At 36.4% G+C, this 72,089-nt stretch overlaps 4 protein-coding genes and 1 long non-coding RNA gene across 7 annotated transcripts; 4 read left to right on the top strand and 1 right to left on the bottom strand.

Moving 5' to 3' along the window:
• Positions 1–4,503: 4,503 nt before the first annotated feature.
• Positions 4,504–7,837, top strand: LOC120074678 (HECT-like ubiquitin-conjugating enzyme (E2)-binding protein). 2 transcript variants are annotated; one of them, XM_039027889.2, is made up of 6 exons: positions 4,555–5,197; positions 5,533–5,614; positions 5,735–6,044; positions 6,375–6,496; positions 6,605–6,865; positions 7,044–7,837. In XM_039027889.2, the coding sequence occupies exons 1-6, from the start codon at positions 4,792–4,794 to the stop codon at positions 7,201–7,203; spliced, it is 1,341 nt and encodes a 446-aa protein (XP_038883817.1). In that variant the 5' UTR covers positions 4,555–4,791; the 3' UTR covers positions 7,204–7,837. The 2 variants fall into 2 exon arrangements, with proteins under 2 accessions (XP_038883816.1, XP_038883817.1); XM_039027888.2 differs by having other exon boundaries at positions 4,504–5,197; positions 5,735–6,496.
• Positions 7,838–48,697: 40,860 nt separating this feature from the next.
• Positions 48,698–56,778, top strand: LOC150037098 (G-protein coupled receptor). Of its 2 annotated transcripts, XM_090311428.1 has the most exons (18): positions 48,698–48,850; positions 49,271–49,369; positions 49,455–49,546; positions 50,041–50,079; positions 50,196–50,249; positions 51,320–51,394; positions 52,530–52,595; positions 52,687–52,729; positions 53,242–53,287; positions 54,357–54,450; positions 54,524–54,576; positions 54,677–54,761; positions 54,846–54,948; positions 55,020–55,112; positions 55,264–55,330; positions 55,681–55,747; positions 55,847–55,900; positions 56,333–56,778. In XM_090311428.1, the coding sequence occupies exons 2-18, from the start codon at positions 49,312–49,314 to the stop codon at positions 56,474–56,476; spliced, it is 1,233 nt and encodes a 410-aa protein (XP_090167554.1). In that variant the 5' UTR covers positions 48,698–48,850; positions 49,271–49,311; the 3' UTR covers positions 56,477–56,778. The 2 variants fall into 2 exon arrangements, with proteins under 2 accessions (XP_090167554.1, XP_090167555.1); XM_090311429.1 differs by lacking the exon at positions 50,196–50,249 and having other exon boundaries at positions 48,708–48,850.
• A 1,249-nt stretch (positions 56,779–58,027) lies between these two features.
• Positions 58,028–60,939, bottom strand: LOC150037097 (uncharacterized). The gene is made up of 2 exons (XR_016528808.1): positions 60,397–60,939; positions 58,028–59,189 (listed from the first exon to the last, which is right to left on the bottom strand). It is a non-coding gene; the product is annotated as an uncharacterized LOC150037097 (long non-coding RNA).
• LOC120072905 (peroxidase 72-like) lies at positions 58,217–61,082 on the top strand. Its single transcript, XM_039025435.2, has 4 exons — positions 58,217–58,605; positions 58,718–58,909; positions 58,989–59,154; positions 60,459–61,082. The coding sequence occupies exons 1-4, from the start codon at positions 58,372–58,374 to the stop codon at positions 60,869–60,871; spliced, it is 1,005 nt and encodes a 334-aa protein (XP_038881363.1). The 5' UTR covers positions 58,217–58,371; the 3' UTR covers positions 60,872–61,082.
• Positions 61,083–68,343: 7,261 nt separating this feature from the next.
• LOC150037096 (uncharacterized) lies at positions 68,344–68,839 on the top strand. Its single transcript, XM_090311875.1, has 2 exons — positions 68,344–68,579; positions 68,677–68,839. Exons 1-2 carry the CDS (start codon positions 68,344–68,346, stop codon positions 68,837–68,839), a joined length of 399 nt encoding a protein of 132 aa, XP_090168001.1.
• Positions 68,840–72,089: the final 3,250 nt, after the last annotated feature.

Here is a 72,089-nt window from a genome sequence, read left to right as displayed (position 1 = left end):
CTTGAGTTAGTGGATTTTTCCAATTCCTCATTTGGGTAGTTAATCACCCAAATCCACTTTGATCTTCAATTAAACTCCAAGTAGGAGCTGCCCTACATGCAACCCTCCTTCCTACATGAATTTAACCTATATATTGAAGCTTCATGCAAGGAATTGGTAGAGCAATCTGAGTTTCACACTTGAATTGCTGCAAAATTGAAAAACCATAAAACCCACCTAAGTTCATCACCAATGCAGTTCAATTTGAGTGTTTCCAACACACATTCTTTTTTTAGATTAGTGGAGAAGATCTTTATGATGGTCTACTTGAAGAATCAAGCTCAAATTCGTGGAGAGATCCACAAAGGTATTATTTTGTTCAAACCCTCTTATAAATATATCATGAGTAACATGTTCAAAACTCAAATTAACTAAGTTAATTTGAGTTTGGTGGGTGAATTTCTAAGCAGGTTTGAGTTTGTGACTGATATATTTAAATTCAACTTTGGCATTAGATTGCTCTTTGATTTCCAAGCTAAATTTGTAATTGGCTCTTAATTGATGAGCTTATATGTGTGCTCTAAAGTCTGTAATTGATTTGGAGTCATTAGAGTCTGAATTAGGCTGTAATTTGAAGTTTGAAGCAAGCAAGGTCGAGCAGCAAAAACGAAGCTGAGGATTCTGCCCAGGAGCGTCGCGATCCTGTTCATTGAGCATTGCAATTCCACGGGTTTGCTAATGAACAACATTGCAACGTTGAGATGCAGCATCACGACGCTGTTCATCCTAATGCAGTTTCGTACACAAGCTTCCAGGTCCGTTCGCGGGTTGAAGAGTCCAATTCGATCGGTTCTCCTTCAAAACGGTCCAGTCCAACCTTCTATGTGTTGGGATTGATGCCTTAAAGTCTCGTGTCTTGTAGTTTGTAAACAGTTAGTACGAACGCTTGTGTTGTTAATATATGATATTTACTTCACATCTTGTATTTTTGCTCAGTTGCTTGTTTTATTTGCTTTACCACAAACCAATAAACATGAATTTCTTGTTATCTGTATGTGACTCAAGTATATATGTGGTGACATATAAGTAGATCTTGTGTTGAGTGATGACCAAAATAGTCTGTAGTATAGGGGTGGACAAAAAAACTATTCAAACCGAACCGATTTATAAGTAAAACCAAAATTTTCAGTTCGATGCGGTTCGTTGGGCTGTTGAAACTGAATTTAAACGGTTCGATTCGATTCAAAGCTTGAAAACCGATTTCTAAACCGAATCGAACCATTTATATATAAATATATATATATAATATTAATATTTATTTAATAATAAATAAATAACCTAATTTAAACTCACTTCACCTTCAGTCTTCAGAAGAGAATTCGAGCGCCGCCCTCCACTGTCCCCTCCACCCTCCTCACGGCTCACGCTATCGATTTCGCAACTAGGGTTTCTGCCGTCGTTCTTCTTCATCGACTGCCACCGTTTGTCTTTGTTATCAGATGGCAGACCGCCTCACGCTATCGAAATCAGATCTGTACCAGAGGGCAGAGTTCTTCTTTCGTCTGGTTCTTCTTCGTCGACAACTCGTAGAACCAGTTTCAAAATCAGATATGGTTCTTTCATCTGGTTTACGAAATCAGATTTGTACCAGTTTCTTTCGTCCGATTCTTTCGTAGAACCAGAGTTCGCCGTTGTTCTTCTTCGTCGAACAAAGGTAAATAAAAAAAAGCTCAAACTGATTTTTGAAACTGAACCGAACCAAATTGAACCGGTTTGGTTCGAACTGCACAAACGGTACGGTTCGGTTTCATGTATAAACAAAAGCGGTTCAGTTCGGTTTGGCCATCGAACCGAACCGATTCCACCCCTACTGTAGTAGATGGATATAAGAGGAAAACCTATCCTAGTAATGCTACAGACGCGACCCGCTTTGTGGAATAGTCACAAGTGTTATGACTTGTCACAAATGATATAATCCTGATCATTCGTGTTGGGGACATGCGAGCGGGGGCGTCCTATACAAAGAGTTTGTATAAGACCTGACCACGAAGTGTTAACGTCTCATTATATAAAACCGTTCATGACAGAGACTTCACTTCACTAGGATGACCATATGTAATATGACCTCAATCATGAGTGAGTTGGGAACTCCTGCCATTGAGGGCGGTCTTTTGATTTGTATGGGTGCGAGTGGCCAGGTCGCCGATTCAAACCTACCATTTTGGGGATTCGTCTGATTTGAGAGCTGGGAACTCAGCTATACAAGATGGAATTCACTCCTTCCCCGAAGCAGGGGTAAGTAGATAGATAACTCCCTTAAGGGCTGACTCCAGGGCTTGAACGATGTGGCGCCACACACCTTCTCTTGGCCCGAGAGGTGTTCACACATAGTTGGACTATGTAGTATTATTCATTAGAGGAATCAGTAGTACTTAAGGAGTGAGATATAATTACAGGGGCAAAACGGTGATTTGGCCCAGCTGTACTTACAAGCATCTGTGAAGGGTCATCGTACTCATGATTGGTTATATTTGATGGACACAGAAATATATCTGTGGTAAAAAGAGTTCAGCTGTTGGTCTTTAGTGGAATGCCTGACAGTTAACGGATGGTGGATCTCGTGGCTAAAGAGTTTAATCAGCTATTCACGGACCGTTGGAGTGTCGAGCCACAGGTCCATTAGGTCCTCTGGGTAGCTTAGATAAAGTCGAGAACCAGTGTTTGGGTTAATTTGAAATGTTCAAATTGATAAGAGGAAGTTCGATTATAAATGATATAATTGGACTGGTTAATTATATATGATATAATTGGCTAAATGTATGAGATACATTATTTTGGAGAAAATTATATATAAATATGATTTATATCAAGTAAAGGAGAAAATACTATAATAGATATGTGATATCAAACTATAGGATAAAAATATAATATGATTATATTTATTAATATGTTAATTGGTTAATTACATGATAATTAATCCAAAAATCACGTTCGGACACGGGTTAGTGGGATCCATCGGTTATTGTAACCGATGAATTAAAATGAAAAATGTTTTCATTTTTGAATCGTTCAATCGTCCAAAAGAAAAAGTGAAGCGCACGTTGGTAGAATAGAAAACGATCGCTTAAGAAACTTGAGAGCCTATACGATAGTTCTCTTCGTCTAGACGATCGTCCACCTCGCACCTAAACGATTGCACACTAGTTCTTACACGATCGCATAGCTTCTCTAAACGATCGAAGTGTGTGCCGAGTTTGCTAAACGATCGTATACATTTTCCTAAACGATCGTTCAGTAAAACCTAAACGATTGTGTAGCTTATCCTAAACGATAAGCATTTTGCTATGCGATAGGGCTTTTTTCCTCCCACTTGCTTATCGCCTACACGATCCGTGCTTCCTCCTTCCTCTACCAAATTCACCAAAGACCACGCTTTGGGTTCTCACTTCGAGAATACCCGGGACTCTTTTCTGGTGGTGTCATCCTCACGGCATTCGTGTTCGCGGTTGTTCGTGCTGTTGCAGTCGACACTTCTGCTAGGTGTTGGTAGATCGCATGGAGGTTTCCACTGCATTAAGTTCCAAAGTTTAAAAACCGTCTTCAACTGGTATGACAACTCATTCCCTTGTTATTTTGTTGTTCATAGCATGCTGTTAATTAAGATTTGTTTGCATAACTGTATGTTTGAATGTATATTGTTGTATTTCGGTCACTGTGAGATCAGAGCGATCCGAACGCGCTCATGGAACTCTTCGGTAAGAGATCCTTCACAATGGAGCCTTGGTGGTCCGGTTCAGGCCGTTCGGGTCCAGTTCAGATGCGATTCGGGTCGGTTCAAAGGTTCTTCCCAATTTGAAGCTGTTTTATTATATAACTTTGTAATAATTTAGTATTTTGTTTATTTAGAATGCCAAAGTTGAATCATATTAGTATTATTTGATTATTTTATGCATGTGATGTATATTATTTTGAGTCCTTAGACTTGCATATGACTCACTAAATCCCACCAGAAAAATAATTACAAATTATGAATTCAAATGTTCAAGTAACTTTTTAATTCCACCATATGAACATTCTTCAATCGGACGATAATTACATAGATTTTGCCAAATCGTTTTCAATTTAGTGTTGTATGTAGATGTCTAATTTTTCCAAGGGGATGGGGCGGGGATTCTCCGATTAGGCGGAGAATGGGGGAGGGAGTGGGGAAAAAAATTTTCGTGAGCTAAATGGGCCCCCGCCCCGATTAGCTTTTACATATTTATTTAGTATAGTTATCTAATGTTATATTATCATTATTATTATTATATACATATTATATTTAAATTTTAAATTTGATTATTTATTGGGAAAGATAATGAATATGTTTAAATTGAGTGTTTAAATTTAGATTATAAAAAAATTAATTAATTTTTTTTAAGCCAAAATTGGAGAATTTCACTGAATGGGAAATGAAATGGGGAGTGGAGATGGGGAACGACATCCCGACCCTACCCCGCTCTGTGAACTCTAGTTGTATGATTCAAGAGAGATTGTACCTTGATTTATAGTGACCAACTTCTTGCGAAGTCGATTGCTCTACTTAAATTGATCTTGAATTTATCTCAAACAGATTTCGCTGATTTGAAATAGACAATATTGACGACAATTTCTTTGGAGACGAAATTCAAGATTCATGACAAAACTGGACCGAAGCGAACCATACACCACCCTTGTTACGGACTGCGCACAGCATTTCAATTCAATTGTTCTCGAACATCAATTTAAGCGGGTAATATTATAGACTTGCGGTAGTGCTCTTGAAATCAAAGAATGTCACCTGAACTCGATACAGTCGAAAGCCCTAGAAAATGGCGTTTTACATGGGAAGCTCAATCCCATATACCAATCCTACGTTTATTGCTCTTCGATTCCTATACCAATCCTTCTCTTCAATGTCAGAATCTTAAGGTTCATCTCAATCTGCAGCAATCCGTCGTATGTGTGGCTTGGTTACAAGACCTCGATATGTCAATTCGAGTTCCTATGCCTCCGGTTTTGGTTGATGCTGAGTCGCCTCTGAGTTTTAGAGCTTTCGAAGACCATATTGAGGTCAAGCTCGTCTTGCTTCTTCCGGTTGATCACCCAATTATTCTCAACTTCGACAATGTGCTGGACTTCCCCCAGGAGCGAGGAAATAGCCACTCCAAGGCGACGAAGCCACTCTCGATGGATTTTGGTGCGCTGATTTTTTTTAGAATTTTGCTCCATCTCTTTTGATATTCCCTGCGTTTTCCCTTATGCTTTTTAAGAAATTTTGGTGAAGTATGATATTATAGTGAAGAATCTTAACAGTTATGCATTAGCATTTGCAAAAGGGGCTAAATTTTGAAAGTTATAGGTTTCTGCTTTCTGTCTATCTCTGACGTATATGATCATTATCAAATTTTTAGGAGAATTAATTACGGTGCTAAATTTCCAGAAACGTTGGATTTCGTTTTGTTAATGCTTTACCATCTACTATTTTTCCGTTAAGTTGTATTTTTTCCCTTCTGAAATGCTTGTTTTTCATAGATCAAATCAGTTTATCCCGCAGTGGTGGCGTCCACTTTTATTGCCGAAATTGTTCTTTCAGGCTGAGTAAAGCCCCTCTCAGGTAGCACATTGTTTGGTCGTCCTATTAACAGGACTTAATTTACTAGAGCAGTTGATTGCATTTCACACCAGTCCATAAATTTTGAATTTTGTCTCACATTTTAATATGGTATGCGTGTAGAGATTTTGTTGAAATGCCATCAGTCAACTGGCGAGAGGTGGCTGATAACTGGTTTGGGTCTTGCTGCTGCTCTTTCGGGGGGATAAGCGAGAAGCTGGTTACTAGGTACACAAATTCCTATAGATGTGCAAAGGGTGTCTGCCTACTCACTTTAACGACTATCACTCTTTCCAAGGATGACCTTAATGGACATGTGTTCCCAGATTATGATGGGACCCGAGAATTCAAGGATGAATCGGATCTCACTGATGGAAATTGTTTAACCGAAGCTAAGCAGGAATCACCATGTAATCATACGTCTGCAGAGAAGGTAAAATCTAAGCAGTTCAATTATAAAAACTTTGTTGCAGACATGGAGGGTAATGCTGCTGAGAAGGGAAATGAGGAAGTTGATTCACCTATTCTGACTCCATTTCCTGACTGCTGTCATCATGAAGAAAGTAGTGTACTTCATCATCTTGATAGGGATTGCATGCATCACACATGTGGCACATATAACTTAGACCCAAAGCCTATTAATTCTGTAGATATTTCGGACGACCAGAGATCATTTCTTAATGGTTTTCTTGGAAATATCTTTATGGCTAGACTGTCAAATCTTTCAGCAGATTTTGAGTGGGCTGAGTTCTTTTGCCCTCAGTGCTCGACTCTGATTGGGGCTTACCCTTGCAAAAAAGGCTGTGGACCTACAGACTGTGGAGTTCGACTTTTTAAATGTTACGTCTCAACATGTTTATCAGCTGAATCGGGAAATTTGTTGAGGTTAGCATATTGTTATGTTGTGCCTTTCTTTAATGCAATACTTTGACCTTGAGATTTTTTTTTTTAATTTCATTGGGTGCTTAAGATTAGCTCGACATATGCGCACAGGGAGTACACGTTGGAAAGAATGTTTGCAAATCAGCTACTGGAAAGTGCAAATGAAGAATCATCATTTCGTACTGTGGTCAAGGAGTTGAAAACCAAGTTTCCCATGCTGCACATTGTTCTCATCAATTCAAATTCTTGGTCGTGTAGTGGTTATTGTTTGGGCATGGAGGATAATGCAGAATTTGTTCCAAAGGTGGACTTAAATCCAATCATCAAGGTGCTATTCTCAGATTGCAACAAAAGTGCAGAATCTCACTTGAGGTTGTATAGAAATTAGTCTCCACTTTTTACTTCTGTAATTTATCTGTTTCCACTACTCCCTTTCCTTCCGTATACCAGTACATGATTTTTTCTATTTTTACATATTTCTTGTAGCTGCATTATGTACTCTGTTTTTACTATATAAATTGATCCAATTGATGATTAAATTTAAATGCAGGAAACTCGAAGAGTGGGTGACAAAAGATATAGCAGATGAAGTTTTTATGTTAGCCCATCAAATAGAGGAATTAGTTGAGATCCTAGTTTCAAGAAATGATACTCTTCCATCTTCATGTTCTTCCCTTGATGGTTTAACTTTGACATCTATCCTGAGGTAACCTTTATCTTATCTTCTTTGGATTCCTACTCAAATTATGGATAAGCCAAATTCTCCTAAGATATAACTCGATAAAGGTGAGTAGCAACATTGAAGACCTCACCATTGTATACTGTGATTCTGGTACTTTGAGGAGCCACCAGCTAAATTTGTGAAGCCTTAGATCTGTTTATCATCAGGCCATACTGTATTGTGGGAACCTTGTTAAACGTGCTGGCTTAGCAGATTTTGGATGTATTTCAAGCACGTGGAGTATTTTACTTTATATATGGAGTTAAGTAGGCGGTCGTTAAGGTGCTCGACTGTAAGATACTCGATAGTTTATGTTGGCATTTTAGAAGCTTCCCCACAGCGCACAGCTATTAGGGGATGCCAACTAATTATGCATAGACGATGAAACCTTTTATTTATATGTTGATGTAATCCTTGAGGTACCTTTAGAGAAAGCGGCTTAATCTCTGTACTAGGCACCAATGTTTATCTTCAAGCTTTTTAGGATGGTTTAGTTCTTTCTTTGGTTTCTCTTATTCCACATCGATGTGCCGCGTATTCTTTGTTTTGACATCTTTCTGAACTAAGGAGATTGCTGATCATGAGCCGCCAGGAAGTTTCAAAAGATTTCACTTTTATTATCACCTTTCTTAGCTTTTCCAACCAACTCCTTGCAGAATGAGAATGCCATTTTCCTTAGTTTTGTAATTGTTGTATGGGAAAATCAGTGATTTGCAGGTGTGCACATCAGAATCAGACGGAAGTGAATCGAACTGAATTTTCAGTTTTGTGGTTTGGTTTGTAACAAAAGTTGAAGAATAAGGCGGTTCGATTTGGTTTAGTTTGCGCCTCAAAAATGAATCAAAATTTTCTAAAAATACAATGAAATTTTCTATAAACTTGTTTTTCTTTTTTCTTTCTTTTTTCTTTTTTTTAAAATGTTAAATTACAAAATTAGTTCTTAAACTTTAAAGTTTGTGTCTTTGATTTTTGAACTTTTAAAAATGTCAAATAGGTACATAAACTTTTAATTTATGTCTAATATGTTTCACAACTTTAAATTTTGTCTAATAGATTCTTAATAAATTTAAAATTTTCAAAAATTAATTACTAGTAGATTTATATTTGAATTGGATGTTTAATAAAATTCTAGATTTTTAATTTGTGTCTAGTAGACCTGTTAATTTAGAAAAATAAAAGTTAGGGATTAAACTTGTAGTTTTGAAGGTTTAGAATTGAATAAACACCCAGGACTAAATTTGTGACCTAACAAAAAAAATTGAAAGAATCATATAGGGCACAAAAGATCAACCTTGGAGTGGAAATATTAGATCTTTGTCGAGAAGTATGTCCAAAAAAAAAAACACTGAGATTTTATCATAAAATAAAACTTACTATACTATCTAGGTTTAGATGAAATTGAAAATTTATCAAGCTTTAAACATTTTATAGAATATTACTGTTTTTTTTTTTTTTTAATGGAATGTGGGGTATGAAAATCGAATATTTGATTTGCATTTACGTAGATGCAGTTTTTTTAGTTTAATAATATTTAAAATTGGAGAATTTCAAATATTTAATTATATGCTCTTGCTAATAGAATGCAGTTGAGTGTTTCAAAAAGTTAAAAAGGATATTTAACCAACGAAAAATAGAACTAAGCTTTTTCTATTATAAACACTATAAAATAAATAGATGTTTGTCTTAAAAGTCATGTGTCAATCTTCATGTTGTCCATATGTATTATTCATGCTTGGTTTTCATGTAAGACCACATCATACTTACCATTTTGCTTAATAATGACATTTTGTGGATGTTAAAATCATACATTAGTAAGAAATCCACTTTAAATTTTCAATAAATTTTCATATTATTAGATTTTCATAATTTTAGTTATTTGAGTTATTATTGTATTTCTTTATTTCTTTGTTTATTATTATATTTATATATTATTGTATTATATTTTCTCTATATCCGTTGTGCTCTGTTGTATTCCTCAATGTCACAACACGTTATCAGCACAAGTTCCAGTTGCTTCCATCGTTGAAGGTAAGTCCTAAAGGTAGATCGGTTTTTTCCTCGTATTATAATTAATAAATTAAATATTATTTTGCATATTTAGTACATATTAAATTTTTAATATAAATACAATATTTTGTGATAGTATTGTCATGATAAACCTTACAAAACTAGAATTCGCAGCCCTTGACATTAATTGCAATAATTATTAGTCATAAGTACTCAATGTCCAAAATTCACCTGGATGCTACGAACTTGGGGAAAACAATTAAACAAGGAAATACGATATCTAGTTCAGATAAAGCAAAAGCAATGATTTTTCTTCGTCATCATCTCCACGAGGGATTAAAAATGGAGTATCTTACAATAAAAGATCCTCGTATCTTGTGGAAAATTTTGAAAGATAAAAAACTGTTATTCTTCCTAAGATTCGTTATGAGTGGATGCATTTAAATCAGTAAGTGATTACAATTCCACATTATTTAAAATCAATTCAAAATTGTTGTTATGCGGAGAGAAAATTACCAATGCTAATATGTTAGGGAAGACATTTCTACATTTCATGTCTCGAATATGCTCCTACAGTAGCAATATCGAAAGAAAAGTTTTAAACAATATTCTAAACCAATTTCATGTCTTCTCGTGGCCGAACAAAATAGCGAGTTATTAATCAAGAACCACGAATCTCGACCAACTGGAATAAAACTATTTCCTAAAGTGAATATTGTGAATTTTAATAATCGTGGTCGAAGTCGTCCATGGTCGAAGTTGTGACCGTGGCAGAGGGAGAAATAATTATTATTTTCATTATGGTCATTCTAACCATTCAAATTTCAAAAGGACCACATAAAATCATGATCACAAAGGAAAAGCTCCACAAGATAAGAGTTCAAAGAGTGTTGAAAATAAATGCTTCCGATGCAAAATGATTGGGTATTGGTTATGTACCTGTCGTACGTCAAAACACTTAGTTGACCTCTATCAAGTCTCCCAGAAGGAAAAAGAAAAAAAATTGGAAGCAAATTTTCCATACGAGGATAATGACATATTTGACTCATCCCATATGAAAAATTTGGATGTGGCGGACTTCTTTGAATCTCCCAAAGAGAAGATTGACATAGTTGATGGAACTTCAAGTGTTTCTTTTGACTTTAAGAATATCTAGACTTAATGTTGTTGTTTTCTTTTATCTATCTTCATTTTTTTTAGTAACCTTTGTATATTTTAAGTATTGTTTTCTTATTGTAATTATTTTCTTTTAATGAAGAAACATGGATCATTTTCAAATGTTGGATGATTAAAAAATGAGCAAAAAGATCTATGTCTAGCAAACAATGCAATTACATACACAATACTTACAATAAAATAAATACTTTTTTCAAATTGACAATGTTGAAAGAAAAAGTAAATAAATATCAGGTTCTGCAAATTTGATCGAATGTTTTGGAAAAGCAAATATTATTTTGCCCAGAGGAACAAAATTTACAATTGACAATGCATTGTTCTCTAGTCAATCAAAGAGAAATCTTCTAAGTTTTAAAGATATATGTTGCAATGGCTATCATATTGAAACTGATAATAAGAATAATGTGGAATATCTATATATTATCTCTACTTTCTCAAATGAAAACTGTATATTGAAAAAATTGTCTGCTTTATCTTCTGGATTGTATTATACTCATATACGAGTAATTGAAATATATGCAACAATGAATTTGAAGTTCATAAATCCAGATATATTTGTTATTTGGCATAATAGATTGGGTCATCGAGGATCTATAATGATGAAAAGAATTATTGAGAATTCAAATGGACACCCATTGGAGAGCCAGAAGATTCTTCAATCTAATGAATTATCATGTGATGCTTGCTCTCAAGGCAAATTAATAATTGGACCATCACCGGCTAAAGTGGGAACTGAATCACCTACATTTGTAGAACGAATTCATGGTAATATATGTGGACCTATTAATCCACCAAGTGGACCATTTAGATAGTTTATGGTATTAATAGATGTATCCAGTAGATGGTCACACATGTGCTTATTATCAATCATGTTGAAATCTTACATTTGCAAGATTACTTGCTCAAATAATTAAGTTAAGAGCACAATTTCCTAATTATACAACTAAGACCATTCGTCTTGATAATGCTGGTGAATTTATATCTCAAGCTTTCGATAATTATTGTATATCAATTTAGATATGTGTTGAACATCCTGTAGCTCATGTTCATACGCAAAATGGTTTAGCAGAATCATTTATAAAATGTTTGCAATTAATTGTAAGACTATTACTTATGAGAGCTAAGCTTCCTTTATCTATATGGGGACATGCTATTTTGCATGCAGAGTCACTTGTATGCATTAGGTCAATTGCTTATCATAAGTACTCGCCATTACAATGAGTTTATGGTCATGAGCCAAATATTTCCCATCTGAGAATCTTTGGTTGTGCAATATACGTTACAATTGCTCCACCACAATGCATTAATACGAGTCCTCAAAGAAGATTAGGAATATGATAACTTGTAGAAATACAAGTTATTGTCTCTTAAAAGTTGGAACAATTAGGATTTTTAATGATAAAAACACATTTATCTTAAGGAAGTGCATATAATTCTTCAAACAACACTAACTCTTACAAAAGCATACTTCTTAGTAAAACTGCTTCACTAACGTATCTTATTATAGGATTTCAAGAAAATTCTCTAAGTGTTTAGACTAAGCTAACACAAAGGCATACGTCCGAAGTTGTCCAACACAGAGAAGATACATTGGTTCGCGTTATTCCTGTCAAATCACCACTTGTAAGTATGGGTATCTGACTGTCAGTGTCTAAAAAGCATCTGAATTGGCAAGCGGCTAACCAAGGCATGGAAATTAATGTTGCCTTATCACAAGTTGCTGGGAAAAATGCCTATAAATAAGAAGACTTCCAGCCAAAGAAAAAAGGACCATTTCTTAAAGAGATCATAGAACTTAGATCATAGTTGCTATGTTTTTGCAAGAAGAAGATAGGAGGAAAAGAACCAATGTCATTGTTGATCAAAGAGAATTGTTGAAGACCAAGCTCGAGAGAGAATTCTTCTTCATTTTTTCACCAAGTTGGTTGTACATGCATTTGAATCAAGCCAAAGAGAACAAGAGATTGAACTCCGCGACTTGACTCCTTCCTTTTTTTTTCATTTCATTTCTGTTTTCCATTTCATGCGATTAAGTGTGATCGTTGTAAAGACAGTTTCGATTTTCAAAATTCAATCTTACATTTGATCCTTCCAATTTTGCCTCTCTGTTTACATTCTATTGTATGTGATTAATGCATTCTTGACTTGTTACATCTTAATTTCAAAACTTTAATCATCTTGATCACTTGGTTGAAGTTATAAATCAGTTAAAATATTCGAGAGAATAGGAGAGCTAGAAAACGCATTAAGTCAAGATGCACAGTAGATTTAGAGATACAAATACTTGTGCTTCACTACTTTTTGTAACCAACGCATGCACCCTAGAAGTAGGAGCATATGTGGCATTCGCATTGAGAAATGTTGAACAATATGATTAGAGGAACAAAAACCTAACGCGTCTACATACATTTGGTTTGTTAACAAGCATTCCTGTCATCTTCATTTCACCCCTACACCTTCACACACATGTTCATCTTACTTGGAATAAATGCATACCCCTAGCGTTTAGCACCATTCATTTGTAAATCCCTCTATTTCATTTGAACTCTTATGTTCCCTTGTATACATGCATTGAGATTAGTGTAGATAAACCTCTCTCGCATTTATCTAGGATCTTTCTGCATTTAAAGTAACGCAAGGCATGCGTTAGTTTGTCATAAAATCCATGTGTTCAACCCTGAACTTACAAGGAACCTAAGTTAGATGTATACTTGGATTTGATTTAGGAAAATCTTGTACGCATTATAGAAAGTGTAATGCATCACCTAATCTTCTCACCTAGAGAAGTGATTCACCATTCATCTTCATTCATTCCAATTTTGCTTTTCACCTTTACTTATATACACTTTTAAACACAGATCACGAACCATGAACAGAATATATGTTGGATATGATTCCCCATCAATTATTAAATATCTTAAACCTCTGACGAGTGATGTATTTACTGCACGATTTTCTGATTATCATTTTCATGAGACAAATTTTCCAATATTAGGGGGAGGATTTAAGAAGTTGGAAAAAGAAATTACATTAAATGCATCATATTGTCTCATTTAGATCCTCGTACAGATCAATGTGAACTTGAAGTTCAGAAAATAATTCATTTACAAAATATAGCAAATCAATTACCATGTGCATTTATAGATGCAAAGAAAGTAATTAAGTCACATATACCAACTGTAAATATTCCATCATTCATATCCTAATAGAACAAGTTGTCACTAATGAGTCTAGAACATGCTAGAAGTATGATAGACCAGTGGATTCCAAAGATAAAAATCATCGAAAACAAAAAATAATTAATAGTAAAAAAGACTTGGTTGAGAATATAAATACCCATGAAAAAATCATCGACATGACTAGTGAGGAAAGTGAAATACCTAAAGATAATAATGAGATTTCAAGAAACTATGTCACGACAAGAAAAAGATAGAATCAAACTAATGTAATTATTGAAAACATTTTGTGTATAATATTGCTCTTAATATTATATCTGAAAATGGGAATCTTGAACCAAAATCTGTTGAAGAATGACGACATAGAAATGAACCTGTAAAGGCCCTGAGCGGAAACGTGGATTAGTCTCAATTTCAATTTTACACATAATGAAAATAAAGAATACAAAAATTATGCATTATACAAAATTTACAGCATGCATTGATAAGAAAGTAAATTAGGGTTTAAAAACCCTTACATTTGAAGAACAAATTTCTTCACATGAAAACCTCAATCATAAATCGTCATGAATGAATTAATCTCCAAATGGCCACCACTACCAAAAAATAATTTATGTATTCTATGGGAAGAGAATCACAGTAGTTTGTGGGTTCAATGATTTTTGGATAGAGGGAGATTGAGAGGAAAATTTGAGAAGGATCTAAGAGAATGATAGAGCCTGGGAGAGTTTTTGCAGAGATGTAACTCAAATGACTCCTGTAAGTTTTCTGTAAAAAAGAAGAAAACCAACCAATCTCTGAACAACCCACTCTTCACGTTCTCTCAGAGCGAAATAAGGGGAGGGAAGCTATTTCTCTCCCTTTAATTTAAAATAAAATAAATTTAATTTTAAATAATATTATATATATAACTAATTTATTATATATGTTATATCATATATAACATATAACCTATAGTTTTTATATTGTATCAAATATAATAAACCCTATAGTTTTAATTATCTCATCAATGCATGGTATTTAATATAAATCCTATTTATACTAAATTTAATTATATGAATCCAATTCACATAATTAATATTTGAATCATATTCAAATATTTATTTCCTCTCAAATAAACTTTATATTATAATATATCAAATATATTATATTAATTATATCATATAGAATTAAATTAAATTAAATATATCACATATAATTAATTCCTTCAATTAATTTGAACAATTTCAATTAATCCAAAATTAATTCACATTTAATTCTTATTGAGCTACAGAGGGGACCTCATGAACATGTAGCTTGAAGCTTTAATGATACTTGAATCAGTAATTAACTCATTTAATTATATTATTCAACATCCATTAACCGTCGGACACTCTACTAAAGATCGACAGGTGCACTCTTCGTACTATAGATATATTTTTGTGTCCATTGACCAATCAAAAGTGCGATGACCCTTCACAAATTGCCCGTAAGTACAACTAGGCTAAAATTATTGTTTTGTCTATATAGTTACATCTAACTCCTAAAGTACCACTGATCCCTCTAATAAACAATAAGTCATAGTCCATCTATGACTAAACCTTTCTTGGGCCAGGAGAGGATGTGGTTCCACATTGTTCAAATCCCAGAATCAGTCCTTAAGGGAGCAATTTATCTACTTACTCCGACATCAGAGAAGGAGTGAATTCCGTCTTATGTAGTTGTGTTCTCAGCTCTCCAATTAGACGAATTATCAAAATGGTAGGTTTATTGAATCGACGATTTGCCACTCTCACCTATACAAATCAAAGGATCAAGTAAAAGTATTTTACTAAATGATCGCATAGAGAGCATACACAATCGAGCAACGAGTTTACTATACGATAGTTACTCACTTAATCGTTGCTACACGATCGAGTAGCAAAGTCTATATGATAGACTTCCGTTTACTAAACGATCGAGTATTTCGTCTATACGATAGATAACCTTCATCTCTCACTTACTCGATCGTCTACCTCCTGCTTTCCTCAATCCAAGATCATACAGAGCCCACAACTCCAGGATTCTCACAATGAGAATACCAAGGTAACACTTGTGGTGGTGTTCTAATTCAGTTCGAGGATCGAGTTGGACTCGATTAGGATCGAGGTTCATTCAGATGTTCATTGAGATCGTATTCTGATCATTGGTTCGAGTTCATGCTGTTGAACGAGTTGCTGAAGGATTGAGGGATACCTGAAGAAGAGTTCTTCAAAGGTTTGCATACTCTATCCCTTGTATCTTCAGTTATAAGTAGCATGCTGTAATTTTTGTTTATGCATAATCGTTTTCATGTAAGACTGTAATTGTTTGTGTTCATTCTCAATAGGATTTGGAACGATCCACTTCCGCTACTCAAAGGATGTCTATTTAGATTTCCTTCAAGAGCATGATTAAAGTACTCAATTTTTTTTATTAATTTATGCATATGGTGGGTATTGATTCATGTGATGAATGTTGTGTGTGCTAAAATAGATAATTTCGATTTTGGCATTCGTTTTTCTCTTTCGGGTTGTAATAATTATTGTAATTGCCCAATGTTTTATGGGCTTTAATGTGTGGCAAAGGGTTTGTAAATTTTGTAAAGTTGAAATTAGGCTATAATTGCTCAGTTTCGGGAAAGATGCAGCTTCAATTTGGTGAAAATTGGCTCATAGACCTGAAGACCCGACCCAAGAACCCAGTTCGATGAGCTTCCCAGTGCGCGTCAGCTGTTTGGATAGTCCAACCCGTCCGTGCCCAAACCAACCGACTCTTCCTCGACGCCTTGCTTGTGGTCCGGTCTGGCCCAGCAACTTCGCTCCGACCCGCGTCCGCTCCAGCTGTTTGATCCGTGCACCTGGTGGTGGCTCAGTTGGTCCAAATGGCTAGACCGACCTGGTTCAAGCTGGTTTGACCAGTTTTGGCTGGTTTTGGGCTTTTTTGCTGGTTTCGAGGTCGGTTCAAGGGTTTTTCAAGTGGTTCGAGCTGGTTCGAAGTGTTCGGAGGTGGTCGAGGCTGTTTTTGGCTTATTATTATAATAAGTGTAGCTTTTAGCTAGCTTAGGATGCCAAAACGGGTCCATTTTAAAGTGTTTATTTAATTGTGCATTGTAAATGTATGAATTAAATAATTTATTTATTGTATGCATATCGTATGCCATGTAGATTTAAAATCCCACCATAAGATAAGCATGTAGTATGCATTTAAGTATATTATAAGTGTTATAATATATAGTATGCATGTGTAGGATTCCATGTTTTGATATAAATTGTTATATTAATTGCATGGAATGAATGTTTATATAATTGTTATATAAAAGTATGTTATGGATGCAATGTATGTCTATTATTTTATAAATTGTAATAAAATTAGATTAGACATTAAAATCCATAACAAAGATAAGTTGCATGCTCACGTAGGTTAACCACCTGTTTTAATAGTTAAAATTGGTTGACATCTTGTAAAATACGGTTAAAAACTCAACCGGTATATAATCATGTTTAAGGTTGGGGGTACTTAAGTTGATGGTCTATGAAACACTTCCTAACTGGGGATTATGGCCAAATAATTTACCGTTGTTAACCAGTTTTATGAGCATAGGTGAGCGGTGTGAGGTGTTAAAATTGGTTTTTCACCTAGAAGTCGTAGGTTAAATCCAATTATAAGTGTTATACTTAGATAAACACCTAGACTTAGGTTGTTTAATTAGTCGAAACATTCCTAAGTAAAGATTTACCCAAAAACAAGTAGAACACTTCAGTGGGAGTTTAATAACATAGATGATATGTTGTTAGAACGTTTTAATGGGAATTTAATAACGTATATGATATATTGTTAGAACAATTCAGTGGAAGATTAATAACATATATGATATGTTATTTTTAGCTCTCGAGTCCTTAAGAGTTCACATCGAGATTCATGCGACACTTCGTATCACCCTAGGAGTGACCTCTATTCGAAAAGTTTTGTATGAATCGGGATTAAGGTGAATAGGGGAAGTTGTTCACAGTAAAATCAAATATACAAGGTTTTGATTTTAATTCTCACGTCTCTAAAGAATTCACACCGTGAGGTTCATGCGATACTTCATGTCACCCTGGGAGTGACCTCCATTTGGAAAGTATTTGCATGAGTTAATATCAAAGTGAATAAGGGGAAGTTGTTCATTGAAAAGTCAAATATGTGTTATATTGATTTCAACTCTCACGTCCCTAGAAAGTTCACATCACGAGATTCATATGACGTTTCGTGTCACCCTGGGAGTGACCTCCATTCGAAAAGTGTTTGTATGAGTCAATATCAAGGTAAATAAGGGGAATTTGTTCATTGTAAAATCAAATATGTGATATATTGATTTCAACTCTCACATCCCTAGGAAGTTCACACTGTGAGATTCATACGACGCTTCATATCACCCTGGGAATGACCTCCATTTGGAAAGTTTCGTATGGGTCAAGATCAAGGTGAATGAGGGAAGTAATTCATAGTAAGTGGGTGAAAGATATGTGTCAACGTGTCCTACGGTCTCTTCCGTTGGTTTAGATCGTGAGATTCCTATGTCGTGCCTGCTGGTTAGCTTTACGTGGCCCTTGCTAGTCGTTTAATGACGGCTATCCCCTCGAAGAGTTGTAACATGGGATTCAGAACAACTCATAACATGGGATTCAGAACAACTCAAACTCCAGAAGTGGATATGATTTCTTAGGTCGTTTCCCAATTTTGACTCTCCAATTCGGTAGCATCGTTAGGGTCGCTAATCTCTAAGATCTAAAATGGAGGGTTATTCTTACAGAATTACTAAGTGTTAGTAAGTTCTTGACAAAAAACGGTAGCTAAATGACTATCGGAATATGAGTTATTCTGGAGATAGTATTTAGTCAAGAATGTCTTGCTTTAGTGAATGAGTATTTGACTGTCCCTCGATAGCACTTCTTCTGACTCATTATAGTATTGTTGTAAATAAAATAATGAAATTTGGGTACATTATTACTTTGCTAAAATTTGATTGGGTTTAGAAGCAATTCACAAATTAGAATTTGTTTATATTTTCAGCATGTTGAATTCTTCAAATTTACTCGCTTCCGACACTTTTAACGGTATATCAACATGAAAATCAAATATATTAGCAGTTGATGATTTAGACTATGTTTTAATAGAGGAATGTCCTCTATCTCCTAATTCTTCTACTTACCAGAAAGCATGACAAAGTAAATATGATTTACTTGTCATTGAAACGTGTTTGGTGGAAAATGATAAGTTAACCTGGATAATGGATTTAAGAGCCGCTAATCATATCTATACTTTTGCTCGGTAAACTAGTTCCTGGAGACAACTTACAGAAGGCGAAGCAACCTTTAATGTAGGGACTTGGAGGTTTTTTTGGCTACAGTAGTGGGAGATATAAAGTTATTTATTGGAGATAGACACATACATTCCTTTTATGAAAAGGAATTTAATTTCTATCTCATGTTTGCAAGAACAAAATCACAAAGTTTCTTTTGAATATAATGAAGTGTTCATTATCTCAAAAGGTAATATAGTATGTTCTGCAAATCTAGAGAATAACTTATACGTGTTAAAATCGACTGAGGTAGAAGTCGTTTTGAATATAAAGATGTTTAAAACAGTTGAAACTCATCATAAAAAAAAGGAAAATTTCTCCAAATACCTATCTTTGTCACCTAAGACTAGGTCACATTAATTTCAATGGAATTAGGAGATTGATTAAGAGTAGACTTCTAAACCAGTTAGAAGATAGCTCTTTATCGCCACGTGAATCTTGTCTTGAGGGTAAGATGACTAAAAGATCTTTTACTGGAAAAGGTCTTAGAGTCAAAGAACCCTTAGAGCTGGTACATTCAAGCCTTTGTGGTCTGATGAATGTTACAGCAAGGGGAGGGTATGAATATTTCATCAGCTTCTTCGATGATTATTCAAGGTATGACTATATTTACCTAATACATTATAAGTCCAATACACTTGAAAAGTTCAAGGAAAATAAGGCAGAGATTAAGAACCAATTAAGTAAAAAGATTAAAACACTTCGATCAGATTGAGGTGGTGAGTACTTGGACTTAAAATTCCAAGACTATTTGATAGAACATGGAATTCAGTCACAACTCACAGCATCTGGCACACCTCAACAAAATGGTGTTGTAGAAAGAAGAAATAGAACCTTGTTGGACATGGTTCGTTCTATGATGAGTTATGCTCAGTTGCCAAGTTCCTTTCGGGGTTACGCAGTAGAGACTACGGTGTATATATTGAACATGTTTCCCTTGAAAAGTGTTTCAGAAATATCTTACAAGTCATAAAGAGGACGTAAAAGTAGTTTACGTCACATCAAGTTTTGGGGATGCCCAACACATGTATTGGTGCAAAATCCAAAGAAGTTGGAATGTCGTTCAAAGGTATGCCTATTAAGCTATCCCAAAAAGACAAAAGGTGGATTCTTTTATAACCCTCAAGAAGATAAAGTATTTGTGTCAATAAATGCAACATTCCTAGAGGAAGACCACATTAAAAATCATCAACCTCGTAGTAAGCTAGTATTAAGTGAGATAACTATAGAAACTACAGATAGATCAACAAGAGTTATTGATCGAGCAGACCCTTCAATAAAAGTTGTTGATGGAACTGGTACTTCACATCCTTCTCAAGAGTTGAGAATGCCTCGACGTAGTAGGAGGATTGTGCAATAGCCTGACTAGTACATGGGTTTAACTGAAACTCAGGTCGTTATACTTGATGATGGCTTAGAGGATCCATTGACTTTTAAACAAGAAATAGTTGATGTGGATAAAGTATAATTTTTGGTTCTATATGTTGATGATATTTTACTCATTGGGAATGGAGTAGAATTTCTAGCTGACATTAAGACATGGCTAGCCACGCAATTCCAAATGAAGGATTTGGGAGAAGTACAGTATATTCTTGGGATCCAAATTGTTCGGAACAGCAAGAATAGAACGATAGCCTTGTCTCCGGTATCTTATATAGACAAGATGTCATCTTGATATAAAATGCAAAATTCCAAGAAAGGTATGTTGCCTTTCAGGCATGGAATTCATCTGTCTAAGGAACAGTGTCCTAAGACACCTCAAGTGGTTGAGGTTATGAGAACGAATTCCATATGAATCAGAAGTAAGGAGTTTAATGTATGTCATGTTGTGTACTCATCCTAACATATGCTATGCAGTTGAATTGTTAGCAGATATCAGTCCAATCCTAGATATGATCATTGGATTGCTGTTAAAAACAACTTCAAGTATCTTCGGAGAACGAGGGACTATATGCTTGTGTATGTTGATAAGGATGTGATCCTTACTAGATACATTGATTTTGACTTTCAGACTGATATAGATTCCGAGAAATCTACTTTGGGGTCAGTATTCTTTGAACGGGGGAGCTATAGTGTGGAGGAGTATCAAACAAAGTTGTATTGCTGACTTCACCATAGAAGTTGAGTATTTACATTGATGAGACGTGATTGTCATGAAAATTGCCTCTGAAGATAACTTGGCTGATCCATTTACAAAGGCCCTCTCGGCTAAAGTTTTGAGGGTCACTTAGTGGGACTAGGACTGCGAAATAGATAAAACTAGGTCAAGTGGGAGAAGTACTAGGTATCTGATGCCCCAGTTTATTGTATTTATTCTATCATTACTCAACATTGTATATGAAGGATCTCTTACCCAAGAGTTCCATGAGCACGTTCGGATCGCTCCGATCTCACCGTGATCAAAATACACAATATACATTTCAAACGTACAGTTATGCAAACAAATAATAAATTAAAGGCATTCTTTGAACAACAATAAATAAGGGAGATGAGTTGCCATACCAGTTGAAGACAATCTTCAATCTTCGGAACTCAACGCAGCGAAAACCTCCACGCGATCTACCAACGCCCAGCAGAATCGTCAACTACAGGAGCACAAACACGAATGCCGCAGGGACGACACCACCAAAAAAGAGCCCTGGATATTCTTAGAGTGAGAATCCAAAGCGTGGTCTTTGGTGAATTTGGTAGAGGAAGAAGGAAGACCATATCGTGTAGGTGATAAGCAAGTGGGAGGGAATAAGGTGCTATCGCATAGCAAAATGCTTATCGTTTAGGAGAAGCTACACAATCGTGTAGGTTTTACTGAACGATCGTTTAGGAAATGGTATACGATCGTTCAGCAAAATTGGCACACTATATGATCGTTTAGAAAAGCTATCCGGTCGTGTAGGAACTAGCGTGTGATCGTTTAGGCACGAGGTGGACGCTCGTTTAGGCGGAGAGTGACTATCGTATAGGCTCTCGAAATTCTTAAGCGATCGTTTACGATTCACCAACATGCTCTATTCATTTCTTTTTGGACGAACGATTCAAAATGAAACAACTTCAATTTTATTTCATCGGTTACAATAACTTACGCATTCTTACTAACCCATGTCCGAACGTGATAAATTGGCTTAATTATCATATAATTAACCAATTAATTAATAATAAATATAATCATATTATATTTTTATCCTATAGTTTGATATCATATATCTACAATAGTATTTTCTCCTCTACTTGATATAAATCATATTTATATCTAATTTCCTTCAAAATAATGTATCTCATACATTTAGCCAATTATATCATATATAATTAACCAGTCCAATTATATCATATATAATCGAACTTCCTCTTGTCAACTTAAACATTTCAAATTAACCCAAACATTGGATCTCGACTTTATCCAAGCTACCCAGGGGACCTAATGAATCTGTGGCTCGAAGCTCCAACGGTCCGTGAATAGCTGACTAAACTCTTTAGCCATGAGATATACCATCCGTTAACTGTCAGGCATTCCATTAAAGACCAACAACTGAACTCTTCTTACCACACATATATTTCTATGTCCATCGGATATAACCAATCATGAGTAAGATGACCCTTCACAGATGCTTGTAAGTACAGTTGGGCCAAATTACCGTTTTACCTCTGTAGTTACATCTCACTGCTTAAGTACCACTGATTCCTCCAATGAACAATAAAACATAGTCCAACTATGTGTGAACACCTCTCGGGCTAAAAGAAGGTGTGTGGCGCCACATCGTTCAAACCCTGGAATCAGCCTTTAAGGGAGCTATCTATCTACTTACCCCTACCTCGGGAAAGAAGTGAATTCCATCTTGTGTAGCTGACTTCCCAGCTCCCAAATCAGACGAATACCCAAAATGGTAGGTTTAGATCGGCGACCTGGCCACTCGCACCCATATAAATCAAAGGACCACCCTCAATGGCAGGAGTTCCTAACTCACTCAGGATTGAGGTCATGTTTACCTATGGTCATCCTAGTGAAGTGAAATCTCTGTCCTGAACGGTGTTATATAACGAGACATTAACACTTCATGGTCATGTCTTAAACAAACTCTTTGTATAGGATGCCCCCACTCACATGTCCCCAACAAGAATGATCCGGATTAGACTATCTATGATAAATCACAACACTTGTGACCATTCCACAAAGCGGGCTGCATCCGTAGCATTACCAGGATAAGGTTTCCCTCCTATATCCATATACTACAGACCATTTTGGTTATCACTCAAGACATGATCCACTTGTATGTGATCACATACATGCTTGAGTCATATATAGATAACCAGGGATTTTATGTTTATTGGTTTGTGATAAAGCAAATAAAACAAGCAACTGAGCAAAATACAAGATGTGAAGTAAACATCATATATTATACAACACAAGCGTACAAATGGGGTATAGCAAATAAAACAAGTTTACAAACTACAGGACATGAGACTTTTGGGCATCGACCCCAACAGTATATATATTTGTATATATATATATATATATAATCCACTGGAGTTTTAGTCCAAGTGGGAGTTTGTTGTGTTGTATGTCCTAAAACTCGTAGTTTGTTATGTTAAACATATTCTATTATCAATAAAGATGTTATTGGCATTTATTCAATAAAATTGTTATTGAATATGTGAATTGTGCTTGTAAAGTCTAAATCTAATAAACTAAAGATCCATGGCTATTATATGAATACATAAACTTTATGTGAAGACATAAGAGTGGATCAAGTTCAATAAATAGCCAAAATAGTCTATAGTATACAAATAAGACTAGGTACCTTATTCTAGTAATAGTAAAGTATGTCGCCCACTCTGTAGTTGTTACAATTTGTTGTAAAGTGCTACAAACAAAGTAATCCTGATTCGTTTATGTATTGACATGAGGAATTGGGGTGTCCTATGCAATGAGTTTGCATAAGATCGGACCAAGAATTAAGTCACTCTTACTTTATGACGTTGTTTACTGTTTAAGACTTACTATTTCAAACTGATGACCTAGGTAACTTGACCTTAATCCTGAACTAACTATGAACTCCTATTTATTCGAGATTATTCTTAGATTTACAAGGGTGAGCGTTGGCTCAACAGCACCGGCTCAATAAGCCTCTTATTTCAAGGGTAAGATCGGGTAGATATTTGAAGACATAGGGTGCAAGACAAAATTCACTCCTACTCGCTTTTAAGGATAGTAGAGAGGTTATTCCCTTAAATGCTAACTTTGGGTCTTGAACAAGAAGCCTCACCCTCTCATTGGCCCGAGAGGGACTCGGTTTAGTGATTTGATCATAAACCAGTTGTTTATTAGAGGATCGGTGGGACTTAAGGAACAGAATGTAATCTCGGAAGTAAAACAGCTTTTGACCCAGTCGTTATTACTAATCATGGTTATATCGAGTGGACATAATATACCTACAGTGACGGGAATGCAACTACTGAGCTATGGTGGTTAATTAGGTTAAAGAGTTCAGCCAGTTAATCGCCGATCGTTGGAGCCCATGAGCTATAGGTCCATGAGGTCCCCCTACTAACTCATATCAGACTAAACCTTAGAACAGTGTGACGAACAAATTTGAAGTGTTCAAATTCGATTTTTCGAACAAAGCATTAAATAAAGTTTATGAACAGGGATTCATATAAATTAGGATAAGTGTTGGATTTAATATTAAATTAAATTAATTAAATTGTTTAATTAATTATTTAATATTAATTTAATTTTTAAAATTTATTATTAGAATTAATTTTGAAATTAAATGGATTTGGTCAAAATTGCATTACAAGTCAATTTGTTGACTATGTCAAAAATGTAATGGAAGTCAAATTGTTGACTTTTGATTTTTGGAAGTCAAAAAGTCAAATTTGTTGACTTTGGACTTTGAGACTCAAACTTTGACCAAGTTAGTGGAAAGATACAACATTTGTGAGTGGAAAATGCCAACTTTTGCATAGTTAAGTATTATCTTCATTTGAAGACACTTGTCCCACTAAATCTCACATTTTGAGTTAGTGGAATTTTGAGTGTCAAATTCTCATCAAACTCAAAGTTGCATGTATTCTCATCAAACTCAAAGTTGCATGTTTGTATGTAATAGTCTTTAAAAGAAGTGTTTAATGCTTTTGAAGACTTCTTGGCCATAGTGGGTTTAGATGAGATTATGTGATAATCTCATCTCTTTTTCTCTCAAAGCTTTTGCTTTTTTCTCTCCAAATTAGTCATTCACTAGATTCGACCATCTCATTCTAAGGCCGGACGGGAAGACTCTTGTGGTGGTCTACGAATCGTTCGTGAGGAGATTGGAGCTAATTTGGAGAAGATTCAAAGACTACAAAGGTTATATTCTTTTCCCCTTTTACTTGTTTGATTCCTTACATGCTTATCTTTATAATTAATCTAATTAGAGTACTTTAGATCCGTTTTTCTTTCGATGTGCATGTGTTCATTCTGTCACCCACTACGTCAAGGTTCCCTCAACACTTGAGGTGGATGTGATCTACTAGATGAACCAACTTCAACAACTCTTGTTGAAGGTTCAGTAGTTTCCTTGGAAAGTTCATTCAACACAATTTTACTGTGGGATTTATGCTTCCTTATGTAATCATCTTTTAAAACTATAGCATTTGTCGACACAAATACTTTATTTTCTTTAGGATCATAAAAGTAATCACCTCTTTTTCCTTTAAGGTAACCTACAAATATGCAAAATTTTGAACGAAATTCCAGTTTCTTAGGATTTGGCTCAAGCATATGTGTTGGGCAATCCCAGATCCTGAAATGACATAAAATACCTTTACGACCATTCCATAATTCCAAATTTGTTCTCGTAACACTCTTGGATGGAACATAGTTTAAAATGTAAATTGCATTCTATACTGCATAACCCCAAATCGAGTCAGGTAAGGAAGCATAACTCATCATAGACTGATGATGCACCATTTTGCTAAGGTGTACCAAATGTTAAGAGTTAGGATACTATTCCATGTTCTATCAAATTTTTCTGGAATGTAAAATCCAAAAAACTCTCCACATCGATCAAATCAAAATGTCTTAATTGTTTTATTTAATGCGTTTTCAACTTCAGCCTTAAACTCTTTGAACTTTTCAAAAGCTTCAGACTTCTGTTGCATTAAATAAACATACCCATATCTTGAATAATCATCAATAAAAGTAATGAAATATTCAAACCCTCCTCTTTCTTTAATATTCATCAGACCCCAAAGTTCTAAATGTACAAGCTCTAAGGGTTCTTTGGCCATATGACCTTTTCCAGTAAAAGATGTTTTAGTCGTTTTGCCTTCAAGACATGACTCACACACAGGTAAAGAATTTTCTTCTAACTTGCTTAGAAGTCCATTTCTAATTAATCTTTCAATCCTATTGAGATTGATGTGTCTTAACCTTAGGTGCCAAAGACGGGCATTTTCCTTAGGAGAAATTTTAAGTCTTTTATTTTGAGTTACCGCAGTTTTAAACATTTCGGTGCTTAGGAAGGCTTTAGTTGCTAACGGTATTAGCACATATAAACTATCTTCCAGCTTAGCAGAACAAATATCTACATCATTCTTGGAAATAAACACTTTGTTTACAGAGAAATTAACAATATAGTTTTGTTCAATCAAACACTTTATAAAAATTAAGTTCCTTTTTAAATTAGGAACAAAAAAATACATTTTCAAGTAAACATATTTATTCTTTAAAGTAAGTTGGGGTCCTCCCACTGCCACAGCTAAGACGACGTGCTCAGTTCCAACATGCATCGTCATCTCCCCAACTGTCAGTTTCCGTCAGGAACTAGTTCCCTGAAATGAAGAACAAACATGGTTAGTGGCACCTGAATCAATTATCCATGCTAAATCATCATTCTCCACTAAACAAGTCTTCAATACAAGTAAATCATATTTATCTTACTTGGCCTTCTTCTTTTCTGCCAAGTACTTGGGAGAATTCTATTGTGAATGTCCTAGAACTCGCAATTCGTATTAAACATTCTATTTATCAATAAAATATTATTGAGTATTTTATTCAATAAAGTTGTTGATTTTGCATTCTATTATAAAAATCCAAATAAACATATCCATGGCTATAGTATGAATACTTTAACTTTATGTGGTGACATAAACAAGATCAAGTTAATAGTATATAGCCTAAATGATCTATTAGTATATGGATGAAATTTGGTATCTCATCCTGGTAACACTATCGGATGCGACCCATTTTGTATAGGTAATACAAATGATGTGATCCATAGATAATTCATGTAGAGACATGTGATTAATGACATCCTATGCAATGAGTTTGCATATAGACTAGACCACGAAATAGTCTTTTTTTTTTTTACAACGATCGTTTACTGTTAAAACTGACTATTTCATATTTAAGTAACCTAGGATAACTCGATTTTAATCCTAAGCTGGTTGTGAACTCCTGTTTATTCGGGATTATCCTTTGATCTGCATGGGTGAGAGTAGTCCAATAGCACTGCTCAATAAGCCTTCCCTTTTGGGGATAGGACCGAATGAATAGCTAGGGACATAGCCTTGCAAGATGAAATTCACTCCTACCCATTTTAGGTTTAGCAGATAGGATGTTCTCTTAAGTACTGATTCCAGGTCTTGAACAATCGGAGCCCCGCCTTCTCATGATAGAGAAAGGACTTGATTCATAAGTATTATGAATCAAATTGTTCATTAGAGGATTAGTGGGAAGTTAAGGAACGAGATGTATTCACAGGGATAAAACAGTAATCTTGACCCAATTGTGATTATGAACGACCTGTGAAGGATCGACTTACTGATTATGGTTTATATGGACAGAAATATATCTAGAGTGAGAAGAATGCAACTATTGAACTATAGTGGTGTGTCTTGATAGTTAACAAATAGTAATTAATTCGATTAAAGAGTTTTGACGAATTAATATAGATCGGAGAGCTCATGATCTGTAGGTCCATGAGGTCCCTCTATTAGCTCATTAAATTGGAATAACAAATTGAGTATTGATGTATCAATTTAGGGTTTTCGATTGATTGTATATGATACAATCATAAACGTTTATTTTAATTGAAATTAAATGAAATTGGAAAATCATTTCATCTTTAAATGATGATTTAAATATAAATCAATTTTATTGGTGATATTAAATTAATATTTTATTAATTTAATATTTAGATATTAAATTAATATTATTCAAAAATCAATTAAGATTAGTTTTATTTAAATTAATTATTTTGAATTAACTTTATAAAATGATTTTAAATAAAATGATTTTATGAAATCATTTTATGTTAATGGGTTTTTCCAATTTTAGGAAAACCCACTAACATGTACTATAGAATATCACTAAGATCCATTACTAGTCTTCAAGCTGGAGCTGCCCAACATGCAACTTGATACATTTGCATGGTTTTTACCTATATATAGAAGTTCCATGCATGAAGACCAGCGAGAGATTGAAAAAAGAGAAAAGTTCTGAATTGATAACCTTGCTCTCGTGCCTCATCAACTCAACTTGTTCAAGTGTTTCCACCACACATTCCAGCTTAAGCATAATAGAGAAGATCTCGGTGATAGTCTTCTCGGTGATTCAAGCGAGATCTTGGTGTTTTTTAGCTGATTTTGTGGAGGAATCTTCAAAGGTAATATGTGTTTCGAACCCTCTTTTAAATATCATATGTACAACATGCTCAGAACTCAAATTAAATGTAGTTTAAGTGCTTATTGATTCTGTAGTCTTCCGTTGCATGATATTTCATCCCTTCAAATTTCTCTTTCAATGTCCCTCGTGGTTGCAATAGAAACAGATTCCCTTTGCAGTCTTGGGTGTCTTGCCCTTCTGGGCAGCATCTAGTTGGTTAACTTTCCCCCTTCCACATTTTTCTTCTTCCACTTTTTAGTGCTGGAAATAAATGGTCTTAACACATAGAAAAATTCGGCTACTGATTTTAACTAAGTGATTATTTAAATTTGTTCACAAGTAACACTTACTTTGGATAGTTAAACAATTTTGATTAATGTTCATTAAACACTTTAATAAACTTTAGTCAATAATTGCATGCTTCTAGCAAATCTCTCTAATTCATCTTTCCAAGTAAGTTCCCAGGTATGGGTGTTATGTTTTCGTCAACTTAAATACCCTAGCCTAGACAGAACTAGCCTTAGACAAAAGGTCCCTTATAGATACATTTGCTACAAATTTAATCCTTTAATAAAGACCAATTTAATCCTACTCATCTGATTAAAAGATTAAATTTAATTTCTAATCTTATTATAAATGTGATCTTAGGTCTATGTGAATCATATTTTAAAACTATTTAAAAAAAATGATTTTAACCTAATTTATCATGCAATTTTGAATTATTGATTTGAATTTCTAATTTCATTTAATTATAACTTTTATAAAATAAATGAAACAAATTAGAATCATACTATTGCATTCATTGACACACTTAGAAAAAATATAACATGTAAAGTAGTGTCATGCATCATGCAATTCAATTTCATTACTAAACATATATAACACTTATATAATAAAGCAATGAAATAATTAATAACATACAACCATCCATACATTCAAACTATATATTATAACTCTTATAATATAATGATGCATGGAAATGTTATTAATGCATGCATGCATATACTATAACATTAATATTATATGATAGATGAGCATGCTATAAAAAATAAAATCATGCAACTATATATTATAACATTTATAATATAAATGATGTATGAATTATGCATAATCTATGGTAGAATTTTTACAATATGACATACATTATGACATATAATAATAAATAAGAATCATATATAAAATGTATAACTAAAAAAATAATTATTGGACCAGGATTGGACATCTAAACAATTAATTAAATTAATATAACATAAACCTAACTATTACAAAATAATAGTCAATCGGTTCGAAACAAGTGAACCAAATCTTGAATCGCTTGAACCAAACCACCCAACACCCGAACCTGACCCAAAACGCTCGAACCAGTCAAACCGGACATGAACCAATCAAACCATGAACTGAATCGGATGAGAACCGATTCCGTCTCAGAGTGGTGCAATGTTGTGCCTAGCGTTTCAATGCTACGGAAAGAACAAAGCATTCTTCCTCATCGCAACATTGCAACGTTGCGGTACAATCAATACTGTACAATTGCAATCTACTTCGTTTTTCCTCTGATTTAGGCCTCATTTTCTCTAGAAACTCTTCGAAAACAGCACGAGCGACTCAAAAATAGTAAATTACGGACTCGGATGCAAAAAATATGCCCAAAATACGGGCCCCTACAAACCAATTTGTAAATTGAAAACAATTAATCTAAATGGCCAATCTTGAAAACATCCAACAATTATAAACTTTCAATAAAAACATTTATCGCATGAATAAATTATACATAATGCAAACCCACCAATTCACTATAATTCAGATTCTGGAAAATAAGAAAAATTGAGAACAAAACCTGGCTCTGATACCAATTGAAGAAACCTGTGAAGGCCCTAAGCGAAAATGTGGATGGATCCCAAATTCAAATTTACACAGAATGAAATTATAGGACACAAAAATTATGCATAATACAAAATTTACAGCGTGCACTAATAAGAAAGGAAATTAAGGTTAGGAACCCTGACCTTTGAAGAACAAATTTCTTCACGTGAAAACCTCGATCCAAATCGTCCTGAACGAATTGATCTCCAAATGGCCACCACTATGAAAAATTTCCTCTGTACTCTCTAAGATGAGAATCATAGGAGTTTGTGGGCTCTGTGATTTTTTAGAGGGGGAGATTGAAAGGAAATTTTGAGAAGGATTAAGAGATCCTGGGAGAGTTTTTGCAGAGAGGTAACTCAAATGGCTCCGGTAAGTTTTCTATAAAAAAGAAGAAAACCAACCAATCTCTGAACAACCCACTTTTCACGTTCTCTCAGAAAAAATTAAGGGGAACGAAGTTATTTTCCTCCTTTTAATTTAAAATAAAATAAATTTAATTTTAAATAAATATATTATGTATATAATAACTATTTTATTTTATATATATAAAACTATGGTGGAAAAGTAGGCATGCGCAGAGGAAAAGAGGAATAATTTTACTCTAATTGCATAAATTAAACATACAATCCTAAATCAATTAATTAGGGCTTTTTTAGAAATATTACATTTGAAGCTCTAAAACTTGTCTATCTTCGCTCGAACACGAAACGGACAACCACTAGAGCTGACATACTATTCTCTGGACTCAGAACCGGGTTGTGGGACCCGATGGATAAAGAACCTGAGAGAAAGAAAGAGATGGAAATAGAATAAGGGATTTTTGTTGGGTTTGGGTTTTTTTTTCAGCCCAATTTTAGAAAACTATTTTGGTAAAATGTTCAAAAGTCTTTAATCCAAAATGAAAAGCCCATATTTATAGAAAAGGGCTATGCAAAAGTGCATGAAACAACTTCATAAAAGTCCAACGCCTAGAATCCACTATCTAAGTGGGCTTAATGTCTCCACTATAAGCCAATACCTAGTCCACTATTATGTTAGTGGAATTATCCAACAAAAGTTTGGATTTCCCACTAACTTTAGGGCAAAATAGTTATTTTGTCAAAGTCAAACTTTGACCGAAAAGTCAACATTTTGACTTTTTATGATTTTTTCCATGTTGACTAATTTTAACCTCCCTAGCATGAATCCACATTTATTTTCTCGAAATTAAAATCACATTTGAATATAAGATCGGTCCAAGTTTGACTTTTCAAAGTCAAAAGTCAACTCTTTGACTTTTTACATCTTTGACCAATTATTTCCGAGCTTCCGAATATGAACGTATTCTTATTCTTGATATTTAAATCACATTTAAATATTAAAGTTGTATCTCTAAACTGAAAATCCGACCACTATATCACATATACTTGTCGGTTTCTCTCTCTTCACCTAATTCAAACAATTCGAATTATTCTATCATACTATTCTAAGTTTATTCCATATGAGCTAGTAGGGGAACCTAATGGACCTATAGATCATGGGCTCCAACGATCCGAGATTAGCTGGCTAAACTCTTTAGATGAAACTAATCAACATTCATTAACTCACGGGTCATTCCACTATAGTCCCGTAGTTGCACTCCCCTCACTATAGATATATTTGTGTCCATATGATATAACCATGATTAGTAAGCTAATCCTTCACAGGTTGTTCGTAATCTCTACTGGGTCAAAAAACCGTTTTACCTCCGAGACTACATATTATTCCTTAAGTTCCACTGATCCTCTAATGAACATTTGGTTTAAGGTCCAATCTATAAACCAAACCCCTCTCGGGCCAATGAGAGGGTGGGGTCCCTTGTTCAAGACCTGGATTCAGTACTAAAGGGAACAACTTATCTATTATTCCTATAACGGGTAGGAGTGAATTCCGTCTTGCACCCTATGTTCCCAGCTATCCACCTGATCTTACCCCTGAAATGGGAGGCTTATTGGGCCAGCGATAATGAGTTGCCCTCATCTATGTAGATCTAAGGATAATTTCGAGTGAACAGGAGTTCATAGTCCGCTCAGGATTAAGATTAAGTTACCTAGGTCATCAATTAACGAAATTGTCAGTTTTATACATTAAACGGCATTTAGAATAGAAAAAGTGACTATTTCATGGTTCGGTTTTATGTAAACTCTTTACATAGGATGCCCCCATTTTCATGTCTCCACATGAACGGTTTAGGATCACGTCGTTTGTACTAACTACAAAATGGGTCGCATCCAGTGTCCCCAGAATAAGGCGCCTAACCTTATTCATATACTATAGACCATTTTGGCTATATATTTGAACTTGATCCACATTTATGTCACTACATAAAGTTCAAACTTAAACTTAGTAGCCTCGGATCCTTAGTTTATTGGATTCATGAATATAGAATTTAAATTTACTAAAGATTTTCAATAATAGTTTTATTGAATAAGAATATGATATTACAAACTACGAGTTTTAGGATATAAAATCCAACAAACTCCCACTTGGACTAAAACTCCTAGTAAGATCAAACGATGCTGAATTTAACTGTGAGAAATTAATATTACATATGAGTACAATAAACTAGAGCATTCATGCCCAACATAATCTCCCACTTGTCCTAGTTTAGAAACACCGTAGACCTAAACTCTATAGGTGACCCTCAAAAACTTTAGCCGTGAGGGTTTTTGTAAAATGATCATCAATGTTTTGCTCAGAAGGTATCTGGGTCACTACAACGTCACCACGGTGTATGATTTCCCAGATAAGGTGGTACTTGCGTTCGATGTGCTTTCCCCATTTATGGCTTCGAGGTTCTTTTGAATTTGTAACTGCACCATCATTGTCACAATACAAGGTGATGAGTATATGCATATTTTGAACAACTTCCAAATCTGTCAAGAATTTCTTCAGCCATACTACTTCTTTTGCTGCTTCGCAAGCAGCTACGTATTCAACTTCCATTGTGGAGTTAGCTATACAGGTCTGTTTTACGCTTCTTCACACTACTGCTCCTCCGTTAAGAGTGAACATTGATCTAGATGTAGGCTTTCTAGCATCTTTATCAGTTTGGAAATCAAAGTCAATGTATCCAATAAGGATCAGATCCTTAGCACTATACACGAGCATGTAGTTCTTAGTTCTCCTAAGATACTTTAAGATGTTCTTAACGGCAATCCAATGATCACGTCCAGGATTAGACTGGTATCTACCGACGATCCCTACTAAGTAGCATATGTTAGGTCTAGTACATAACATTGCATACATCAGGCTTCCAACTGCGGAGGCATAGGGAATATTTCTCATATCCTTAACTTCTTGAGATGTCTTAGGACATTGTTCTTTTGACAGATGAATTCCATGTCTGAAAGGCAACAGACCCATTTTGGAATTTCGCATTTTATATCTAGACAACATTTTATCTATATAAGATGTTTGAGACATGGCTAGTGTCCCGTTCTTGCGATTCCAAACAATTTGGATCCCAAGAATATACTGCGCATTTCCTAAATCTTTCATTTAGATTTGTGTATCTAGCCATTGCTTGACGTCATAAGATATCCTACATCATTCTCAATGAGTAGAATATCATCGACATATAAAACTAAGAACGCTATAGTAGAATTGACGATCTTCTTGTAAACACAAGGCTCATCAACATTCTGTTCAAAGCCATAAGATTTGATCGCAGCATCAAATCTTATACTCCAAGATCTAAAAGCTTTTTTTAATCCATAAATGGATTTCTCAAGCTTACAAGCCTTTTGTTCTTGACCCAGAACTATAAACCTCTCTAGTTGAACCATATAGATACTCTCTTCAAGATCGCCATTTAGAAAGGTTATCTTGACATCCATCTGTCAAATTTCATAGTCATAAAAGGTGGCAATGGATAAGGGTATTCTAATCGACTTAAGCATGGCAACAGGAGAGAAAGTTTCTTCATAGTCCACTCCCTCTCTCTGGGTATAACCATTTGCCACAAGTCAAGCCTTAAAAGTCTGTACTTTACCGACTTGGTCTCGTTTTCTCTTGTAGATCCACTTACAACCAATTGGTTTTACATCATTTGGTTGATCTACAAGTTTCCAGATAGAATTGAAGTACATAGACTCCATTTTGAGGTCCATGGCTTTGATCTAATGATCACGATCCACATCTTTCATCGCCTGTTTATAGGTCAATGGATCTTCTATGTCGTCATCAGGTATGGCGACTTGTGTTTCTGTTAAACCCAAATAACGGTCAGGCTGATTAACAACCCTCCCACTATGTCAAGGCATTCTCAACTCTTGAGAAGGATGTGACTGACCTGATGTACTAGTTTTATCTACTACTTTAGTAGATGAACTAGCTCTATCCGTAGCGTCTTTGGAAATTTCATTCAATACTAGTTTACTGCGAGGTTGATGACTTCTTATGTGGTCTTCCTCTAAGAATGTGGCATTTATCAATACAAATACCTTATTCTCTTAAGGATGATAAAACAGACCACCCATTGTTTCCTTTGGATAACCTATAAATAGGCATAATTTTGAACAATGTTCCAATTTCTTGGGATTTTGTACCAACACATATGTTGGGCAACCCCAAATTCTAAAGTAACGTAAACTACTTTTACGCCCTTTCCATAGCTCATAAGGTGTTTCTGAAACACTTTTAGAGGGAACATTGTTCAAAATATGGACAGCAGATTCAAGAGCATATCCCTAAAAGGAATCGGGCAATTAAGCATAGCTCATCATAGAGCGAACCATATCTAATAAGGTTTGGTTTCTTCTTTCTGATACACCGTTCTACTGAGGTGTACTAGGTGCAAAGAGTTGTGACTGGATCCCATTTTCTATCAAATAGTCTTGGAATCGTATGTCCATATACTCTCCACCTCGATCTAATCGAAGTGTCTTTATTGTTTTACCTAATTCATTCTCAAATTCAGCCTTATATTCTTTGAACTTTTCAAGAGAATCAGACTTGTGATGAAGCATGTAAACATGACCATACCTTGAATAATCATCAATAAAACTGATGAAATATTCATACCCACCTCGAGCCCTGACATTCATTAGTCCACAAAGGTTCGAATGTACGAGCTCTAAGGGTACTTCATCTCTGAGACCTTTTCCAGTAAAAGATCTCTTGGTCATCTTTCCTTTAAGACAGGATTCACATAGAGGTAAAGAGTTATCTTCTAACTGACTTAAAAGTCCACTCTTGATCAATCTCCCAATCCTATTGAGATTTATGTGATCAAGTCTAAGGTGCCATAGATAGCCGTTGGAAGAAACCTTTTGTTTTTTATTCTGAGTTTCTAATGTTCTAAACATTTCAATATTTAAAACAAAATTTGCTCTAGTTGGTCTTAACTTATATAACTTGTCTTCAAGTGTAGTAGAAAAAATTTGAATATCTTTACAAAAAATGAATGTTTCATTTAGATTAAAAGATATTGTATATAATTGTTCTATAATACAAGGGATAGATATCAAATTCCTCTTTATAAGAGGTGCATACAAAACATTTTTAAGTACTAGATATCTATCTTCAAAAAAACAACTTCAGATCTCTCAGTGCTTCAGTTGAGACAACCTCTCATGTTCTAACTTTGAGGGTTATCTCACCTTCTTCAAGCTTTTTCCAAGAACTAGTTTCCTGAAACAAGAAACAAATATGATTAGTGGCTCATGAATCTAGTATCCAGGTTGAAGTATCATATTCCACTAAACATGTTTCAATGACCAGTAAATCATATTTACCTTGTGTCGTTTTCTCAGCTTTCTTCTCTGCAAGGTACTTCGGGCAATTTCTCTTCCAATGCCCTTTTTGGTTACAGTGGAAACATTTTCCTTTATCTGTATCCTTCTTTCTTTTTCTTATCTTAGGATCCTGCCCTTTTCCCTTCTTTTTCATTTGAGCTTTAGAGGGTCCAACTTTATTTTTAGAGGACGATCCTCTTATAAATTTTTTCTTAGTGGTAGCAACATTTGCTTCCACTTCCTTCCCCTTACCTAAAGTAAGGTTTTGGAATCGCTGGAGCTCATTAAGAAGGGTAGTGAAGTTAAATTCTATCTTATTTAAAAACGCATTTGTCTCAAAAGGTATAAAACTCTTCGGAAGAGATTGTAAGATAAAGCTAACCTGGTTAGCCTCATCAATGGGTCCGCCATTTACTTCAGCGATATTGAAGTACATCATCATGTCCAAGACATGTTCTCTAATAGAGGTCTCCTCCTTCATCGGCTTTGTATAAATGTGCTTAATTGCCTCGTGTCTAAGGGACCATGATGGTTGCCCAAACATTTCTCTTAATGAATCTATTATCTCTTTAGCCATAGCTAAGGATTCATGTTTCTTGCCAAAACATCAGACATGCTGGCAAGAATGTAAACACGGGCCTTTTCATTGGCTTTGACCCATCGATCGTAAGCTTCCCAAACAGTTCGGTTAGTATTTGAGGCTAGGGCTTGAGGACATTCCTTAGTTAAGACAAATCTTAGATCATCAACTACCAGTATTGTGTTTAGATTTGATTTCCATGTCGAATAATTATCGTCGTTTAGTTTCTCGAAAGCTAAGAGTTAAATTATCGAGCTATTCATGCTGAAAAGATAAGCATATCCTTTTTAGTAAAAAAAACATTAATCTTTTAAATCCAATCAAGTTTAGCAAAAAAAACTAATAACGTACCCTTCATAATCATATTTTGCAACGATATTTCAAAAGTTTAGAGTAACCTTCACCGAAGGGCAGTCAATTATTCCTCTTTTGAACCGAGACAATCTTGACTAGATGCTAACCCCATAATAACTCTTTATTCCTATAGCACTTTAGTTATCGCTACTTTGGTCGAGAATATACTAACATCTTAGTCATTCTTGTAAGTGTAACCTTCCATTTTTGGATTTCATAAACCAGAATCAACATGCTCCCAAAAGTGGAAAGTCAATATGAAAACTGATCTAAGAGAGCCTATCCAGATTTGGAGTTCACGATGTTCCGAATCCTATAATACAACCTTCTGAAGGGAAAGGTCACTCCAGGGTAGACATGCAGGCGCATTATAGGAATCTTACGGTACAACCTAATGGAAGAGACCAAGGGATATGTTGTTACATACCCCTCACCCACTTACTATGAACTACTTCCTCTATCCACCTTGATATTGATCCATGCAAACACTCTCCGAAGGGAGCCCGCTCCTAAGCACGGCCCAAAGCCCTGCATAGACCTCACAATGTGAACTCTTAGGGACACTAGAGCTAAAAGTACGCTACTTCTCTCTAGCTGAAGTGTTCTATAATGGTTTAGGGTATAAAAAAATACTTAGAGATATATTTTTGGCTAAATTAAACATATCCTAAGTCTTGGTGATAAATCCATGTATAACTCTTATACTGGATTTTAACCTATGATGTCTAGGTGATAAACAAATTTTATTACCTCACATCTCTCACGCATGCTCATTAAAACTAGGGTTATTTGACTTAGATGCCGGTTTGATCTCTAGGTAGAAGGTGTTCCGTAAACCTTCATCTTAAGAACCCTCAACCTTAGACAATATCTCACTGGGTAAGTAAATAACTCTTTGTTTAACAAGTAATTGACCTATTCTAACTCTTTAGAAAAGCCGATTGAAATTGCACCAATTTAATCTTAGGTGAGGATGCAACTTTTACCTTTGTTATAGATTTTAAAGTCTAGGTTATTTTATAAAAATTATAAAATAAAATTATAACCATTATAACCCTAGAATCATACATCTATAACATACATTCATACTTAATGATCATGCTTTAATATAACACTTTATATTAAAAAAATTAACATGCATACTATATACATTATAACAATTATAACATATATTAAATGCATGTACATGTTTACCTATGGTGGGATTTTAAATCTATATGGCATACTATATGCACAACAAGATTCAAAATTTAATTAAAACATACATCAACATGCATAATTAATTAAACACCCTAAAATGGATTGGTTTTGGCTCTTAAATTAAGCTAACAACTAAATTATTACAATAATAATTTGGTGTAGTACAAAAAACCGCTCTCGAACCAGCTTCAAACACTCGAACCGGCCAAAAAAACTCCAAAAACCAGGTTGAACCGGTCAAACCGGCTCAACTGGACCGGCTGGTCAACGTTTGCTAGGCAGTCAACGGAAAAGGGTCGGTCGCGGAACCAGCCGGTACCTTCAACGCAGCTGGCGTTGCTCGGGTCGGGTCTGGGAGCAAATTCGAGTCTGTGAGCTTTTTCTCCATTTTGAAGTTGTCCTCTTTCCGGAACCGAGCAATTACATCCTAATTTCAACTCTAATGACTCTACAAATTTACAGACCTTTTTCACACATTAATGCTCATAAACATGTGAGCAATTACAAATTAATACTACAAAAAAAAACTTAATTTAATTGCCAAAACCTAAAAACCATTTTAGTTTCCAATCTCAATTTTATCTAATAAATTGATACCCACCACATGCAATTGAGTAAAATTAAAACATGCTCTGATACCACATGATGGAAAAAAGGCATGCACAGCAGAAATGAGAATCAATTTTACTCTAATTGCCCAAATTAAACATGCAACCCTAAATAAATTAATTAGGGTTATTTTGAAATATTACCTTTGAAGCTCCCGAAACTCGTCTATCTCTGCTCGAACACGAACCGGACAACCACTAGAGCTGACCTACTATCCTCTGGACTCAGAACCGGGTTGTGGGACCCGATGGATGAAGAACCCGAGAGAGAGAAAAAGAGATGGAAAATAGTAGAGTGAAATTGGGTTGGGTTTGGTTTTTTTTTCAGCCCAATTTTAAAAACTAATTTTGCAAAATTTTCAAAAGTTTTTAATCCAAAATGACAAGCCCATATTTATAGAAAAGGGCCATGCAAAATTGCATGAAATAACTTCATAAAAACCCAACACCTAGAATCCACTATCTAAGTGGGCTTAATGTCTCCACTATAAGCCAACACCTAGCCCACTATTTTGTTAGTGAAATTATCCAACAAAAGTTTGGATTTTCCCACTAACTTTAGTCAAAGGGCAAAATAGTCATTTGGTCAAAGTCAAACTTTGACCAAAAAGTCAACATTTTGACTTTTTATGATTTTTTCCGTGTTGACTAATTTTGACCTCCCGAGCATGAATCCGCATTCATTTTCTCGAAATTCAAATCACATTTGAATATAAGGTCGGTCAAAGTTTGACTTTTCAAAGTCAAAAGTCAACTCTTTGACTTTTTACATCTTTGACCATTTCCATTATTTTCGAGCTTCCGAATATGAACGTATTCATATTCTTGATATTTAAATCACATTTAAATATTAAAGTTGTATCTCTAAACTGAAAAACCGACCACTATATCACATATACTTGTCGGTTTCTCTCTCTTCACCTAATTCGAACAATTCGAATTATTCTATCATACTGTTCTAAGTTTATTCCATATGAGCTAGTAGGGGAACCTAATGGACCTATAGATCATGGGCTCCAACGATCCGAGATTAGCTGGCTAAACTCTTTAGACGGAGCTAATCAACATTCGTTAACTAACGGGTCATTCCACTATAGTCCCGTAGTTGCACTCCCCTCACTATAGATATATTTGTGTCCATATGATATAACCATGATTAGTAAGCTAATCCTTCACAGGTTGTTCATAATCTCGGCTGGGTCATAAAAATCGTTTTACCCCCAAGACTACATCTTATTCCTTAAGTTCCACTGATCCTCTAATGAACAATTGGTTTAAAGTCCTACCTATAAACCGAACCCCTCTCGGGCCAAGGAGAGGGTAGGGCTCCTTGTTCAAGACCTGGATTCAGTACTAAAGGGAACAACCTATCTACTATCCCTATAACGGGTAGAAGTGAATTCCGTCTTGCACTCTATGTTCCTAACTATCCATCTGATCTTACTTCTGAAATGGGAGGCTTATTGGGCCAACGATAATGAGCTGCCCTCACCTATGAAGATCTAAGGATAATTCCGAGTGAACAGAAGTTCATAGTTAGCTCAGGATTAAGATTAAATTACCTAGGTCATCAATTAACGAAATAGTCAGTTTTATACATTAAACGGCGTTTAGAACGTAAAAAGTGACTATTTCATGGTTCAGTCTTATGTAAAATCTTTACATAGGATGCCCCCATTTTCATGTCTCCACATGAACGGTTTAGGATCACATCGTTTGTACTAACTACAAAATGGGCAGCATCCATAGTGTCTCCAGAATAAGGCACCTAACATTATTCATATACTATAGACCATTTTGGCTATATATTTGAACTTGATCCACATTTATGTCACTACATGAAGTAAAAACTTAAACTTAATAACCTCGGATCCTTAGTTTATTGGATTCATGAATATAGAATTTAAATTTGCTAAAGATTTTCAATAACAGCTTATTGAACAAGAATATGATATTACAAACTACGAGTTTTAGGACAAAATCCAACAAACTATATGTTATATCATATATAACACATAACCTATAGTTTTTATATTGTATCAAATACAATATATCCTATAGTTTTAGTTCTCTCATTAATGCATAATATTTAATATAAAACTCATTTATACTAAACTTAATTATATGAATCCAATTCACATAATTAGTATTTGAATCATATTCAAATATTTATTTCCTCTTAAATTAACTTTATATTATAATGTATCAAATACATTGTATTAATTATACCACATATAATTAAATTAAATTAATTATATCACATATAATTAATTCTCTCAATTAATTTGAACAATTCAAATTAATTGAAAATTGATTCTCATTTAATCCTTGTTGAGCTACAAAGAGGAGCTCATAAACCTATAGCTTGAAGCTCCATTGGTACTTGAATAATTAATTAAACACCTTTAATTAAATTATTCTAATATAATTATCAACATCTATTAACTGTCTGACACACCACTAAAGACCGATAGTGATAACAGGCAGAAATGCACGTTATTACAGCGCAAAGTCATAAAACAATGCAGGATTGCGATGGTAAAAATATACAATATTGTGTCCAAAAGCATTAAGTTCACAACATTGCGATTGCATGCGTCCATTGCATTAAAACAACTAACTTATGTATTTTTGTGCAGAAAATGTGATGGCGCAAGGTGAAAATGCGATCCGAAGAAATTAACATCGAGCGCATTGAGAGATTGCGACCGTAAGGCTATGCAATCATTTGCACTCACAAAAAACTGCTCAAGAAGGTGGCCGCATAGAGTCGGCACATCAAGGTGGTTGCATCTGGGTGAAAGCTTAATAAATCACGATGGGACAGAAAGCTGATGACGGCCGATTTCGAATTAAGTTGACAAGCCGTTAACGACCTACTGTTGCAAGTACACTCAACTTTTCGGTGACAAATATTCAGCGCATCAGACAGAGAATTAATGCCATCCCATCGGTGCAGTCATAAAAGAGAAGAAGCTTTTCACCCTGAAGCTGTATAAATACCGAAGGCCACCTTCATAGAAGTGAGAGTTAGAGAGTTAGTTAGTTCGCCCAGTTTACAGAGTTCACCTTATAGATAGTTAGCCTTGTTCTTAGTTTCTTATACTTAGAAGGTGGAAGCGAGAGAAGGAAAAAGACGCCGGAAGATTGTCCTGGTTAGCTCGAGAGAGTGCCAGGGAGCATGGAAAAATAGAGAGGAGATCGACTCTTGCGAGAGCAAGAATATCTTTTTAGCAGAGTAGAGAAGAACAGTTTAAAAGCTTTCGGAAGTAAGAAATTGCTACCAGGCTCTTTATTCTTAATTCGCATTGTCATTCTGTACTTCGATTATATATAGAGAGAGAGAGAATGGAACTTGTTTTTCTACATCTGTTCACTCTCTGTAAAATACGCATGAGTAGCTAAAATTGTTGAATGGGTTGAGAAGTACTTAGCTAACATGATTTAGAATCTTCATTGCATGCGATCGTCTTGTCTTATGTTGCGCTCAACACCCTTTAGAGCTACTCGAAAGAGAATCTAAAGAAAGAATCTAAGACTTGAGAGAGCTAGGTTAGAATCTAGACTCAAGAGAGCAAGATTAGATTTGCATAAGTAAGAGATAGAGACTTAGAGATAAGCTTTGTTTGCCATCATGCATCGCATGTACCTTAGAGATAGGTTAGGATGGTATGTGGTCGCCCTGTGTATGTGTGTGTCATTTGTCATCGCATAGACAAGAATAGAGGCTTAAACGTAGGTCCTATAGACAGCATCGCATGCGTTCTAAAACTAGAATACATAGCATTTACATTGAGAGATGACTTGCTGTTGTATGTGTGTAGCATGATCGCATAACATAAATGCATTCCTAGGAAGTGTTAGCTAAATCCCTTCTCAACCCGTTCCCTGCATACTCATCGCATCTTTGATATTATTAACTCTTTTCTCAACTCCGTCGCATACACTTTATACTGTAAACAACAAACCAACCAACCACTTGATTTATTTGTTATCGCAAAGTGATCTAAACATTACCATCGCATATTGTTTTTCTTAGTCCCTGAGTTCGACCCTGGGCATACAGGCAATTCAGTAGGGTTTATACTTGGACCTTGCTAAGAAAACTTGCATGCATAACGGATTTTCCACCAACGCATCCTTTATAATTATTTCATCGCATAACAACACGCATCAGCTGCACTCTTCACACTATAGATATATTTCTGTGTCAATTGGATATAAGCAATCAACAGTGATAACCCTTCCAAATTGCTCGTGAGTACAACTAGGCCAAAATTATCGTTTTGGCCCCTGTAATTACATCTAACTTCTTAAGTACCACTTATCCCTCTAATAAACAATAAGTCATAGTCCAACTATGACCAAACCCCTCTCGGGCTAGGAGAGGGTGTGGTGCCACATTGTTCAAGCCCCGAAATCTGCCTTTAAGGGAACAATTTATTTACTTACCCTGGTGTTAGGGAAGGAGTGAATTCTGTCTTATGTAACTATGTTCCCAACTTTCCAATCTGTCGAATCCTCAAAATGGTAGACTTATTGAGTTAACGATCTGACCACTCTCACATATACAAATCAAAGGACCGCCTTCACAGGCAGGAAGTTCCCAACTCACTCAGGATTCAGGTCATGTCACCTATGCCATCCTGGTAAAATGTAAGTCTCTATTATGAATGACGTTATATAATGAGACTAGTAATTTCATGGTCCGATCTTATATAAATTTCTTTGTATAGAGTACTCCCGCTCACATGTCTCCACATGAATGATCAGGATCAGATCATTTGTAGCATTTTATATCAATCGTAATATTTATAAAGCGGGTCGTATTCGTAATGTCATCAGGATAAGGTATCCAGCTTTATCCATCTATTACAGATCATTTAGGTTGTCACTTAATCATGATCCACCTGTATGTCTCTACATACATGTTTAAGCTACAGATATTAACTTTGGATGTTAGTTTATTGGTTTATGAGTTTAATACTACTAAATGTCAAATAAAATATCTCATATTTTATTAAATAAATAAAATATTTGTACAATATAATTACAAACTGTAGGACCCTACAAGATTTAGGGTGTCACACCCCCTCTCGAGCCTTATTACCCAGACTGGAAGAGGATGTGAAGACAACTAACACCACCCTTTTGTGATATCAACTGTCGGACTTCATCAGTATAAAAGCTAGGTTATTATAACTCATTAATGATTATAAATAATTAAACATATTGTTTTACGTGCTTTAACCTAACTATCGTAATGACTTCCAATTAACATGATTCAAGTCCTGCCCTTGTAAGATAAAATTAATTCAGACCTCTGGTGGCTTTCCCAAACGATCCGTTTGCCGCAACCTAGGGAGGGAAAAAAAAAACAAAGGATGGAAAACGTGAACTATAAGCCCAGTGAGTGGTGCCTTTATAAGAAATCAAACTTGACTTTAGAAATTCATTTTTGTGGAATACAAACATGAATCACATAATATAAAATGTAACCTCCCCAGCCTATCAGCTGGATATTCCTGGCATGATCATGTAATACCAACCCTCAGGTATTCTCTGCGAATAACCCTCAATGACCGATGTGGAATCAATCTCAGCACCCTATAACCCGTTGAATGTGCACATATACGACATTTCCTGTTAGACATGTTAGGTATGCTGACAATCCCAGCCAGATACCCTGACAATCCCAGCCAGATACCCTGACAATTCCAGCCAAGCATCCACAAAGTATGCTAACAGTACCCCAGGTACAAATCTAGTTCCCAATACAATGACACATGCATTATGACAACCAACAACAATCAAATCTAGACAAAAACACATTTTTAGATCATGCCTATATTTCAAATATAACCTATATATATAATCATACATATATGAAATCAATCATACAAGCAATCGAATAACCACTCATAGTTCCTCATGTAAGAATTCTTTTAGGCAGCTCCCCGTCTCACTCCTTGGATTCTTCCCACTTAAAATAACCCAAAAATAGGTTGAGTTATTCCAAGATAGCTTCTTAGAGGTTATTTTGACAAGTTGGGAGGCGTTGGGCAATAGGTGGATGCGTCTTTGCATGCAGGTGGGCAGAGGGACACGTTGGGCGGTCGCTCTTGCATAGGCAGCAGTGGACGTCTAGGCGTGCGTCTGACTGATCGCGTGGGTAATGCAGCGTGTGCAAGCATGCACTCATGATGGCATGCGTCCGTCCGTTGATGCGTCTAGTAGGGCGCGTGCACTTGGTTGGCGGGAACGTGTGACAAGGCTGCTGGGTGACAGCCTATGCGTTTAACTAGACCATTTTACCTCTAACACAAGTTCCCTCTTCTTCAATACCCCAAACACAGTGGCAGCCCGGTAGCCTTCACTACACTCCTCTCTGAGTATTTTCGCTCTAATTTCAATTAAATGGCCCGAGTGAGTTGTGAGAGTTCTTCGTCCCAAGCCTCCTATTTATAGGCGTCCAAAGTCTCACCCAGCATGACACCTCCTACTTGGCTATATGACCAGTTGTTTTCTCTTCTTGTTGCCAATGCAACTCCTTGCCCCAATGATACTAAAGTGTTTTCCTTTCCCTTAGCCAACGTACAAGTCCCTCCTTGCATGCCTCCTTGGCCGTCCACCTTAATTGCATAAGATCTTCAACTTCCTTAGTTCGTCACATGTCCGGACAAGCTCATTTATCCTATAGCTCTCTTATCAATGCATCACTTATGACATACTAAACCCTCAAGGCATTGCAAGTCTTTTTTTGGTTGCATCCCTTTCTTCTCTCGCATGGCTTACCCTTGGCACATGCGCGCGTCTAAGCCTATGACCATTATCGTCTAGCATCCAAGCCCATCGTTTAGCACTATCATCCAGTGCCATCATCTAGCGCTCATACTTATCGTGCAGTGCAATCGCCTATCGTGTAGCGCCATCGCCTATTGTGTAGTGCTAGTGTCTAACGCATCGTTTAGCACCGCATATAGCTACACAATCGTCCGCGTGCACACAACTCTTCAACGCATAGCGCCACGACTGTGTGCATTCTTGCTTGCGTCTGTCCCATCCCTCGATGGTCTTCCTTACTGCTTGCTCATGTACTCATTGCCATCCCACGCATGCGTCCTCACAAGATTAATGCATGGTTGTCCTTGGCTTCAACACCTAACCCCTCATAACATCTACCAACTTGGCCAACTATATCAAGCGTACAACATACCCCTATGTCTGCTTAGCCATTTCTCATGCGTCCCTCATGGCTTTGGTTAGTCTTAATGGTTTGCCGCATACTCCAATACTTAATCAAATTTTTATTACTTACCATTTTACTTAACCCAAGCTTCAAGTTCAATACTTAAGATTTACTTTTAAATTACTTAAGGTGTTCTCCTCTTCTTAACTTTCCTTCTAAGTTACTTAACCATTCAAGCTTTAACTTAAGTTACCTAGATTAGGTTCAGGGTTTCACATAGGGCATCAACCCCAACAAGAAAAAATTAGCTTCAATGGAAAGAAGCAATCAAGGCAGAATTAAACTCACTTTCAAAACGACGTTTTTTTCCCAGTAGTTCGAACACCAGAAGGTGTCAAACCTGTGAGATACAAATGGGTATTTGTAAGAAAAATAAATGAAAATAATGTGGTCACAAGATACAAAGCAAGACTAGTTGCACAAGGTTTTTCACAAAGACCTGGTATTGATTATGAGGACATATTCTCCAGTGGTGGATGCAATTACACTAAGATATTTAATTGGTTTGACTGTGTATGAAAGTCTGGATATACATCTTATGGATGCAGTTACAACATATTTACATGGATCTCTTGATAATTATTTTTATATGAGAATCTCAAAAGGATTTAAGGTACATGAAACATTTACATCAAATTTTTGGGAATTGTATTCAATAAAGTTACGGAGATCACTATATGGATTGAAAGAATCAGGACGGATGTGGTACAATCGCTTAAGTGGATATTTATTGAAAGAAATATATCGAAATAATCCAATATGTCCGTGTTCTTTTATAAAAAAATTCACAATCGGGATTTTCTATTATAACTGCATATGTTGATAACTTGAATATAATTGGAACTCCTGAAGAGCTTTCGAAGGCAAAAGATTATCTCAAGAAAGATCTTGAAAAAACAAAATTTTGCCTTGGTTTACAAATTGAGCATTTAACAGATGAAATATTTATTCATCGGTCAACTTATACAGGAAAATTTTTGAAAAGATTTTATATGGACAAAGCACATCCATTAAATATTCCAATGGAAGTCCGTTCATTGGATATAAAGAAAGATATATTTTGATCTCAAGATAATAATGAAGAACTTCTTGGTCCTGAAGTATCATATCTTAGTGCAATTGGTGCACTTATGTATCTTGTTAATAATACAAGACTACATATTGCATTTTCAGTAAATTTATTAGCTAGATATAGTTCTCCTCCTACAAAAAGACATTGGAACGGAATTAAGCATATACTTTGTTATCTATGAGGAACAATCGATATGAGTTTGTTTTATTCAACTAAATCATTTTGACCTAGTTGGTTATGCAGATTTTGGATATTTATCTTATCCACACAAAGTTAGATCTCGAACAGGTTATCTGTTCACATGTGGAGGAACTACTATATCATGACGATTGGTGACACAGACCATAACAAACACTTCCTTAAATCATGTTAAAATTATTGTAATTGATCACGAGGCTAGTCGATAATGTGTATGGCTAAGATCAACAACTTACACTTCGTGAAATATGTGGCTTGTCTTCTAATAAAAATCTTTCATCAATATTATACAGAGACAATACAGCTTGCATAGCCCAAATCAAAGGAGAATATATTAAAGGAGATAGAATAAAGCATATTTCATCGAAGCTTTTCTACACCCATGATGTTGAAGAAAATTGCGACATCACTGTACAACAAAATTGTTCGAATGATAACCTAACAAACTTATTTACAAAGGCATTATCAACCGTAACTTTTGAAAAAATTGGTGCATAACATTGGAATACAGCGACTCAGAAATCTTAAGTGATGTTTTCATGATGGGAGTAAATATATTGTATTCTTTTAGGAATACATATTATAGGAAATATGTACTCTTTTTCCTTCACTAGCGTTTTTTCTAGTAAATTTTTAATAATGAATATTTCATATATATATATGAGTATCTAAGGGAGAGTATTATAAATATTATAAAACTAAATAGATGCCCATTGCTTAATGTCTTAAAAGTCATGTGTCAATCTTCATGTTGTCCATGTGTCTTGTAGTTACTCATGATTGGTATCCACGTAAGACCACATCCTACTTGCCACTTTGCCTATAAATAGTGACATTTGTTGGATCTTAAAGTCATGCACATTGGTGAGAAATTCACTTCAAATTTCCACTAAATTTTCATAATTTTAGTTATATATATTTATATATTATTATATTATATTTTCTCTATATCAGTTGTGCTCCTCAATTTCATAACATTTTCATATTTTTAATATTTTTTTTCTCATTATTAGAAATATATTCTTATTACTTGGCGTAATGTAAAAGAAAACAAAGTTTTTTTAAAAAAAAAAACAGGGTAAAAAAAAAAGAAAAAAACAAAGTTAATGTGGATTGTTTTTCTTAGTACATTGCGTATGTATATATATATGAATTAGTGAAAAGTCGAAAATATTCGACATGTAAATGTATGATATTTTGTCTTATTCTAATTTTAAGTAATGTTAAGACTTTTTCTTTAAAAAATTTTATTTTTCTGAATAGAAATTAATTATTACCATGAAATGCCCGCGTTTCTGGTGTAATGGCCATAATCGCATGTTTTCGCGTATTCATCCCTTATTTCTCGAAATCCAGCCCTCTGATTCAGTGAAGAGCAACAAAACGGGGCTATTCAGTTCAAGGTTTCAGGTAATTTCGTTTTCCTTCTCTTCATCATCTTCTTTGGAAGTAGTTTCCAGCGTCGAATTCAGCTGGCCTTCAACATAACCACACTTTCCACTTTCTCGCGTTGAAACTGTAACCGATCCAAATTCGCAAATGTAGTATTGCATTTAAGTTTTATTCATTCCTTGAATTGAATATCTATTTCAATCGGTTCTACATGCCTTTTCGAGTCTTGCACGTTTGGTTTTCTCCTAGATATTTTGAACACACTACCGTTATTTGATGCTGCTATCTCCCTGCCCTACACTGACTTGACGAACGCTTTAACTCGAGCATCTGGTTTTTAGCATTGGGCATTAACCAATATTCATGCTATTTATCTTCATCTGGTCATTTGGTAGTCATGATATGTCAACCGCTGAGCTTACAAAATTTTGTTTGTAGACTGCAGGACATGTTCAAAACGTTGAAAGCAACATAAAAATATGAGTGCAAGATATCATATTGGTTCTTTACGTTTACTACTCTTCACTGCATTCATTAGTAAGCTTGCTTCATTCAACATATTTTGTCCCTTTTCAAAATGTTGTATCTACCTTTATCTCTTATAGATTTTTCTTTGTTTTAGGTGTCCTTTTACAGGCTGTTGAAATGAATGCAATTGCAGTGCCAAGTTCCAGTTGCTATGTTTTTGACAATTCTAGTCACATTATTGATTTTGTATCCTACATAGTATGGTATATGTTACAACTTACTAAGGACCTAGGTTTGGTAATACGAATTATCAATACTCAGTTAATTGGGAGATGGGGAAGCAGTTTGCGTTTGTAAAACAACCAAGTCTAGGTTGAGCAATTTGCATTTGTAAAACAACCAAATCTAGGTTGACCTTTCTGTAGCTTTCCTGATTGTGATCTTTCTTGAATTTACCTTATCTCAAACGGATCCTTCTGGAGGCTTGTGAATTGTAATTAGCAACAGATTCATTTTAGGAGACCTTTTCCATAAAATTTCTTCTGTCTTTAAGTGGATTTTCTTAATTGGTTGTTAAATTTGGTGGACCAGTCAATATTAGCATCTTCATCTGTCATACCGAACATTTTGTTTCCGTTTGCTAAACCTGAACTGAAATTAACTTCTCCTTCATATTGCCTGTTCCTCAATTATGCTTCTGGCGTTATTATGTTTTTAGCTTTACTTAACTCTACAACTAGAGTAGCTGGGTTGGACAACCATTTGAATACGATGGGAAGGTGATATTCTTTTTCTTAATTAAATAATGAAACTTGAGGCATTTTATTATATTTAAAATTCCTATCTATAAATACATGAATTCAGGCAGTATTGAGTCAAGTATATCTTGATATAGGATTCTGACTTGGTGGTTCGGTTTTGCAAAGATGTGGAAAGTAGATCACAAATGGTAATACATTTATGCTAGATTACTTTACCATGAGCTTTGATTATTTTGAAGATATGTTTTATCAGAGGAATATTACATGTAGCCTCTTAGTGCCTTATTTGATGAAGAAAGGTTTATATATTCACGTCATTCTTTACATTATATCTACCACTTTTGGCCTTTGGGATTCCATCTATAAATGGTTAAGGGTTAGAGTGGAGGAGTTCTTGAAAATAGATATACTTTCTTTAGCCCAAAAGATGTTGGTCTCTATTTCATTTTTGAGTTAACTATTCTCAAGGAACTGTCAAAATGGCTGAGAAGAATTGCATTGACTTCATTCATTCTTTTATGCTTGCTGTAGTTAAAAACGTTCTACAATAGTTTGTGCCCTTCATTTCATGGTTGCAGGTTCTCGCTCTGAAAGGACTAATATAGTTTTTTTTTTTTTTTTTTTTTATGACAATTAACGGAAGGTCATGCATTTGCATTCTTTTTCTTCATATCATTTATAAATTTTATTTTTGAAGAACAATTTTAGACTTTAAGGGTATATTTGGGATAAGAACTATCCTAAGACTATAATAATCACCTCTTACTACAGTAAATACTATTTTGTATTTCCCAATTAGCTACAGTCAACACTATTTCAAAACCCCCATTTCCTACAATATTTACAATTTGCTACAGTTTTTATTATTTTACATTCATCATTTTTTTTATTCTTTGTTATTGTGCTTACTGTTTCCTTCTCAAACTAAAATAGTTTACACTTCAAACACATACTATTAAAACCCAAACTAAAATAATCTACGTCCCAAATACAAACTATTATAATCCAACTATAATAACCAACTCCTTGCCCCAAACGCCCCCTAAAAAGTTAATTATTGATATGTAGTTGTGAGTCCATGACTATGGTGAATCAAGGTCTGGAGGCTATTACATGCTGGCTGTTTTATTACCTCTTGAACATGTTCAAGCTATGTTTTGTCTTTGGAAAGTTCATATTTTCCTTCCTTTTTTGTTAATTGATTCAACGGATTGGGCAGCCTCATTCACATCTAGTGCTTTTGTTCCTGATTATTCAGGGATATGTAGATTTTGGTCGATTTGACAAATTCAATTACCTTGTCTCTGGTTCAGGACATGCCAACTTTGTTCAAGTAAGCTTTGTTTCTAACGAAAATGGATGTTTATTTTAGTTTCTTTCTCATGGATGATAACATAGGCTATCCTACAAAAGTGCTCTCTATTTAAGACAAGTAAGTTGAGTTTAGTGAAAATAGAGTACTGTATTGTCTAACGAATGAACTGCAAGGGGAAATGGGAAAGAAGGGACAGATTGCCTAAGTAAATTATTGACAGATAGTCCAAACCTGATGGTGTAAAATGAAAGATGGGTACAAACCCCACTTAAGTTAGTCACTTTTTTTCCAAATGCTTTTCTTGGAGTGGAAGCAGCATGATCTTGAAACTATAAGTTTGGTCTTTGAATTTTTAGGGTTGTGTATAGTTACTCCTTGTACTTTTAAAAGTTTCTTTCTAACAAGTCTCAACTTTTAGAATTTTGTTTATTTAGTTCTTTTACTTTGAAGAAGATTACGAAAGGCCCTTGAACTTTTAATTTGTATCTAACATATGTACATTACTAACTCCATTAGTGAAATGTTTATGTCCAGTAAAAGTTCTTGGTGCTCTCTTTCTGAAGGCTTCACAAGATTTTCTATTCAAGATGCATTATTTGGAATGCTTTTATGTTTCCATTGTAATTCAATTCTGATTTAATTTTCAGCTATTACTTTATTGTTCTCATTTCCCCTTGGCGTTTGTGTAACATTTATGTCATCAAACACTTGGAATTGCTTAAAACTAGCTTAGCATGTAATCTTTAAGCAATATAGTCTGTGTACTACATCAATATGACTATTAAATTGGTGAGGTTAATAGTAAGGATCTACTAGCTACAACATTTGAAAGTTTATGGGCCTATCAGAAGTTCCTTTTTTAAAGTACAAGATCAAATAGACATAATCTTGAAAGTTCAAGGACCTATTAGAATTTTTTTAAGGTATGGGAACTGAAAAGATAACTTAAAAGTTCTGGGCCAATCTTACAATTTAACCATTTTCTTTTTAAGGATGGTGATAACGAAGACTTAAAAGAGTTCTAAATTATTGCTTAACCAACTCTGTCTGGGAGACTCCTCGTCTCCCCTTTATAGTCCTTTTTTTGGGTAATATAAGTTGTTGGTTGCTATGGACCTTGATATCATTATCATTTCAATTTCCATCTGTTCAGGATTATTACTATGGTGACCTGACTTCTTGTGAGCAGAGTTATGACAAATTGGGGAGGACTGCTCTGGTGGGTTTTTATTTTGGAACTATCTTTCAATCCTTCAAACTTATGTATTTAAATTCATGGCTTCTCATGAAGTTTCAAATTCTCATTTCAGGTAAATGTTATATGTGGAAGTTGTTTAAATGGACAATGTAAAGGTATGGCTTCTCATGAAGTATCAAATTCTCCTTGGTTCTATCTCTCTCTCTCTCAAAGAAACTTATGCTTTTTCAAAGAATATACTTTGGATCTTCTCATTTGTGAGAGTTGACTATTGTTTCAACCAACCCTCAAATTTCCTCATAAAATTAGGATCCATCCACTATCTCTCACTCTAGAAATCCTCGAACATATATTATTGCTTAAAGCTAGACTGTAGAAACTGGGGAAAGCTTAGGTAAAGTAAAATGAAAGGCCATCTAGCCATGGCCAAAACCTGATGGCTAGAACTTAACCATCACCAACAATGAACCCTCTGACTCTCGTATTTACCTAACTTATTCTATTAGCAACTTTTATTCTATATTCATTATCCTGCACTGTCTAATTCTTAGTTCTTTGAGCAGTGCTCTATCTGCCTTTCCTGAGAATTGTATAAACATGTTTGATCTTAGTGCACTTGGAAAATGTTTCAACTAATGACGATGCATATTCATTCATCTGATTATAGGTGGTCTGGGATGCATCTGCAATATCACTCATGAGTCCAGTTGCAGGTCTTGTGCAGAAACCTAGATTTCTTTAAAAGAGTGAAAATTTTCAATTCGCTGAATCTTAACATGTATGCAATCCTTGAATGATGATTTTGAGGTTTTCACGAGTAGCTGAATGGAAACTTTCTTCTTTCTTTCTCTATCTCTCTGTTTTTTTTTTTTTTTTTGAAGCATGGGTTACAAATCTTCTTGAAAACCATGCATAGTTGTTTCTTTCAAGTGCATATTTGTCGATGGCTGGGCTAAACACTTCCTTTTACCAATGTGAAGAGAATAGTATAGAATATTAAAGTAAAGCATCTGTCATCTGAAGTTCTTAATCAATTGGAGTATAGTTTATGGGAGCAGTTAGCATTCGCTGTTGCCTCGTTTGCCCATGATAACAATTAGCCTCATTGTTACTATTGTATCACGTGGAAATGTAACGAATCAATGGCAGTGGCTTGAGGTTGAAACCTCAGCCCACCATTACAGGAATTTGGAGAACCTGTCTCTTTCCTGCTTTCTTCTAATATTCTATCCATGTTTCTAACAACTTCACATCTAACTTGATTGGGCCCATTCTCATCCAGCAATTCTTGATGCACCCTCAGACAGAAAAATACAGTACTGCACTCGTTCCTTAAATGTTCATTTTGTTTCTGTTCTGCAGTTGCACCACCTTCCCTGCACCCCATTCTTTTAACTCGAGAAACATGGACCTCGGGGCTTATCAGCCTGATAGAGAATTTTCTCTATAATATTACATTATGTGTTAGTGTTGTAGTGTTAATCATATATAAAGCAGGCATACAACATCTCTATCCTGCACAATTCATCTGATTTCATGAATGAACGTGGAAGCCAGCCTTATTATCGTTAATATTCTTCATAAATTGAATGATCGGAAACTTTTTATGGGTGAAAAAAAGAAGCAAGCAGTTAATATTGAGAAGCATAGTCCAAAATTTAGAAGGCTGGTTAGGGTCAGGGACTCTTCTTAATGCTCTGGGATTTGAAACATAATTTCGAGAAAGGGGAAGTTTTCTTGTCTCAGAGAAGGGAACTCATTTATAAATGTTATCTGCCTCAGAGTTATTGTTGATCTTGCCATTCCTTGTGCGAATAAAGGCCCACGTGTTTTCAAAGGATTTACTGTTGGTTTTCACCCCCGATCCTGGGAAATTGTAAGAAACTTATGTCATTTCAAGTTGACATACTTAGATTGAATTATTTACCAAGAAGTACTTTAATACTCAGGTTTACAATGGTTTGACTCAATTAGGCTTTGAGAAACCACACCATGCATTCAGGTAAAAGTCCACCGCCTGATAGCCCTCCATTATATTCTGTCACTTTGATAATGATAGAAGATCAATTCATCTCAGTTATTTCTCACGTTTACATCTTCAGCTTCAGCACAGAGCAGACTGGTGTGGTTCTTTATATGACTGCCATTGCATCACTTTCCTCTTTGGTACAGAAACCAATCATTCAGGTATCATGTTCCCAGTTAGTTGAATAAAAAATTGAAAAATTGATATGCTTTGTAGCTGATGCAATTTGATTAAAACATTTGCAGGTTTCTCCAGAAAAGGGACTAGAGGTGAAAGTATCAGGCTCAGGGGCATCTGGGAGCTACCCTACAACTTTGTCACCCTCAATGTTGATGATTGACTGGAGATGTAGGATGCTTTTTTACCTGGCTTTCTCAATAACTTATCAATATTTATAACCCTCATATTGTTGCAAACAGGTGATGTTGCTAGAGACCTTCCATATGAAGTTAATGTCACAATCCCTGTGGCTGATTATGAACCAATTAGTTTTTTTCTTACCAAAATGTGTGGTAAGAGTCTATCTTTCTCAAGAAACATATCACCCAAGCAATCTTTAAATTAGTTGTAGTAAAAACTGAACTTATTGTAATCCAGGAAATACAACATTGACTTTTTTAAGGGGTGAAAATTAAACCTTCTAAGTCTAGCTTTATTTTGCAGAAAAAAGGCAGGACGTACAAGGGGATTCTATGAAAGGATGGGCCACATTTGGAATACTCTCTTGCATGTATGTCAAGTTTTTCTTAATCTTCTTGGTAGACACGAGTATTCAATATCATCTGTCTACGATAAGTATCTAGATTTTTAGGTGTTAAACTAGTTTGGATGCTTTATAGTCTGGATATTTTTTTTCATAGTAACTGGGGCCAGGGTCTAACTCTGCATGCTTTGGGTGGCTTAGAAATTCTTATCATCTAGATGATTGCGATTTGTGGTAGCTTCATTGAAATGACCTGTTCTGCTGCAGTATTGTGCTCTATTTGATCAACTAGGGGAAAAAGCCGTACATTTACTTTTCAATAGCCTGTTTAAAATATTTTTTATGGTTTTGATGCCTGCAAAAATTTGCATGAGCAGATTCGTAGTCATAGCATCACTATTTTGCTGTGGAGGATTTGTCTATAAGGCCCGAGTGCAAGGCCAGGTACGCTATTTTCCGGTGCCATTGTGGTCAGATTTCTTTTCTATGAAATCTACTGTTATTGTTCGATATTTATGTTGAATCAATTGCATCTGCATGTAGCGTGGAATTGATGCATTGCCTGGCATGGCACTACTATCCGCCTGCTTGGAAACTGTAAGTTTACAGCCCCCTTTTTGACGTAAAATTAAGTTACCAGATATCTTTCTTTTCAATGCAACCACTCTTTCAAGAAACCAAAAAGTTTATGGGAGCTAAAAAGTTTCCTTTGGAGCACATCTTGTACTGTTCGTTTGTAATTCTTATTCATTATTTATGTTCGTTGGTAGTTCTTATTCTTATTCAGTACCAGGCCATGCATGTATGTCATCTCCTCTCTGGAGTCTTTTTCCCAGTATCAAAATGAAGTCCTTGAAGTTTCTTTTCTTCTCATTCTCGACAACAGTCGATTTAGCATAATTCACATAACCTCCAATAATTTTCAGGGTGTTACTAGCTTATACTTGTATCTTTTCAAGGCTTGCATTTTCTTGTCAGATTTAGTAGAACCTTGTTTGAGATGTTTGAATTTTTATCCATAAAATTTAGGTGAGTGGTGCAGGACAGAGCTACCCGAGAGCTGAAGGCATCAATAATGGGTTCGTCAGTGAAGCCTCCTGGGATCGCTCACCATCTTCTTCCTCTTCTCGACGGACTTGGACACCAACTGAGAAAAATTATGGTTCAATATGAATGTCTCTCTGTTTCAGATTTTTTAACTCTTGGAGAGTTTATTAAAGGAATTTGCCTTTTTGCCATTGGATCAAGGAATATAGGCACAGGGATTTAGGTAAAACTTAGATTTTGAAGCTATCAACATGTCAGATATTTCTATCCATATTTTCATAAACTGAAGAGTTGAATTATACAAGATGGAGTAATGTCTTCTTAGAAATGTTGTAGTCATGTTAACAAAATGTTGAAGTTGTCTAATAATTATAAGAAATATTGACATTGAAAGCACTAATAATGATGAGATGAAATTTGACTTTTTACCCATCTGGCTTGGAGAGTTTAAAGGTTTAGGATATAGAGAATTCGCTTCAGTTTTTAAATTTTTTTTTTTTTTTTAAAGATAAATTTTTGTTCTATATAGTAAATTAAATAAGTTCCTACTTTTTGTACCATTCATTGACAAATATTATATGGAGAAGCAATATCCCAACCTACTATGATATGAATTGCAACTTTAGTGAAGTTTTCTATATCATTTTCTTTGAAATTGATAACAAATGCTGTCTGAACAGAACTGTTTAATCAGATTGAACCATTTGACAAATATGATTTGTGCTATAGATAAAAAGTGGAAGAAAGAGCAATAAAAAAAATACCGATTATGTATTTTCACTTCTGTTTAGGATCCCTTGGAAATTAAAAATTATGGTCAAAAGTAGTAGTTGTCCTAACTGCTACCCCACAACTTTTTTCTTTATCTTTTATGTTTATTTTTGTGTCTTATATTATCTGTTTGGTTATGTTGACCTAATTTTCTAATCCATTTCTAAATAATGAAAGGATATGTTTAATCAAAGTTTAATGAGAGGACAAGATTAAAGAGAACAAATAAGGACTTTTGTTTTCTTGATTGAAGATTTAATTTCATAAAATACAACATGAACATAATTCAACAATAGTTAACATAAGATGTATATCTTCCATAATCTACATTTGTTGTACTAAAGAAACTACTAAACATAATTACCTCAACAATGACCAAAAATTAAACTAAATTTACAAAAAAAAATGAAATGTAAAGTAGGGGTTTTGAAGGAATCCATGCCCTTTTGGGCTTCTCCCTTTTCAACTTTCAAGCTCACTTTTATTTTCTAGAAACTAAGAAGCAAACAAGGGGAGGACTGAAAGTCCCCCAAAAACGGAATATTAATTATCAGAAGAAGAAAATAGTGCGAAAGGAAAACAAAGGGTCAAAAGAGAACAATCTTTAACCTCACCTGCTCTGTTGACAAACTCACCCACTAATTATTTAACTCAAAGATTGCCAACATTTTGATTGGACCCTGCAGCTAAGTTTGACAGTAAATTTAATGGGCATATTCATTGTTACGAGGTTTGTAATGATTTATTAAACCAATCAATTGAATTACTCGTTTTGACGAGTTATGATAAATTTAATTATTTTCTTTTAATAATCTAATCTTCTTCTTTCTTCGTGGACTTGAAATTTTGTACAAGATTTTAACAAGCAAAAATAAATATTAATTAAGAAAAAAATGAGATTACATAAATTCGAATACGTCATTTTTTATTATGACACAAAATTACTATTAAACCCAAAAATTTGAGTTAAGTAAATATCGCCTTTTATCACTACTTTGATAAGAAAGATTCAATAGGGTAATTCCCTAAGCATGCTGATAAAGCATAAGACTAATACAAAGCACATTAAAAGCTACACCAACTCTTACCTACACTGAAAGTTAGCTACCAAATCCATAATTTTTAGTGTCCTCTCTTTTCAAAAGACATGACCATTCTACAAAGTCTCCTCTATAAATAGTCACTACCCATTTCAACTCCTTTCACAGCAACATTCCATGTTAGAGTTTTGGTCTTGAAAAGATTTCAAAATGGCCAAGCTTGTTTTGAGATTTGTGTTTGTTCTTTCCCTTCTTGCCTTTGCTCCACTCTGTTTCTGTAGCAGAATTAATGGTGGCTTTGGGTCTCTGTACCCCCAATATTATGACCATTCATGCCCCAAAGCTAAAGAAATAGTGAAATCCATTATGGCAAAGGCTTTTGCTAGAGAACCTCGTATTGCTGCTTCTATTCTTAGACTTCATTTCCATGACTGTTTTGTTCAGGTCAATTTCACTAGTCTTCTTTGTCCTTTTCGACCTTGTGTTTGTTTAATTAAATTTATCGTAATTTGTTTGTTTAAATTATTTTAAGCTTTTAAGTTAACCAATAATTCAGGGGTGCGATGCATCACTATTGCTAGACAGCAGTGGAAGTATTAGGAGCGAAAAGAATTCGAACCCAAATAAGAACTCGGCTAGAGGGTTTGAGGTGATTGATGAGATCAAATCTGCATTGGAGAAAGAGTGTCCACAAACTGTTTCTTGTGCTGACATCTTGGCTTTGGCGGCAAGAGATTCCACTGTCATTGTATGTGCCGTGTGTATATTTTTGTTGTTTCGAATGGTCAAATCAAATCATTCTCAACTTGAAATTTATATATTGACAGACAGGTGGACCATCTTGGGAGGTTCCATTGGGAAGGAAGGACTCAAGAACTGCAAGTCTGAGTGGCTCCAACAATAACATTCCAGCTCCAAATAATACTTTCCAAACCATTCTCAATAGATTCCAAAACCAAGGACTTGACATTGTTGATCTTGTTGCCTTATCTGGTATATTTTTGGGTTCTTTCTTTCTTAACTGAAAACTGTCGAGTTATAATATCCTTGACTGGTTAGTTACATTACATTTTGAACATAGTTCAACTATTATAAATATATACTTTTGATAAATAAAATGAATATCTAACTATGCTCAAGGTGACACGTAAAAAACTCATAGTGAAAACTTGTAATTTAAGCTTAATAGTTTAAAGTTTAAAGTTTTATTTACACTCAAATGTTTAAATAACTATCAGGTTCTCAAACTTTCAAAATTTTAAAGTTAATCATTTAACTTGATCTATTACCTACAAAATTAAGAATTTAGATTCCTATGCTAATCATTTAATTTTTGAAAATTGAACTCATAAACTCTAGTTTCTTCCTTTTTTATTCACTTTTAACTAATATTTTAGAAAATCAAGCTGGATTTTAGAACGTAAAACATTGGACTCTATTTCATTACAATTTAGTCCGAAACTTAAACTTATAAATAAGGAATATTATTTTAAATGACAAAATTGTTAGAAAATATCTACAAATATAACAAAATATCACAGTTTATCTACGATAAATTGTGATAGAGTATGGTCTGTGCCTATCTCGTCGTTAAATTTTGTTATATCATATAAATATTTTGGTTCATTTTGTTATATTTGAAAACAATTCTATAAATAATGCTTCTACCTTTAAGTTTCTATATTTTCTAATATTTTAAAAAACTAAGTCGATGCTTTCAAAAACTAGGAAAAGAATATAGTTTTCAAAAACTTATTTTTTTGTTTTTAAATAAATTTCAAAAAACAAAAAACACAAAACGAATCTGTTATCCAACAAGATTTTAGTTTTCAAAAATTTATTTTAGTTTTTAAAATTTAACTAACAATTGGTGTGTATTTTACTCTTTTTCAAGAAAGGTAAAGTTCATAGTATAGAATTTAAGAGAAAATGTATTTTTAAAAAGGAAAAGAATAATCCACATAAATTTCAAAAATAAAAAACTAAAAATTAAGGTCTCGTTTAATAATTATATCTATTTTTTATTTTTAAAAATTAAGTATATTTTTTCTAACATTTCTTATAAGTTACATTTTTTTATGAGTATAATGGTTGAATATTTAACAAATTTTAAATTCCAAAATCAAGTTTTTAAAAACGTTCTTTTAGTTTTTTTTTTTTTTTAAATAAAATACTTTAACTAAATTGTTATTAAATAGTTTAAAAAAAAGTTACTGAAGGGACCAAAATCATTACCCAAATTTATTTTTGACCATTTTGACCCGTGTTCACACTTGATCGTCCTGTTTTGGCTGCAGGAGGCCACACCATCGGAAATTCAAGGTGCACCAGCTTCAGGCAGAGGCTATACAACCAGAACGGCAATGGAAAACCCGACAAAACCCTTCCGCAGTCGTACGCGGCGGAGCTCCGGAGCCGTTGCCCGAGATCCGGCGGTGACAATAACCTCTTTTTCCTCGATTACGTCAGCCCGACCAAATTCGACAACAGCTACTTCAAAAACTTAGTTGGTTTCAAAGGGCTTCTCAACTCCGACCAAGTTCTCCTCACCGGAAACGACGCGTCGGCCGCTTTGGTAAAGAAATACGCCGACAACAGCGAGCTGTTCTTCGAGCAATTCGCCAAGTCTATGATTAAAATGGGTAATATTTCCCCATTGACGGGCTCGAGTGGTGAGATCAGAAAGACTTGCAGGAAGATCAACAATTAAATTTTGTTGGGTTTCGTAAATTTCCACAACCAAATAAATTATTTGAAGATTCGTGTCTGATTTGATATGCCGCTTTTCTTTCCTCTTTAATTTCGAATTAGATGTTTTGATTTTGAAGGTTTGTGTGTTTGTCGACTGTCCATTGGTCCCTATGTATTTGCTTATATATATAGACTTAAAAAACATTAATATGCAATCATGTTATTACTAAGTCTCTTTAACGGCTACAATATGTCGATTTAGACATATATTATATAATAAATATTTTTAATATTGTATCATAATTTGTAAGTGATTTGCATCGGGATGATATGAATTTATATTATCTCTGTTGAAGGATAAAATTTTGGACCAATCACAAGTCACCACGTCGTTTGCTAAATTAATGAAGAATTTCTAAATCATTAACTTTGGGTCCAATTAGAAGTTGAGACATGTTCCGAATTAAATTGAAGACCAGTTTTGATGACGTCACGCGGTTGAATCAGATGAGATTAAATTGGCCCAATTTGATATTATTATTTTGGTTCAAAGTCCAAACTACAAAAAAAAAAAGAGTTGAATTGGACCCAAATCTCAGATCAAACTCAAAACCAACTAATTGGGCCTAAGGGTCAGGCCCATGGACTAACCAAGACCACGAAGCCTACCTGAGAACTCTATAAGTAGAGAAGTTCTCTTCAATTGTAGGGGCAGCATTTTCTACATTCAGAGGACCCAATCTCCTGAAGTTGCACTCCTATAAGACAGAAGACCCTTGAAGACCCAGAGACTCTTCCAAGACTTCTACTTCAAGCTTCCAAGACTTCTACTTCAAGAACGTTCGGTACTTTTCTTCTCCAAGTCTAACACATTCATCTAACTGAAAGAGAATTAGAGGATCAAGTATTAGAGATCGAACCACATCGCATCAAATCAACTTCAACATCAACATGGACTCGAGTTCAACTCCACGAAACACATTTCTTCGAAAATCTTGTGTGAACAAAATTGACACGCCCAGTGGGACTTCTCTACCTCCCATCTCTTTCTCAGCATTCAAACAAGCCAAATGGCGCCTAAGAAGGTGGCATCCAAATCTCCTAAGAGGATGGCATCCAAAGCTTCCTCCACAAACGGCTCGTACAAGGGACCGGTCACCCGTGGCCGCTCAAGAGAAATCACGCAGGAGCAAGAGCAGAGCTCCCCCATTGCCCACGACATCTTGAGGCAAATGATGGAATCCTCACAAAGTGGGGTTGTCATCAAGGAAAACCCTTTGTTCGAAAACTCTACTTTCGCATCCAGCAGGCTGAAAAGAGATTCACCGCCAGATGTAATTTCTGTCATGATGGCGGATGTGACGACGAAAGTGGCCATGGCTAAAATGGAAAGGAAGATTAACTTTCTGAAGAAAGCCGTCGAGGAGCGAGACCATGAAATCGCTGCCTTGAAAGAACAAATGCAGTCTCGAGAGGCTGCTGAATCAAGCCAAGCACCTACGATCAAAGCAATCGACAAGGGGAAGACCATGCTACAAGAAAACTAATTGCAACAGTCAGCCTTGATGGCCTCTTTGTCGGTCCAAAAACTACAAGACATGATCATGACCTGCATAAGAGCTTAATATGGAGGGTCGGCCCAAACTTTCTTCATGTATTCCAAGCCATACACCCAGAGGATCAACAACTTGAGAATGCCTGCAGAGTATCAGCCCCCAAAGTTCCAACAATTCGATGGAAAGGGCAACCCAAAGCAATACATCGCCCACTTCGTAGAAACATGCGAAAATGTGGGAATAAGGGGAGACCTACTAGTCAAACAGTTCGTCAGAACCCTCAAAAGGAACGCTTTTGACTTGTACACAGACTTGGAGCCTGAGGTGATTGACAGCTGGGAGTAACTTGAAAGAGAATTCTTGAATTGCTTCTACAGCACCAGGCACACCGTCAGCATGATGGAGCTGACGAACGCCAAACAACGGAAAGAGGAGCCAGTCATCGACTATATCAACCGATGGAGAGCTCTAAGTCTGGATTGCAAAGATCGACTCACCGAATTGTCTGCTGTGGAAATATGCACGCAGGGTATGCACTGGGAACTCCTCTATATCCTACAGGGGATAAAGCCTCGTACCTTTGAAGAATTGGCGACCCGCACTCACGACATTAGCTAAGTATCGCCAACAGAGGAACGAGGGACTTTCTAAACCACGAACCGAGGAAAAACAAGAAGGAGGTGAAGAGCGCCGAGAAAATTGTGAAGGGCGCCACGAAGGAATCAATGGTCGTTAATACAATTCTATTGAAGTTTTCCTCAAAAGCGAAAGAAAAAAAGATAGAGAAGAAAAACCAAGAAAGCGAAAGACGTCACCCAACCCTAAAGGAACGATAGGAAAAAGTCTACCCATTCCCCGACTCTGACGTAGCGGATATGCTTGAGCAACTACTGGAGAATCACCTTATCCAACTGCCAGAATGTAGACGATCGGAACAGGCCGGCAAGGTGGATGATCCCAACTACTGCAAGTATCACAGGGTCATTAGCCACTCGGTCGAAAAATGTTTCGTACTGAAGGAATTGATCCTCAAATTGGCCCTTGAAAAGAAAATAAAGTTGGATCTAGACGAGGTGCTCCAAATGAATCATATTGCGATGACGGTAACTCCAAACGTGGCGCCACCAACCATATTTTATGAAGAAAGGGAGAGTTCGGTCCAGTTTGGGAGCTTCGAACTTGTGGTTGTGCGGTTTCTGCTGGAGTTCCAAACTACAGACACTCCAAACGAAAAAGAGCGCATTGACGATGACGATAACGAAGGTTGAATCCTTGTGGCGCGCCGTAAGAAGGAAAGACTGGACTTTATCCAGAAAGAGCTACGCTCTCATAGAAACTATAAGGGAGGGAGCAAGGCACAAAAAGGGAAGGTTAGGAAAAAGGCTCAAAGGTCCAAGGTTGTCGACGGGAGAGACAAGGATATTCCTCGTCCCAGAAAACAGATGACCTTAGCAGATTTCCTCCCTAAGAACTTCTGCAATTGGGGTTCAGAGGAGATACCAGAGATTGTCACATGTCATGCTGTCAGTATCAAGGAAAAGGAAGATACCATTCCAGGCCCATTAAAGTCGACAGAAGAACCAAAGGGTTTGTCACTATTCAACATAGACAACCTGCTTTCACTCCCGCCAGAAGCTAAGACGACCCTTATTAAAGCGTTGTTAGAATCCAACACCTCTGGTGCATCGACCCCCGCAGCACATGCTTATGCCTTGTGTTGCACATCCATAGGCTTCTCAGACAAAGATCTGCTACTGGGATCCAAATTTCATAATAGACCTTTGTACGTCTCTGGATACATTCGAGAACAGAGAGTGGGTCGAATCCTTATCGACAACGGATCTTCCATCAATATAATTCCAAAGACGACTATGAAACAATTGGGCATACTCATGAAAGAGCTATCAAACAGTAAATTAGTAATTCAGGGTTTCAATCAAGGCAGCCAAAGGGCGATAGGCATGATATGCTTGGAGCTCCTCATTGGCGATCTGAAGGCTGACGCGCTGTTTCATGTGATAGACTCAAAGACCACCTACAAACTGCTATTGAGACGCCCTTAGATTCATGGGAATGGTGTGATTACATCGACACTACATCAGTGTTTCAAGTTTTACCAAGACGGGATTAAGAAGGTCGAAGCAGATTCTAATCCGTTTTCTGAAGTTGAGTCTCACTTTGCAAATGCAAAGTTTTACCTAAAGAGCGAGAATTCTGGTGAGACGATGCCGACAGAGAACTTGTTGACAAAGAAAGTGGGTGGATCCCGGTCGAAGTCATCAGTAGACATGGAGAAAAGGGCAGGTAGCAAGGTACGAGCCTCCAGCCTAAAAGAGAATAGAATGTCCCTCGACGTTGGAGAAACATCCGTGGTGAGGGGCAAGAAAGCCTCAAAACTTTCGATTCTGCGCTACGTCCCTTTGTCTAGACGAAACAAGGGTAAGTTACCTTTTACGGAATGCTTAAAAGGTTTGCAGGTCGGCGACATAGAAATTCTAAAGAAGAGTTTCATCACACCCCTCATGCCGATAACGAAGCAGGAAGTCCACAAGCCGGAGGCAGAAGTGACTGGTCAAAGCTGCCCGAGAGGCGAACGAAAGACAGATTCGATCCCAAAGCTTACAAGCTATTGGCGAAGGTGGACTATGACTTCACAACTCACACTGAGTTTAAAAGTTTGAAGATTTACGAGCAACCCCGATTCTCGCCAACCTAAAAGAAGCTTTTGCAAGAGGGACACGCTATACCCACGTCGAGGGCGGGTCTCGGATATGAGCCATTAGAGCCACTTTGCATAATCAGAAAGGCGAAGGGGAAAGTGGCCAACAACAATCATATCACTGCGGAAGAAGTTAATGATACAGGAAAGAAAGAGGACAAAGATAAAAGAGCTTCAGCCTTCGATCGTATTAGACCACCTGCCGCACGCGCCTTGGTCTTCGAAAGATTAAGCATGACAGAAGCAGAAAGGGGAAGCCTCCATACTATTCCCAGAGATACTCGACGCTTAGTCTTTCGAAGGTTAACTCTGCCAAATGAAGAAAATGAGAAAATCATCTGTCAATCGCCAGTGGTGGTGCAACCGTCAGCCTTCGAAAGACTAGGCACAGTTCCAAATGAGAGTGAAAGAAAACCCCGCACTCCCATTTTTGATCGCTTAAAGCACGAGAGGGCTAAATATCTCCTCGATCAATATGTCCCTAGTAAGACAAAGGGGAAAGGAAGATCCTGCGCTGACGCCCTCGAAACAACTACAAGAAAGAGGGGGCTGATACCTCGAGCGTCCATCTGGCAGCGAATCAACCTTAAAAACGCTGAAGCGTTATCGGACCAGAAGCCATCAGGAGAGGCAAGAAGTGATGGAGAAATCCGTAGTACCATCCCCTCACGCATGAAGAGAAAGACCTTAGTTACTCTAAACACAAGTGAGGGCACACTCAAAGTAAAGAGGCACAACGTCGTTTTCACCAATCCTCAGAATGGAAATCTAGAGCAGGAGGAAGGCGAAACTTCGTGCCACCACATCACCATCACCGAAGAATCCGAAGAAGGTACGACCGAAGAGAAAGTGGAGGACGCTTCGTAAGGGCTAGAGGACGGTGGTCAATCCACGGTGGATGAGCTAAAAGAGGTCAATCTGGGCACCATAGAAGAGCCGCGTCCGACTTTCATCAGTGCGTCTCTCTCGGAAAAGGAGGAGGACGAATACATGAGTTTACTCACCGAATACAGGGATATTCTCGCCTGGTCATACAAAGAGATGCTGAGACTAGATCCAAAAGTAGCAGTCCACCATCTCACGATCAAACAGGGGTGTCGACCCGTTAAGCAGGCTCAACGACGCTTTCGGCCAAAACTTATCCCCCAGATTGAGGTTGAGGTCAATAAACTGATTGAGGCTGGGTTCATTCCTGAAGTTAAATATCTAACGTGGATAGCCAACACGTCCCGGTTAGAAAAAAGAATGGACAGCTTCGTGTTTGTGTTGACTTTCACGACCTAAACAGCGCCTGTCCCAAAGACGATTTTCCATTGCCCATCACAGAAATCATGGTCGATGCGACAATGGGATATGAGGCCCTATCCTTCATGGACAGATCTTCCAGATATAACCAGATACGGATGGCCCTCGCAGACAAGGAAATGACGGCATTTCGAACCCCAAATGGGATATACTATTACAAGGTAATGCCCTTCGGGTTGAAGAATGCCGACGCTACTTATCAATGTACCATGCAGGAGGTGTTTGACGATATGTTGCACAAACATGTGGAATGTTATGTGGATGACATTATGGTCAAGACCAAGCGACGACAGGACCATTTGAAAGATCTAAGGACCGTGTTCGATCGCCTGCGAAAGTACCAGTTAAAGATGAACCCCCTTAAATGCGCTTTTGGCGTAAATTCAGGAAAGTTTCTAGGTTTCGTTGTGAGACATCGAGGGATAGAGATAGACCAATCTAAGATTGATGCCATCCATAAGATTCCAAGACCAAGAAATCTACATGAGCTAAGAAGTTTGCAAGGACGTCTGGTCTACATCCAGAAGTTTATTTCTAACCTGGCGAAGCGGTGTCAACCCTTTCAAAGACTAATGAGAAAGGGAGAGAAATTCGAATGGGACGAGGCCTGTCGAATTCTTTTGATAACATAAAGAGGTACCTGATCAACTCTCCTGTCTTAGGAGCCCCAGAGCAGGCAAGTCGTTGATACTATACATTACAGCGCAAGAGAGATCACTGGGGGCACTATTGGCACAAGAAAGACAAAAGGGAAAAGAACGCGCTCTCTATTACTTGAGTAAAACCCTAAATGGAGCCGAGATCAATTATTCCCCTGTAGAGAAGACGTGCCTCGCGCTCTTCTTCGCCATAGAAAAGTTGAGGCACTACATGCAGGCCTTCACAGTTCACTTAATTGTGAAAGCTGACCCCATCAAATACGTCCTGTCCAGGTCGGCCATCTCAGGACGTTTAGCTAAATGGGCAATCATGCTTCAACAGTACGACATTGTCTATGTATCACAAAGGGCAATTAAAGGGCAGATATTGGCTGACTTCCTGACAGATCACCCAGTTCCATCGGATTGGGAGTTAAGTGAAGACTTGCCTGATGATGAAGTTCTCTTCACAAAGACCTCTAGACTGTGGGTCATGTTCGTTGATGGTGCCGCACGAAAAAGTGGTGCGGAGGCAGGTATCGTCCTCATTTCGCCAAAAAAGCACATGCTGCCTTATAGCTTTTCACTTACTGAGTCATGTTCAAACAACGTCGCCGAATACCAAGCTTTGATAATTGGTCTCCAGATGGCCTTAGAGATTGAAGTAGCCTGTATAGAAATCTTCGGCGACTCAAAGTTGATAATCAATCAACTCTTATGCCAGTACGAGGTGAAGCATGACGACTTGAAACCCTACTTCACTTACGCTCTTCATTTGATAGAGAAGTTCGAAAGCGTGGCATTGGAACATGTCCCGAGGACAGAGAACAAGAAAGCAAATGCCTTGGCAAACCTAGCCACTGCTTTAACGGACCTGGATAATGTGCCCTTTAATATATCGCTTTGGTAGAGATGGGTTGTACCTCCGAATGAGACCGCATATGGGGAAACGAATGTGATATAAGTCTACCTAACCAATAAGGAAGACTGGCGGCAGCCCATCATAGATTACCTTGAACATGGAAGGCTCCCGGATGACTCCTGCCGTAAAATCAAGGTTCGTATGAGGGTTGCGCATTTCATTTACTACAAAGGGGTCTTATACCGTTGATCCCTTGAAGGACTTTTCCTTCGGTGCCTCAGTAAGGAAGAGTTAGCGAAGGCTTTGGAGGAGGTACACTCAGGCGTATGCGGTGTGGATCAAGCAGGACCAAAGCTACAATTTCAGCTGAGAAGAATGGGTTATTATTGGTCAGGAATGATCCAGGACTCAATGGATTATGCAAAGAAATGTGAAGCCTGTCAATATCATGCGAATTTCATTCACCAACCGCCCGAGCCTCTACATCCAACCATAGCCTCGTGGCCTTTTGAAGCATGGGGGCTCAATCTGGTCGGCTCTATAACACCTAAGTCGACAACAGGGCACTCCTACATCCTCACAGCCACTGACTACTTCTCAAGATGGGTTGAGGCTGTAGCATTAAAGGAGCTAAGAAAGAAAACGTGGTAGATTTTATCCGCACTCACATCATTTATCGATACGGTATTCTCCATCGATCGTAACAGATAATGGAATACAATTTTCCAATAGTTTGATGGATAGGTTGTGTGAAAAATTCAAATTTAAGCAGTACAAGTCATCTATATATAACGCCGCCGTAAATAGGTTGGCTGAGGCATTTAACAAGACATTGTGCAACTTGCTGAAGAAAATTATTTCCAAGTCGAAGAGAGATTGGCAAGAGAAGATCGGTGAAGCATTGTAGGCTTATTACACCACTCACCGTACCCCTACAAGAGTCACCCCGTACTCTTTCGTTTATGGGGTAGAAGTTGTCCTTCCTTTGGAAAGAGAAATTCCATCGCTGAGAATGGCAGTGCAATAAGGGCTGACTACAGAAGACAACGCCAAACTGCGGCTCCAAAAGTTGGAAGCACTGAATGAAAAATGATTAGAAGTTCAGCAAGCGCTGGAATGTTACTAGGCAAGAATGTCTAAGGCCTTCGATAAGCATGTAAAGCCTCGGTCCTTTCAAGTAGGTGATCTAGTGCTCGCCGTAAAGAGACCAATTATCACAACAAGACATACGGGGAATAAGTTTACACCTAAATGGGATGGACCCTACGTCGTCAAGGAAGTCTACACAAACGGAACGTACAAGATAATTGATCAGGATGGGCTAAGAATTGACCCAATCAATGACAAGTTTCTCAAGAAGTTTTACACATAAAACAAAACAAAAAAACCTTTGTACGAAATACGTTACGACTTGATCCCTGTCATTATAGAGGGTACGTAGACAGCTTAAAGAAATTTAAGTTCAGTCCCGTGATAAAAAAAAATATGTGCATGTACATGAGTAAAATAAATAAATAGATAAATATATGGATAAATAAACAAATAAGAGATGCATAAATTTAAAGGAGGCTACAAGGTGCTAGAGAACATCACTGAGAAAATGACAAAAAAAAAAAAACTTCCATTTAAGATGTTTCAGCGCTACAATAGTCGAATCCAGTAGCTATGCCTAAGAGTACGCCTAATCCAATAAGACGAGCAACATCAAGTCAAGGTACCCAGTGGTAGTTCCTCAGCTCATGTTGCATCGCTTCCAGCACATGGCATAGGACATCCAAAGCTTTGACATCCTTGTCAGAAAGGATTGAGGTGGCCTCGATCTTATTTATCACCCCCCGCATCTCCGAGGCCTCAAGCTTATGCCGAGTCAAAAGGCCTTCGCTCTCAGAAATCAGTAGCGATATTTCAACCCGTTCGGCCCTGATGGCCTCCAACCTGGCTAGTAGTGTCTTTCCTTCTTGTAAGGCCTAGGAGTCGCGTTCAAGTAGCGCCTTTCGTTTAGCAAAAACACTACTCTCACTGTACAGTATCTTCTCCAGATCAGACTTATCCTCCTTCAGACATTGCTCCTTACTTGTTTGAGTTAATTAGAGGAATTGGATAATTGAAACTGATTGTACTTCTCCACGTTTCGAAAGTACTCATCAACAACTTTTCTGAGAGGAGGGAGATTGGCACCACAAATGTCGGAAATGGCTCGAAATATCTCATGTGTTTCTTTCTCCAGACTAAGAACCTTCTCGAAAGGAGTACGCATTATCTTCTTGTGCATAGTCTCCCACATAACCGAGGTTGCATGGCGTCGAACGTCAGAAACTACAGTGGCAGCACAAAACTCGGAAATCTCGGGGATGACCGGGGGTAGTGCCCTATCTACTTACCTCGGGGACTCACTGCCACTTGGACTTGCCAAGACCTTCGACGCTTCTCCGGGTTGGAGAACCCTTCTTTCTACAGGCACCAAGGGGGAATTAGTTTCCTTGGCTACGTAATCTGAAGCCTCGATATTCCTGACGACCACCGCCTCCTTGACATAAGGGATGTCACGGGGATAGCATGCACTGGACAGGACTTTGGCACGGGATCCATCGGCAGTACTTCGGAGGTACCAACGCCTTCAACGGCTAAGTCAACGGCAAAAGGGCCCACCAAAGATTCTTCGCTTTGTGAGGCTTCAAATCCTTGAAGAGAGAGGTTCAGGGGTGACTGCAGAAGTGGAGACTAAATGTAAACCATGCAATTTTTTAAATAAAAAAAAAAAAAAAAGAGACGAGCAGACTTATATATAGGGACAACATACCAGTAGATTGAGAGTGTCAGAAGCCACTAGATCATTTTGAACCCTCTCAAAAAAATCAGCATCTGAGGCCCTGTGTTTTTTAGAGGGTCGCTTCCAACAACGATCACCGGTACTACTATGACTGTCCTCCTCAACCGGTTTGGAAGCATCTTTTTGTACGATCGCCGCCACCTCCTCAATCAGGCAAAGTTGCTTCCCCCCATGGTTGATCCCTCTACTTTGGGTAATCTCGGCGGTGCTGGGGGAGGAATAGCACTAGTCACTAACAAATGACGTTTACCTTCGAAGTAGTTCACGTGCTTTGCTAACCACCAATCCTTGAACCGTGGGGTAACATGAGTGTGTGGATCCAATGTACGGGCCAGCAAGAATACCTGAGACGAGGTCTTGCGTCTCATGCATAATCTCCAGTAATGTAAAACGTTCTTCGGCATAGGAGCTGGAGGTATTCCCCCTATATCATTCGGAATGTCCTAATGGAAGCCGAACTGTCGGCCGAAATGAAAGGGACTATACGACTCTATAGTTCAGACGTTCCCACACTGGGAGGATATGTAGCCTGATCGCATGCTGGAGAAATAACTGGACTTCAGAAAAGACAGGTCTCTATCATCAGTTAGGCGTTTATGCCTGCTCCTGTTCAGAATGCTTGCGTGCCACTGAATACTGGCGCCGCTATGGATCAATTCCCGTGCCTCGTACTCGTCGAAGTAAATCGAGCCACCTTCGCCAAAAAAGTAGACCATCTTGGGACCTCGAACAGCAACAGGAACGGGGTAATGCATGTTGAAGTAATGGGCCAGCCAACCATGGATATAATACATGGGAAAGTGAAAGTCCCTGCGCCCGATCGGGTTCGAAGCCTCTGCTATCAGCCCTAGGCCATGATAGATGTTGGCCAAGATCGGAAAGACAAAACTATAAATAGTCCTGTGAGCCATCAAACTAGCTATTCTGAAGACCCCGAGCGAAGGTAACCGCCTTTCTGGGGAAATACAAAAAGGCATAACCAGCAGGATAGAAAGGCGGCCAGATAAGTTTTGTCTTGCAACTCGTCTTCAACCTCTAACTCTGCAAATAGCATGTTCTCCCTGCTTGACCAATCTCGGAATGCAATCTGTGAACCATCAGGATTTTGCATGGACCGAGACCGAGAGGCTTTCTTTTGCTTCCGTGTAACAGGCTTGTCATATTTGTGAGCCCCTAGGAACCAAAAAGAGATCCAGGAGCTGATAGACACTAAGGAGTCATGCTTCGAGGGAGTCGTGCGATTTTCTTTCTGCGAGCACACTATCGAAAAATACGCCTGAAAGAGGTGTTCACACGTCTTCAGCAAGTACCTCTCTTTGTCACGATG

The sequence above is a fragment of the Benincasa hispida genome, chromosome 3 (assembly GCF_027475165.1).
Source record: "Benincasa hispida cultivar pf3 chromosome 3, pf3_genome.v1.1, whole genome shotgun sequence".
NCBI lineage: Eukaryota > Viridiplantae > Streptophyta > Magnoliopsida > Cucurbitales > Cucurbitaceae > Benincasa > Benincasa hispida.
This window is presented reverse-complemented; position numbering and strand designations above follow the sequence as displayed.

Coding starts and splice junctions, on each gene's coding strand:
- LOC150037096 (XM_090311875.1), top strand. CDS start 68,344: ATGGATTATGCAAAGAAATGTGAAGCCTGTCAATATCATGCGAATTTC. Junction 68,580..68,676: donor GAGCTAAGAAAGAAAACGTG/GTAGATTTTATC, acceptor TTTGATGGATAG/GTTGTGTGAAAAATTCAAAT.
- LOC120074678 (XM_039027888.2), top strand. CDS start 4,792: ATGTCACCTGAACTCGATACAGTCGAAAGCCCTAGAAAATGGCGTTTT. Junction 5,615..5,734: donor CTGAGTAAAGCCCCTCTCAG/GTAGCACATTGT, acceptor GTATGCGTGTAG/AGATTTTGTTGAAATGCCAT. Junction 6,866..7,043: donor AGTGCAGAATCTCACTTGAG/GTTGTATAGAAA, acceptor ATTTAAATGCAG/GAAACTCGAAGAGTGGGTGA.
- LOC150037098 (XM_090311428.1), top strand. CDS start 49,312: ATGAGTGCAAGATATCATATTGGTTCTTTACGTTTACTACTCTTCACT. Junction 54,762..54,845: donor TACAGAAACCAATCATTCAG/GTATCATGTTCC, acceptor AAACATTTGCAG/GTTTCTCCAGAAAAGGGACT. Junction 55,901..56,332: donor TATCCGCCTGCTTGGAAACT/GTAAGTTTACAG, acceptor CATAAAATTTAG/GTGAGTGGTGCAGGACAGAG.
- LOC120072905 (XM_039025435.2), top strand. CDS start 58,372: ATGGCCAAGCTTGTTTTGAGATTTGTGTTTGTTCTTTCCCTTCTTGCC. Junction 58,910..58,988: donor CAAGAGATTCCACTGTCATT/GTATGTGCCGTG, acceptor ATATATTGACAG/ACAGGTGGACCATCTTGGGA. Junction 59,155..60,458: donor TGATCTTGTTGCCTTATCTG/GTATATTTTTGG, acceptor TTTTGGCTGCAG/GAGGCCACACCATCGGAAAT.